A 69959-nucleotide genomic window follows, 5' to 3' on the forward strand; every position below is an offset into this window, starting at 1 on the left:
TTTGATTCCGTTGAGTGGTCCGGAATCCCTTTGGTGACTTGGTTCCTTGGATTTGATTTCAGCTTCAGAGATGTAGGCTTCGGCCGAACTGTGTCGCTCTAGTCCTGCATGTCAGTGTGTTGTATGGGTTATTATTTGGTGTGATTATTGGATGTTGTTGGATGTAATTTTTATGATTATGATATACCGTTGACCAATATGGCTATAGATTATTATTGCGCCTCATCAATTGTTCCTTGAGATGTTGTACGCTCTGAATTGTGCATTATGTTGAAATATGGCAGTTTATGTGATGAATATTCGAGAGCAGTGAAGGGTTGAACTATGAATGGCTTGATTCCTATTGAGGGTACGTAAGCAGTCTAACGAAGAGGTTAGATGCAATCATAAAGTATACGCAAAATTATTATGCATCTGGATCTTGAATTATATTTTGTACATATCCAAAAGGCGGGGTACGTTGAGTTACGGGCATTTAGTGATGTCACGTGTCGATCTTGGACGTATGTCACGATCGGGGCATGACAATTTTAATGGTATCAGAGCAAATGATCATACTCTATGATATGCAACATTTTCGAGTCTTGTTGGCGTGAATTACGATATGCATTATGGTTGCATGATTTCATAATTTTTTTGGGCATAAAGATGCATTCATGTGATATATGGACACATATACATTTGAGATACATATATGAATTGCATTGTGTTGTGGTGAAATTTCCATGGTGATTATGAAAAATCTCATTAATGGGAATTATGATTTGCATTGGTATTGCATTATTCCCTAAGTTCTTTGAGTAATGAGAAAGTTATGTGAGAAGTATATTTATGTTGTGAATCATCATGAAGTGAAGTAAATTGGATTGATAATATTTTTGAAAAAAGTGAATTGAATTGCATATTGGAATGGTTGTTAAATTGAGGGCTAATAGGAGACCATGACTCTGCTTTGTTAATCTGCGTTGGGGAGTCACGTCACTGCCTACTTGGTTATTTTCTATGTATTATGAAAATGTTGAATGTTAAGGTGATTGTGAGGTGGTGATAAGTAGATGGATAATTGGTATTATGCCTGGCACTTGAGAAATTGAATTGGGCAAAAAGGCTTGTGGATATAAGGGTGGATATGGAAGATTGAACAAGAAAGACCCGTAGATGTGAAAAAAAAATGATGGTGGAATCATTATTCTGTCAATGATAAGTGTGGATAGAATTTTAAAATGTTTTGGCCAACGATAAAAGTGGTTGGAAATGTTAATATTTAAGGAAGATATGGTGATTTGTTAAAGGGGAATGAAATTATAAACTATGATTATGGTTTGCCATTATAATGAGAATGGTGAGTGAATATGAATGAAATTATGGAATGAAATTATGGAATGAAATTTTTTGAATTCATTTAATATAAATGCTTTCCCAGCTGAGTTTCTTCTTCTGATGAAAAGAATTGACAGGAAAGGTTGATAATTATAAATTTGATTGGTTGGTTTACCATTAACGCATTATGGTGGGAAATTCCGATATTTTGTTAGCCACGTTAGTCATGGCTTGAGATTTAGCATGTGACTTTGTCAATGTGAGATAAGTTAGTTCTATGACTGAGACTATCTTTAAATTGATACATGAACTGGTTGCATAATCTGTTTTGGTGAGAAATTGAGAACAAATTGGTTGAATTATTACTATCTTATTCATTGTGTTGGAGTATGTGAAAGTTTATAAAAATTGTTGTTGCACAACTCAGCCAATAAATGATCTTAATATCGATGCTTGTCTCACCGTTATAACCTTGATTCAAAACAAATTGGTTGAATGTGGCATGGTGACTAAAGTTTAACCCTTCATTTGTAAGAAAGAGAATAACTGCTGACATGATAACTATTCTTGATTCAAGGATTGTTTTCACAACGTTCACATTGATACCTATGATCTCATTCCATGTGTAGTAAAATATGACGTAGGTATGCTCTAAAAACAACACTAAAGGAATGTCAAAATTTGTTTTTGAGCAAAAGTAAGCATATAATAGATGATATGGAAATAATTTGAGTCAAATTTGATCAATGACTCATAATTCGGTTCATTTGTGATCACTTGGTATTCTTCTTTCCATTACCTAGTGATGTGATTGGAAATTCCAATAATTTTGGTTGGAATTTTGGAACTTGATTTGTCAATTTTAATATTCATTTAGCCAACAAGACTTATGGCTTGAGGTTGATATTATTTTGCAAGGGAATGTGGCTAGAAATTTTGAGAAAGAATCATAGTTACGACTATGTATAGCCACTGATGGTGGATGGTTTACCAATGATTGTAATTATTATGTTAGTATCTGTCTAACCAATAGTAAATGTGATTTGATAATTTAGTAATTATTTTAAGTTATGAAGATTGCGGCTTGATGTCTGATAAATATTTTGTCAATGTGTATGACTAGAATTTCTAATATTTATTTTGACAATAAATGTTGCTGGGAATCTGAGTATATGGGTGAGAATCATGATGATCTATCCATTAATTTATTTGTTTTGAGTTGAATAAACTCGTAGATTGAGGTTATGATCTTATTCACCATAAATGGAATAATGGGAAATACTTGTAATTACAAAATTGGTTGCTAAGGTTGCCAAAATTATGAGTATATTGATGAATTCTTGTTAGTATTGTCATTCTTTGTGATTGTGCAAAGATTGGTGGTGATTGTGCAAAGATTGGTGGTGAAGTCGTGCTGAGACGATGATAATTGTATTCGATGTTGTCGAGCTTGATGTTAATTAAATTCGATTATAATTAAAGAGTAAATGTCATTTCGAAATTGTTATTCGGTTGAATTGTGGCAGTGGTGGATATGGAATTGATACTAAAATTTCGTCTCAAATTTTTTTTTAAGGGAGGAAGAATGTGAAATCCCGTTCCTGGATTTCATTATTATAATCTACGTATTGGTATTATAGAGATTTTATATTATTTTTCGGGAAATTAATTATTTAAAATCCGTAGACCATTCAAGGTCACAATTTATATTGTTGAATAGATATCGAGATCACAAACGCATAGGCGAAAGCCGTTTGCAAGTCCAGATTATAACGGTATAGTTACGGACGTTTGAAGTTGTTGTTAAAAAAATGAAAAAGCCACGGGAGTGGCTGAAAGAGAAAAGAAAAAGAAAGCCACGGGAGTGGCGGGAGAAAGGAAAAAAAGAAAAAAAAAAGGGGGGGTGGATAACAGGTCTTTTGACCCATGAGACACAAACCGGCGAGATTCATGGTCTCCCGCCCAATTTCCGGCGAGATGAAGGTCCCCCACCACCTGAAAGTCATCTCTCATCATTCCTTCTACCTATTCCACCCCAAATTGGAGTGGAATTAGTCTTGGAATTTGGGGAACTCGCACCATGGGTGGCGCGGGAACCATTGCTCGAAATCCATCAATTGTGAAATGTTTTCCTTCAACTACTACTATCAAAGCACTCCCCTAGAACCCAGAAACAAAGCCCAAGCAGTGGTGGAGGCATCGGTGTTGGAAATGTGCCCTAAAATCAATCATATGATGATACTTTACGGACATTTCACATGTTAAACTAATCTAGTTTAATATCAAGGGCAAAGATTATTGTTTTAAGCCGTCTCATATAAATGTTATATGCTTAAACGATAAGTCCAAGGAATATGATTAGGAGAATGTAATTTAAATAAGTTAGATTTATTAGACCATTCTCTTTCGTATACATATCTTAAACGTTCCTGATCATAGGATTGCCAATTGGGCATTGACAATCCGTTAAGATCAGTACGTGCTATGTCTTCTCTCAGGGAGAGTGACTAGTCTCGAGTCATTGGTGTGTGTGACATCAAGACAAGTATGTAGGTGCTCAATAATGAATGAGTCCACTGAACACGATCAACGAGGAGTTCTCATACTCATGTCACATGAGAACTCATGGTTGGGATAATACAAAGTAGTCCTCTGACCTAAGGCATCATAGTTGTCTTGTGGTTAAGTCCTTGATCTTTGATTATGTCAAAGTCACTCCATCAGGAGGGTGTCCACGGCATCGTCGGGGTTAAGCCACTTAGCCATGGAGGCAAGTGAATGCGCAACAAGGGATCTCTAACCTTCAAACCATTTTGAGGAGAATATTCTATGATATGATTAAGAATCTCTTGCCAGAGTATGAATGAGATTTAGGAAGTCGTTCCAAATCACATTCAAGGTAATCATATAAGGACACGAATCACATTGGATAGTAGACATGAATAAACTATCAAACCAAACAATGTGGTCAAGAGTATTGTATTAGAGAAAGACTGTATTGCATTTGTAATCCTAAACTGAATAGGTTCTCCACCTCTTCTAATTAGCTTGGGTAACTATGATATGCTGCTAGGTGTCACTCATGGTTTGTGGAAGCCCTAAACATGTATAATCACTAAAGGGAGAATTGAAAGTAAGTTTCAATTCACAATCGATTTGAAATGGTTTTAATCGCCCACTGCCTCGCTAAAAGGAACCTAATGGATCGTACACCGTGTAAGGTGGAGATTGAAGAAACAATGGAGATGAGTAAGAATAATTAAATGGTTTAATTATTTATGGCAAGGATTAATTAATATGTTAATTAATCAAACGAATAAGTTCGTTAAAGACCTCGGAATAGTTTTGGACCTGAAGGCCCAATGGGCTTCGAACGTCAAGCCCATTGACTTAAGTTGTATGACAACTTAATGAATAATGATTCACAAAGGCCCAATTAGCCCAATAATACCCTAAGGCCGGCCATTTAGAGATGGAGTGAGTTTTGGACTTATTTACAAGTTTGCCACTCCAGTGAATTAAGGTATAAATATGACTTTATAGCCAAAATTCATTTAGGGTTTTCTTTTGGGGAAAGGATGAGAACATAAGCTCTCATTTCTCTCTAAAGTGGCCGGCCTCCTTGGAGGGTTTAGCTAGCAATCCTACTACTCCAAGGTCACTCATTTCTTCTCCAATCTAACCTTGGTGAAGAGACTTAGAGGTTCTCAATTTTGGGAACTTGGAGAACCATTTCATCCATCCAAATCCATAGATCTAAGATGCAAGGAATGAAGGCCCTCTCCTTGGGTGATTAGCCTTTGCTTATGCAAAAAGGAATCTACAAAGGTATAAATTTCTCAACTCACTTTGATTTGAGTTGAGTCAAGGTTCACCAATCTACTAGGCTTTGAATTTCATGGTTAATGTTTTGTTTTTAGTGCATACAAGCATGATTCCGCCTTTTAATTATTAATTGCATGCTATAGATATTGCTCAAATGAACATGTTTTTCACAATATTTCCTTCAGTCGGAGCAAGTTTGGAGATCGAATCGAACACACCCATTCTAAGGTTTTTGTACGGTTTTCGCAAAATTGGGGACTTTCTAGGCCAAATTGGACTTGCTCATAGGTATAAAGTTTACTCTACTCTTTAAGATATTCAATTCTGTAATTTTTGAGAATTTTTTTAAATAGTTGAATTTTCCAGAAAGTCGGGGCAGTCGACCGCCACCCACGGCGGTGTATGGCCTGTGGGCTGATGATTTCTTTTTAAGCACCATTAGATGCCATGGGTTCATGCTTGAAATCCGTATGACGTAATTTGATTGTTTGGACTTAGTTTCATTTTGATACGTGAATAGGTCAAAATAGAAATCGATGATTCGACTGCTGAATCATCACCAAACTTTAATATGTTATAGTACGTAATATTTGGGGATCATAGGAACTTACGGATCAGGAATCCGATGTACGGATCTTCTTGAATTAGATTTCTGAGTTAATAAAATTAATTGTTAACCGCCACCTAATTCTAGCAATGGGTGAAGATCCGACCGTCGGATTGCGTGAGATTTTAGTACGTTGTTCTTTGAGAATAATGTGGACCCTAGGAAGTTACGGATCTAGATTATGATGTGAGGATCTTCTGGATCAAATTTTGTAGCATTGTGGATCCTACTGTCGATCAAGAATTGACTTTTGGTCAACATGTCTCGAAACGTTCTAATTACTAAAATTAGTACTACGGGGATCTAAGTGAAGCTTAGTGGGACCACATTGGTTTGAGAGTGACTTGAATATATGTGATATAACTATTACCTTGATTTCTTGTATTAATATCATCTGTGAATAGGATATGGATTATAAATGAAATTCTATTGAAATGTGAATTAATTCACATTTCAATAGAACCTATTCACAGATGATATTAATAGAACCTATTCACAGATGAATTAATTCACATTTCAATAGAATTTCATTTATAACCTATCAATAGAATTAAGTTCCTATGATCATCAAATATTACTTACTATAACATATTAAAGTTTGGTGACGATTCAACAGTCGGATCGTCGATTTCTATTTTGACCTATTCACGTATCAAAATGAAACTAAATCCAAACAATCAAATTACGTCATACGGATATCAAACATGAACCCAGGGCATCTAATAGTGCTTAAAAAGACATCATCGGCCCATAGGCCACGCGCCGCCGCAGGTGGCGATCGGGCACTCTAACTTGCCGGAAAATTCAACTATTTTATAAATTTCTCAAAAATTACAAAATTGAAGATCTCAAAAAGTAGAGTAAACTTTATACATGTGGTCAGTCCAATTTGGCCTAGAAAGTCCCCAATTTTGCGAAAATCGTACGGAAACCTTAGAATGGGTGTGTTCAATTTGACCTCCAAACTTGCTTCGACGCCTCCACCACTGCTTGGGCTTTGTTCCTGGGTTCTGGGGGCGTGCTTTGGTATTAGTAGTTGAAGGGAAACATTTCACAATTGATGGATTTCGAGCAATGGTTCCCGCTTCACCCATGGTGCAGGTTCCCCAAATTCCAAGACTAATTCTACTCCAATTTGGGGTGGAGTAGGTAGAAGGAATGATGAGAGATGACTTTCAGGTGGTGGGGGACCTTCATCTCACCGGAAATTGGGCGGGAGATCATGAATCCTGCCAGTCTGTGTCTCACCGGTCAAAAGACCCGTTTTCCAACCCCCCCCCCTTTTTTTTTCTTTTTTTCCTTTCTCCCGCCACTCCAGTGGCTTTCTTTTTCTTTTCTCTTTCAGCCACTCCCGTGGCTTTTTCTTCTCTTTTTTTTTAACAACTTCAAACGTCCGTAACTATACCTTTATAATCTGGACTCGCAAATGATTTTCGCTTATGCGTTCGTGATCTCGATATCTATTCAACAATATAAATTGTGACCTCAAATGGTCTACGGATTTTAAATAATTAATTTCCTAAAAAATAATATAAAATCTCTATAATATCAATACGTAAATTATAATAATGAAATCCAGGAATGGGATTTCACAATTTCGGCTAAAAAGCTTTATAAATTATTATACCAAAAGCATAAAATCTTAGAAAGCCATGAAGAATTTCACTTTAAAAAAAAGTCTCATTAGCACTTCTCATAAAAAAAATGTAACAAATTAATATTAAATGACGAAAACAACTTCAATTCCCATGTATCTGAATAACTGTAGTAGTTATGTATTGGATAAGATAAGGATGATAAGGAGGAGGTATTAAAGTACTTCCATTGGACAAAACTTTGAAATACATAGTTTTACTCCACTAGTTAGTACCCAACCCCATGATTAATGACACGTATTTGATTCCTTTCTCATTCTGTAGTGAGCATTTTTGTTCACCGTCTTACATATTTATAATTATCTATCACGTGTCATTTAATTTAATTTTGGTTAATTTTTTTTTAAATTGAATAAGTAATATTTAATGTGAAAGTTAGCTAGAGTTAAGTGAAATGACACATGACAAATAATTAGGTGTATGGTGAGCATACACCATAACTGTGAAAGCGAGCCAAAATGCTCCCATACAAGTTTAAACTGATTTTCCTATTGTTATTATTGGACTATTTTTTTTAAAACCAAATTAGGTAAGATATGGTGTTTAACGAAGGAGACTTAATGCTTTAAAGACACGTCTTAGTGACGTTTTAATTGATTTTTTTAAACACTTGCAACAAAAGGTTTGAATATAAACGGTTATGTTAGGAAAACTAAAATTTTAAACTAAATTTTACAAATCAAATGATGTAATTGTTGTTTATTAGATTATTACTTAAGTATTGATTAAGGCTTATTATATTAGCACCCACAAATTGTTGAATAAACCATACATACTTAATATACCCCACATTTACTTTTTCAATTAAAAATTATCTTAATACACCCCACTTCATTCCCCATAATACCCTCACACCCTACATTCTTAATATACACCTTATATTTTCTACACACACCCCACATTTCTCAAATCTTATAACACTCATTTTTTATTTTGCCGAATGATTTCAAACTATCTGAACGTTAGTTTGCCGAATGATTTCAAATTAAATGATTTCAAAAAATGTTTAGGTTCATTTGATAAGTTATTAATATTAAATTTTAATGTGAAGTGCATTCAACATTTTGTGAGATGCTAATATAAGAAGCCTTGATTAATATACTTATTTGGGTTAAACTCAGTTTACTACCCTCAAGTTTCATGGTTTTCAACATTTAGTACATTAAGTTTTTTTCGTCCCAGAGTCATACCTAAAGTGTTAATTTTGGGACAGTCTCATACATCTGTTAGTCAATCTGTTAACTCTGCCGTTAAATGATGACGTGGCGCCCACGTGGACAATGACTGGGCGCCACGTGTCATTAAAAAAACTATTAAAATAATTAATTAAATAAAGTAAAAAAATTAAAAAAAAATCCACAGATCCCCTTTTGTCTTCCCACCCCGACCCCCCTCCCTTCTCCCTCTGCACATCCGCACATCCATCCTTCCCCCTTCTCCCCAGATCCCCTGAATTCATCGACATTTCCAGCAAACAGTTGCAAACCAACACACAACACAAAGCCAAAATTAATCAAACCATCATTTAATTTTCCACGCATAAAAACAAATCTTTCCACATTTGCTACATTGTAAGCCAATAAAACACAATCGCAAAGGGCAAAAACGAACCTCTTCATCGTCGGGCTTGCAAACAGTCTTATCGATTTCCCTGGTGTTCTTAATCGTCTACGTGATCTTCTTCGCCGGCTGCAACAGAGCGCAATTAACAACACTAATTAGCTAATCAATCCTTTGTCTTCCCCACCCCGACCCCCCTCCCTTCTCCCTCTGCATTTCCACACCCCCTACCACCCTATCCCAACGCGCCGCCTCAAAGACCACGGATCTATGGAAGCAGCTTCTTCCACTCCTTCCCTGTCCTCCCATTTACACCTACTCCAATTTCCCATTTCAATAACCCACAAAAATCATAAAAACACACCCATAAAACTTATAAAAACAGAGAAACAGAGAGTTAGAGAAACAGAGAGACCGCTGGGATTGACGACGAAAATGAGGTCGCGGTGGCGAGTGGAGGAAGACCCATTTTGCAGAATGGAGCGGTCAGTGCACAGATCAAGACCTTTGGGGAGCTCGGCTCTCACAGCCCATGGTGTCGCCATTGAAACTCTCACTCTTCTCACAGCCCATGGTTTCCGTTTTGGTTCTGTCTGTGGAGGGGATGGAGAAGACGAAGGGGGTGGAGGGAATGGAGAAGACGAAGGGGGTGGAGGGAATGGAGAAGACGAAGGGGGTGGAGGGAATGGAGAAGACGAAGGGGGTGGAGGGGTGGAGAGGTGGAACCGTGGAGGGTCTTCTAGAAGGAAAAAAGGGGTTCCAGTGGGGAAGACGAAAGGGGAAGGAAAAAAGGGGGTTTTGGTTTTTTTTATGTTTTTTTTAAGTACTTTATTTAATTAAAATTTTAATTTTTTTAATTTTTAATTTTTTAATGACACGTGGCGCCCAGTCATTGTCCACATAGGCGCCACGTCATCATTTAACGGAAGAGTTAACAGTTTGACTAACGGATGTATGAGACTGTCCCAAAATTAACACTTTAAGTATGACTCTGGGACGAAAAAAACTTGATGTACTAAATGTTGAAAACCACGAAACTTGAGGGTAGTAAACTGAGTTTAACCCTACTTATTTCTTATTAATGATATACCATTTGATTTGCAAATTTGATTTAAAATTTTAATTTCCTTTAACATTATTAGAATATAAAACCCTTGACTGTCATACAAAAGCTATAGTTCTTCCATGCGGAATGAGAAACTGAGAAAAGCAGCAGCCCCACCACGAAGTGTTTTTTCTAATTATGTACCGATCAAACGTCACTAAGGACTAAGCACAACAAAACATTAGTACCATATTTTTCTACCGCCACCGTACAAATAATTGTTCATACGAGTCCACACGACCAAAAGTCCATGTACTTTATAGCCAACTCGGTTAGACTTTTGAAAAATCATTCTGCCACCCTAGATTCATTCATTGGTTTCCACTTTGATGCGTCGGGATTTGATTCGTCAATGTAGGTTTTGTTCAAGCACTCTTCTATTATCAAATTAAGATTTAATTTTACTAACGTTATCATATCAAAAATACGTTACTACATAATGTTGAAAGATGCATTCCGTGTATGAATTTTAACACTACTTATATTATATCGTTGTCGACCTATTCAAGAGCTAGTGCTCAAACACCGTCAAGTGGTTAAAATTCTAAAGGTAAAGAAGGATTCAAAATCTTTTAACACATCAAAATTTTAACAACTTTCAAAAGACCCCATAATTGTGATTTTGATCAAGCAATGTCACAAGAATGTTAGTCAGACAAAGTTGGTATAAACATGCAGGCTGACTGATGAACAGAAAATGCAAAAACAAAAGCTCAAAGCAAATTGGAAGGAAATTTCCTCTGAACTCTGAAGGGAATTGTTGGCTGGATTTCTCTTTCCTCGCTGCCCTTTTTTTCTTCATCAAATTCCAGAACGTTTGAATTTTCTGCACCAAAACCAAAGTCTCCTCTCAACAAATGGGTCTTTAAGGAACAATATTTTCTCTGGTCAGATGCTTCAAATAGGTAGTTAATATCCACCCAAATCACACACAGTTTCTTAATATTTAATTCTTACTAATCTGGCTCATTTTTCATTTGTTTATGTTTTTGGTCTTCAAATTTGCTTTTTGGGTTGTCTTCTCTACCTTGCTTGTTGCTTCTCAACCTTACCTACCTTCCTCACAACAATCTAAAAATTGTTTAATTATTTATATTATATTACCAATAACTACAAGGAGGAATTTTGGCCCCTTCCCTTTGTCTTAATCCCAAGGTCAAATCCTCAACTCTTTCCTCTTTCTTCAAAGTTCAGACCAAACTCTCAGCTTCCTCTTCATTTTTGTGTTCTTCATCCTTCACTTGCAGCAAGCAGAGCAGGTACATCTCTCTTCTTTTCCCTCCTATTTTTTATATTTATTTATTTACTTTTGTTTCTTAAATCTCTCCCCTTATATGTGAACTTAATTGTCATGAATTAAATTTGCATATATAGTATTGTATTTACAGATAGTTAAGTGTTTATGAAATCATTGGTCCAGGCAGGCATGGATCTCTCTCTCTGTCTCTCTCTCTCTGTGATGACGTTTATGCATGTTGTTGTAATCTCAGAAAATTTCTGTCATGATGTTTTGACAACTTTGTTCCTCTGCAATTGCCAGCTGCCATGAAACAAGAATTTTGTTTGTGTTTTGGGTTCCTTTGGAGTTCCCATGTTGTTTAAGGGGTTCTCTTATTTCAGAATCGGTTCAGCTTATTTCAGAATTTGTTCAGCTCGTTCAGGGTTTTCTTAATTGTAGCTTGTAATTGGTTAGGCTTATACAATTTCAACATTTTGATACAAGCGATATTGGGGGAGGGGGAATTGAACTTGGGACCTCAAGCGCAGGGGTGAATGCTCATACAACTCCATTGATTTTGCTTTCTTGCACAACTTTTTTTACCCGGTTTAGTAGACATTACTAATTTGATGTGGTATTAATTGTGTTTACGTTTGCGCGTAATTTCTATCTGTTGGGTCAATTTTGTTAGTTTCCAGGTTTAATGATTGTTTGAAAGTAATTTACCCTCTAATCTTTTACAAATTGTGATACAGAACTCGAATTGTGTGATAGAACTTGTCTTCCTCAACGACCGAAAAAGTAACCAAAACCATGTCTTTAGTTCGGCCATCAGAGCTCTCCACATCGTACAGAAATCCTAATTTCTACTCTCTAAAGGGCAGCAATGATAGTTCCAGCTTGTCAACTCAAATATTTGGCTCTGATAAGCACAAGGTGGTGTATTCAGATGATCCTTACAGCACTGAGAGTTACGAGAAGTACTTCCTTGACTCCCCAATGGAAGAAGTTACACATCCATCCAACTCAGGCGTTTCTGGGAGTTCGACTAACCCACAAGGTGCCTCATCTTACCAGCTAACAGCTGGATCGGTTTCCTCCTTGAATACTCAAAATCCATTTAGCACTTCTTTAATGTCCAATTTTGAATCAGATTACTTAGAGAGTCAAAGCCCCGATGCGGATAGCTTTGATGAAGATAAAATGAGATTGAAGCTTAAAGAATTGGAGAGAGCACTCCTTGATGACAACGCAGATGAAGACGATGGGGAGATAAATTGCAGTAGTCAAAGCATGGAAGTGGATGAATTGTTCCATGACTCACCCAAGGAGTCTTCGTCCTCTGATTCTAACGCGAGCAGCATCAGCAGCAACAAAGAAATATCACAGGTTTCTCCTCGGACACCCAAGCAGCTGCTTTTTGAGTGTGCTGGTGCACTCTCAGAGGGAAATGTCGAAGAAGCATCAACAATGATAAATGAGCTCCGACAGATGGTATCAATTCAAGGAGATCCTACACAGAGGATTGCGGCTTACATGGTGGAAGGCCTAGCAGCTCGCGTGGCTTCCTCAGGAAAATTTCTTTACAAGTCTTTGAAATGCAAGGAACCCCCGTCCTCTTATCTCCTTGCAGCCATGCAAATCCTTTTTGAGGTGTGTCCTTGCTTTAAATTTGGATTTATGGCAGCAAATGGAGCCATCATAGAGGCATGCAAAGATGAAAAGAGAGTTCACATCATAGATTTTGACATAAACCAGGGGAACCAATACATAACCCTCATACAAACACTTTCGAGTCTGCCAGGTAAGCCACCACACTTGAAGTTAACAGGGGTGGATGATCCCGAGACAGTTCAGCGTCATGTTGGAGGCCTAAAGATCATTGGACAAAGGCTTGAGCAGCTAGCAGAAGCACTGAAAGTTCCATTCGAGTTTCATGCAGTAGCCTCGAGGACTTCAATCGTCAATACCTCAATGCTCGGCTGCAGGCCTGGGGAAGCACTTGTGGTTAACTTTGCTTTTCAGCTTCACCACATGCCAGACGAAAGTGTTTCAACAGTTAACCAGAGGGACCAGCTTCTTCGGATGGTGAAGAGCTTGAGGCCAAAACTCGTTACAGTTGTAGAACAAGACATGAACACCAATACGACCCCTTTTCTCCCAAGATTTGTTGAAGCCTACAACTATTACTCTGCTGTTTTTGATTCCCTTGATGCAGCTCTCCCCCGGGAGAGTCAGGATAGGATGAATGTTGAAAGGCAGTGTCTGGCACGGGACATAGTGAACATTGTAGCGTGTGAAGGAGAGGAAAGAATAGAGCGGTATGAGGTAGCTGGGAAGTGGAGGGCAAGGATGACCATGGCAGGATTTACTTCATGTCCTATGAGCACCAGTGTGACTGATTCGATTCGGGATCTTAGCAGACGGTACAGTGAGAGGTACAAGGTGAAGGAGGAGGCGGGGGCACTTCATTTCGGATGGGAAGAAAAAAACTTGATTGTTGCTTCAGCGTGGAGGTGATCTTCGGCTCCAAACTACTGCTATGCTTTCATTCAGTTTTGTACTTTGATTTTGTGTGGGGTTCAAGAGTTATGGCTATATATCGGTAATTTCGGAGTGTTTATAAATAAGGAACGTAGGGAGCTGCTAGTTTTCTAACACTGATAAACGATCTCGATGCTTGTAATAGAATAACTTTATATAATCTCCTATATAATTTTGTGTGGACATGTCGCCAATGTGTTGATACTGTTTGATATTGCAAATTTAAAATTCTCAATATGTTCCGCGATTTTGTATTCATAAATGGAACAAAAGGTTATATTGACGGTGATTCTCAAATATTGCAAAATAGAATGTGAAAAAGATGGGATAGAAACAAAGACTTCGGATATAAATTTGCTTTTAACCAACTTAGCTACAAGTCTACAATCCCTCGCGTCATTTGGTCATTCTTAAGGAGTCATTTGACCAAATGACGACGCAAGGGTTGTAGGCTTGTAGCTAATTTGGTTAAGAACAATTTTACATCCGAGGCCCCAAGTTCAATTCTCGTCCCCCAGGATCGCTTCTATAAAAAAGAATGACTAAAAACTAGAAAAAGTACATATACCATAAGTTTCTGAAAACCCCTGGAATGGGTATGCTAATAGGAGAACACTATTAATCATTCCTTTCTTCATATATCAAACAATTAACTTCAAATATGATGGATCATCAAAATTGTGATTACTGTAAATAAATTACAAGATCAGAAAATACAATTAGGACTTCCCTCTGGCAAGTAAGCGAGTTAAATGCTCCGACATTTCTACTACTTTCTCGTCCCCTCTTTTAAGATATCTCCTTGTTTTCTTCCCATACATTCCTACTTACGTTTAAAGGGTTTTTGTTATCCGTCCAAGCCTCCCAACTAATCATTCCGACAATAGTGCTGTTTGAACATTGCAAGACACCAAACCGCCTTGCTCTTCTGAGTGAAGTGGTAAAAGCAGCTGGAAAGCTCAATTTTGTCCAGCTCTCATCACCTAATCTTTGCTGGAAGTCACCCCTACAAGCCTTTGAATTACTCAACTCTTCACACCAACAAAACACAATGCTACCTCAGCTTGGGCTTGGAGCTCTTCCAAGACCTTTACAATGCTCTCACGGCACATTGTTGTTTCACTACGATCCATAAGCATTTTCTTTAATCTTCGTCCAATGACAAGAAAAGTTAACAGGGTCAGATGTGAATCAACTCTAATTAAGTATCTTGGCATGCAACAATCCAGATAAATCCATATTATTCTATTACATGTCAACCAAATGGCTTCTATTAAATAACTCTCTTATAATAAGATGTCCCAACGACGTTTGAGTTTCAGAAAATTTACACTCACGTTTCATATCAAATTACTACCCATACCAACATTCAAAATCACCACCAATCTGACAGTGGCAATAGGTAAATTCAACAAGCAGAGTCAACTAGTCATCTATTGCCCTATAAATATATTTTCAAGGAACAAAGGAAAACTAACAATGTAAATAAATTAATAACTATCAAGGTGAAATGTAGTACATACCTAGAGACAGTTGCTATATCTCCATGACCAGTGCAGACAATAAGCATGGCATTAGTGGGCAATGAGGCATACAAGGTATGTATTCTAGTATCCAGTCGCATAAGAATTTCGTTTAGTTCAGACGTTAAGCTGCATCTAATACCTTTTTTATTTCCAGAATTCTTATGACATGTAAGCAAGGATATCAACTCCGCAATTTTTCCATTCAATTTCTCAGCATCCTCTGCTTGTTTAGTGAAATAACGATTCAATTCAGAAAACTGGGTCCAGATGAATTGCACTTTCTCATTCCTTGCCTACAATCAAAAGTAAATGTTACGTAGCCAAGCCAAATGATAAAGACGAGAAAATAGGTGAACACAGCCGTTACAAGTCTACCTCCTTTTGAGCTTTTGAAAGAGCTTCGTCATCAGAGAACACAGGCACTGCATGGGATAATTCAGAGGCATGACGCTTCACAATGGAAATATCATCAATGATAGAGGAGGTCTTTCCGCTCTCACTCAAAACAGTTAGGAACCTTTTCCGTACCAGTGATGGTGCTGTACCAAAGTCAGGTCCTAATCCAGCAAAAGAAGCATTCTTATAACAGACATCGACAGATTTAAGGACATACTAATTATCAGATGCAGAACTATACCTATTTACTATTAGTTATTTAATTACTCCTTCCACCTCAGGCTCAGACAAGGTATCAAATTCTGACATCTGGAAGCCACTAAACTTTTGAAACAACAGTGTTCTATTTTCCATATAAATTAAGAATAAATGTATGCTGGCAATGACAAGGTTCAATATAAGTTGTACATTAAGGAGGTGATAGATACCACACTAGTTGAGTTCCACTATTTTCCATAAATTGGCCAATCATACAATGTAAATGCAAAAGATAGTCACGTACCATGTCTAATCTTTAAAAGTGCCAGGTCCATAGCAGCTCTTGCATCTTCAATACTGTCATGGCCAAGCCCTGACTGCTGTATCTCTTTAGAAAGAAATTTCTGGGCAAGATCTCGAAGTTTAGATTTGTAAGACCTACCACGGGGGTACTTGTACAACACTGCAGTATCGATCACTAGATTGTGGGAGATTTTTAATGCTAACAAGTCATTTTCCAAGGAATGCCCCACTAGCACGGTCTCCTTGTAAACCAGCTTTAGAAAGTCCTCCTGAGCATAGAAAGCAACTGTTATAAATTAGAATCAAAGAGTTACTTAACAGGAAATGACGAAATTAACAGTGAAGCAGCATCTCACGAGTCACAACTATGGAAAACACGAAGCGCAAATGTAATACATATATATGTACAAATAGCGAACAAGACCCAAGGATTAACCTGAATTTCTTTAAGAATTGTAGTCACCCCATCTAACATCTCACTTGTGATTCCGCTAAACCTGAACAGGAAATTGATTGTTATTCTTTTAATCTTTTTATAAGAAGCCTCTTGTCGTTCATACCGCAAAAATTCAAATATTAAACCTGCAAACAAATTACAGGGATGAAGCGAATCCAGAGAAAGCAACAACATTAAGAATCACCTTTATCCAGAAATAAATCATGAAAAGTGATGATTTCTAAAGATTTACAACTTTCCCAGAAATGTTTTATTTCTCATAGAGTAGTAAACTACCAAAGCCCAAGTGTGGTTGAGTTATAAACGTTTAAACTCACTCCAATTCAGGATTCCAACCTTGCAAAGAAACTAAAATTTATTTCGAGCCTGCTGCTAGGGTTGGGTCTCGTTGTAGAAGACACCTACTGGATCATCATTTTAGTTTTTTGAGTTGAGACTTGAGATGTACTGGTGGAACTCAGTTGGAGAAAGAGGGAGCTTTTCTGGAAGAAACTTAAGGCTGCAGTATTGGATGGGATTTGAGTAGAGATGGAAGAAAAGATGTGGACACAAACCCAGCATGTCATAGAGGGTTTTTTTATAGAAAAAATAAACACCAAAATTGAGTTGCTTTAAAATATCCTTGGCCAGCTAAGGAAAATTGATGTCGGTTGCATAACAATATATTAAAAGAAGAAAAAAAAAAAAAAACAGAGCTGCCACTGCAGCGCCCCAGACCGCATGACAATAAATATGAATTCCAAGAAGCAATTCTAACTGCTTCAACACATAGAGCAACATATCAAAGGAAGGACTAATGAAAGCTAAAATGATAACATACCTGGTATTATAATCAGTGATAGGATTTGTTGGTTTAACCAATTTATCTAGCACAACCTGAGATTCATTAAAAGAAAGTTCAAGCAATGAGAAGAAAAGTTCTTTAGGTGGTAACCAAGTCATTTGTACAAAACTACGTAGAACAAATTTAAGACTCTAGGGGTTGCACAAAAGTTTTAAAGCATTCGGAATCACACTAGTCAAAATTTCAGACAAAATCTTGTTAAGCAAGAATTTGATATCATAGATATGAGGATTCAAAAAAACCTATATGATTCAGACGTGGATAAAATGTTGACCCTAGTGAACCAGAGATTTCTAGCTTCAAGATTGTGCCGTTAGCAGGATGGGATAAGATGCGAATTAGAAAATATGCTGAAGCCCTGATATTTGGAAATGATAATCTAGCAACACTAGGAAATGAGCATCTCCGGCAGTTTCTTTTAAAAAAAATTAGTTTAGCTTGTGTAACCAAAAACTATTTTAGCTTTAGCCCATTTAATTTAGTATCTCCAACACTACAAACAAACTCTAAATATTTTACTCTAAACAACCCATCTTTCTCATCATTCTCATCCCTTGACATCTCTCTCCACAATTAATACATTTTAATGTTTAGCTAACTCTCTAAATTCTCTCTCCTTCTCTTTAAAGTTAAGAGCAACTATTCACAAAAACTAAAATAAAGAGTGGGATAGAGTGTCTTGGAGCTTGATTTCACTGGTTTGGCTCTGTAAAATAGCTATCCAAAGAAGTCTAAAAGTGTTAGGTACTCAAGCCCAAGGGAAGAGCCCAACCCAAAAGACTAGTCCAATAGGTGGGAGGACCCCAAGGACTTAAGAACCCCTACACCCCCATAAGTGTAGTCGATGTGGGATCATAACATTACACCACCCTTCGGAAGCCGACGCCCACGGTGGCCCTTACTCTGGTGGCTTTCACTCTTAACGGCGGTGCACCCTTTGGTCATCCCGTTAAGGTAGCCCTTTCCAGGTCGCCCCCTCCGCAGCGTCGGGAACCTAGGCTCTGATACCAATGTTAGGTACTCAAGCCCAAGGGAAGAGCCCAACCCAAAAGACTAGTCCAATAGGTGGGAGGACCCCAAGGACTTAAGAACCCCTACACCCCCATAAGTGTAGTCGATGTGGGATCATAACAAAAAGAGTCTCCCGGATATGCTCTACAAGTGGACCAGAGAAAATTAGTTCAGGGACATTGACAATGGTTTAGGGACTAAAATGAGACAAAACCTAAGTTCAGAGACATTAGCAAGATTTACTCAAACAAGAAAGTTAATGCATAAATCACTCAGATATTACGTTTTATTCAACTGAACTTACAAGTTTTGAAACATTCAAGTATAAATAAGACCACTAAACCATTGCCAAGTCAGAAAACAAATGCAACTTGTCCTTTAAATAAATTCATAAAGAACAAATTGCATGAAACTCACACATCCCTTCAGATTAACATCCGGTTCCTTTTGCACAATTAGGAAACAAAATAGTTAAAACTTACATCTCCTTTCATAGTCACCAGCGTTGCTCTTGTTAGCTCAAAACCCTCACTTGTGATACACTAACAAAAAAAAATGGATCAACCAAGATGACATCAGTACACGGCTACTTTGTGAGAACAGAAAAAGAAAAATGAACTTAATTTACCACTATCCGAACAATTCAGCTGACATGTATAAAACAGGTTGAAAGGACGAATACACCTCAACAATGAACTTCCCACAAGATAACAGTTATTTAGTACTATATGTTAAGTTGTTAACAAACTTCTTTCTTATCTTCAGAAATTGATATTTAAGGATTTACCATCTCGCAATCAAGTGCCAGCATTTGATAGTGGGATGATCCTGAAGGGGCCGGAAGAGTAGAAAGAAAACCTGCATTGATAGAAAATAATAATCAATAATAATAATAAGTTTAAGGAACTAGTTAGAAATTAAATCAAAGAGAAATTATAATTAATAATCTAAGCAGCATCTGTCTTGTTACCTGGCAAATTGAAGCAATATCCATTGTCTTCAAGTTGTTTTGTTGTAAGTGTGTAAAATGTAATAGGGAAAGGTAGATCTTTCATGAGGTCCACTGAGGATAGATCATCTAAACCAGAAAAACATGTAGAGAAAACCCAGAAAAAAAAAATTAAAAGGATCCTCATGTAGTGTTAAATAATTTTACAGGACAGATGGGATGCATACTTGTTATAAAATTAGTTTACAGCTTAAGAAACACAAAAACTGTATGGCTAATCAATCAATACAAAACCGATATCCAAGATATGAGAAATCTGGCAGAAATCTTGATTCTATTCATACTGACAGAACTGATGTTGTATCATGAGTGCATGAATTACAAAAGGAAAACCTTTTCTAGACTTCCCTATGCAAAAACTTTTATGGTGCACTCCAATGTTGCACACTGAAATAACTTTGACGTTACACTCCAAACTTTTATGTTGTATGCATGCAAAGACTTGGTAATACTAATATGAGAGTGAAAGTTGACAGCAGGAAGACAACAACACCAGCTCTGGTAGCAACAAAAGTTGTTCTTCAAAATCTAGCCCATCTAGACGGGCATGAAGCATTTGTTTTCTTAATTGTTAATCACACCATTGTAGATAGTTTCCTAATAGTTCCAATCCAAGAGAGACTCTCTAAACATAGGACATTTTTCTGCTCTTACCTATTGGTAATGAATTGAACACGGATACCCATATTGATTCACAAAAGTACAAGAAACTAGAACAACCAATGTACCCAAATGAGGACTGCTAGCCATAATGGAATGGAGAAGTTTATAAATACACAGAACTTCAGGTTACTTGTGACTCTCCTAGTAAAGTATCCTTGATTTCCGTACAATTACTAACTTGCAAATTAGCAAAGTTACAATAAAGCAAGAAATTCAGTATGATCGATGTTCTGCGAACATGTCACATACCTTGTTTGGATGCCAGGTTAGATTTCTCCACAGTTAAACTACTTTCTTCCCTCTTTCTTTTCACTTTGCTCGTCAGGAGTGCATCAATCGTCTGCATCCCATCTGACATACAGCTAGCATGGGCAAAAACATAAAGCCATATAAAGTGGAAGTACAGGGAAATTAAAGGCAGATGAAGCAAAATCACATTTGTGACAAACCTGAGAGCTAAAACTGGCCTTGGCTTGCTACACAATGCTTTGAGACTCTTAAGAAGTCGACGATGTGCTAAGTACAATGCTGCATCCAGTCCTGGGACATAAAGCATAACCACTTTGGGAATGAGGGGCTTGTTCTGCAAAATGTAAGGTTTCAGTATTAATAACTATAAGAATTCATGTTTCTTTCAACTTCATGTCTATAAATTAAGCACAGAAGCCAACAAGATTGAGAAATGTATATAGCTGGGTAACAGTTTCACAAATCTGCCTGTTTGTGAGAAGTTTTGGAAGTATTAGAAATCTCACAGTTTCACAAATCCACCTATTTTTAGGAATACTGTTCGTCATGGTTTCATTGGACCATAACCATACATGCATTGGAAGTATTAGAAAAGAAGATACTCCTTTTACCTTAATAAAAACCCATGATGGCATGAAACCTTCAGCAAGCACCCATGTCACCAGTTCTTGAACCTCCTGCATCACAACACAAACTCCATCACTCGCTCACTCTTATTTCTCTGACAATAAATGTTCAACTCGAACGAAACTTCCTATCACCTCTCAGAAAAAGAACAAAGAGTTCATAAATTAGGGGTGAACAAGAGTACCCACTTGCAAATTCAGAGTTGTGTCGGTTTCCAGCGTCTTAAAAATCACCTCTGCTTTACTCTACAAGGGCAAATAAGATTAAATGTAATGCACTAGAGTTCAATTGTTTCAATAAAAATCCCGTCAGACCGCACAAACTATTTCGATGAACAAGTATTACTGGTATAAACCAAAATCCAAGCGATACATACATATGTACGTAATACAGCTAACTTAACCATCTATGAATCGAATCGAAAGCTATAAGTAAGCAGACTTGTTCTTCATACAAGAATACATGGTATGGCCAACATCACCGAAATTCGAAACAAAACTAAAAGATTGCAACTTTCAATGTTAATGCTAATACAATTAGAGCATCAAACACTTTTAGCCACAAAACGAATTCATGGCAAAATATAGAAGGCGACGAAATTTAAAAGAAAACAAAATTAGAGAGAGAGAGAGAGAGAGAGAGAGAGTACTTGAGGGCCGTAGACATCGAAGAAAGTGGAGCGGTTGCTAACATTTGCTTTGCTGCTTGAGCTCACTTCTTCCTCCGAAGCTAAAGTTTCGACTGTAATGGGGGAAGAAGGCATGCCTCTGCGACAGTCTCTGTGAAGCTTTACGAACCCAGTGAGAGGGACGGGGACAGGTTATAAACCCTTTTATATCTTTTGGGCCGACCCATGTACCCAAATATGCTTTAAATTTGAGAAGCCTTTTTTTAATACTAGTATACTGCAGAACTTTTATTTAGTTTTTGATTTTTACCCATGAATTTTTTAATTGAAAAATTAAGAATTTAAACTAATGTTTTTGACCAATTTCCCCTGTTAGTTTTTTATTCATTCTATCTAAATTTATGTTAAATGAAAACATATGCACAACATATGAGGGTAGTTTAATCGCTTCGTTCTTTAAAATAATTAAAAACCCTCGATTTCTAAAATATTGACTTGTGCAAATCTATATGAGTCTATAACTTTTGTGTCTAAATGTCTAGTGATGTGACGTCTTTGTTCTCTAAGAAAGTCAAGTAGTGTGCACGTAATAAAAGTTAACATTAATTTAGATTGAATTTATATATATAATATAAATAAATAAATAAACTATGAGTAGAGGAGAAATCGGCAAAAAAAAAAAGTTTTAAGTCCTTGATTTTTTCAATTTCAAAGTTTAGGGACTAAATCAAGAATTAGGTGAAGGTTGAAGAAAAAAAATCGGCAATTTTCCTTTTTGATATTTGGGTAAACCAACTAGGAGTGGAAAAAATTCCTCAAAATCTCAATTTGAACAAAAAAATATCGATTACAAACCAAAAATGTCCCAAACCAAAATTCTCAAGATTTTTGCAATGCTATCCCAAACCAATCCCGAAATTTCGGTACGGGATTCGGGATTGTCTTCTCAATATTTCGGAAATATCATACCGAACAAAAAATATAATATATTATTAATTATTATTATATATATATATGTATACTGTTACCGACATAATTTACTGAATAATTATGGAGGCCAGAAAGAGGGAAAGTGCAACATAGAGAGAGAAGAAAGAGATGTGTAATTATGATGTGTGTACTATTCCACCTCATTGTATCTTTATTTATAGTAATAGGCAAGGAAGAAAATATCGGTGATATCGGAAATATCGGTAGTCCGAAAACACGGAAATATCGATGGAAATATCGGTAAAATATCGATATCGATAAAAATTACATGGAAACCACGGAAATTGTAAGAAAAACTTGGAAATTTTAATTGAAACTTTGCAAGATGTTTATTTAGTCAATTATCTATCAGTTTATCACAAAAAATTAGAATGAAATGCATTGCATGATAGATTTAATTGATTTAAATTGATTATATAGCGAGCTGGCAAACATTGTGAGTGTAAAAAATATGTAGTAATTAATGAAAAAAAGTTTAAAGACACCACAATCATTATATATAATGAATTAGTACAATATTTTACACTTTATATATTCATTTTTTTTTCTCTCAAATAACACACACAGACTAACACATAGCCTGGATATTTTGAAAGCAGGTTTGGATTTTTTTTTCTTCTCTCGGATAACACACACACACACCCCACTTCTACACACACACACACGCACAGACACATTGTAACAACCCAATCCCAAATTTTTATATATTTTCGTGGTTCCCCAAATAATTATGAAATTATCGTTTTAGTCCCCTATCTTAACCAAATTTGGACCATTCATCTTGATTTCCAAATTCTCTCAAGCTACCACGTGGTAGCACCCTAGCACCCTCACGTATCTCTCTCTCTCCCCACCCCGTGACCTCTTTCTCCTTCTTTCTTCTCTGCACTCACTCTCCCTCTCTCGAAGACCCTCACTCTTTCACCCTTTGACCCACACCCGAGAGCACCCACGCACACCCTTCGTGGTACTCCGTCGACGGCATCGTCACCACCTTCTACACGCCGTCGTCTCTCTCTCTCTCTTTCTCTCTCTCCCGTCGCTGCGCAACTCGACGAAACCCCAAGAATCTCCGGCGAGTTCTTCATGGGTTATGGTTAGGTAAGCCTCGAACCTCTCTTTCCGTGTTGGTTTGTTGCTTGGATGTGATTATTGAGGTTATTCTGTCCTTTTTACCAAGGATTTAGCACGGAATCAGCCCGGGAATAGGCGCACCCATCTCCGGCGAGACCGTGGGTGTCGAGAGGTTTTCCGACCACCACGGGTTGTTTCACGACAAATGGAAGGTATAAACGCACTCCTCTCGTCTCGTGCTTTTGTTTGATACCTAGATCGGGGTCTAGAACCCTTGTTTGTGGTCGGCCGAAGCTGTAGCAGCTCCGGCGTTCTTCTCCGAGTAGCACGGTTAACAAAATATCTCGATATTTCCAAAATATCGCGATATTATCGAAAATATCGCGATATTTTCGATATTATCGATAATATCGCGATATTTTCGATATTATCGATAATATCGCGATATTTTGACGAAAACCACACGGACACCTATTTAAATATCCATTACCCGAAAAATCGATATTATCGGCGATATTTCGCCGATAATATCGATATTTAAATCCATGGTAATAGGGAAAGTTAATTCCTTACAATTCTAATATAATATTAACTACAAAAGAGAATATAAAAGATATTTCTAATTATGTTAAAATTTACACAATCATATGTTTATTCCAATAAGACTGCAACATATACATATATATTATTTATATATTTTTTTTTAATTATAGTTGAAAATTGGATTGTTTCAAATTAATCTGTGTTGTCCATTCATTGTTAGGAACTTAGGGGCGTTTGTTTGCCCTCATTAAGTGGGACTGGACTGGACTAAAACTTAGAGCAATACTGTGTTTGTTACGCAGCAGGACAATGTTTAGTGGGACTTGCCGAGACTCGCCTCGACAAAGGACGTCGCTAGACGGTCTTAGCGAGTCCCATGGAAAGACACCGGATTGCTAACACCTTCGCTGCTTCACTCCATCTGCTTCTCTTCGTCTGCTTCTCTCCCTTGCTCTGCTTCATCTGCTTCTCTCTCCCATTGCCCATCAATCTACTTCTCTCTTTCCCAGATCTGAAACCCAGCCCACCCACTACCTAAATCTCAACACCAAAATTTGAAAAATAAATTCAAACAAAAACAACAACAATCCCCATATAAAAATTCATCCTTATTCCCAATAATTCCCAAAAAAAAAATAATTATTTTCCCAGAAAATTCCCGAGAAATGGATAGAGAAAGGGAGAGAGTAGCTTTGGTACAAAGAAAAATGGAGAGACGAAGGAGAGAGTAGCTTTATGGACGATTTTGCCGGAAAAATCACTTTGAAGGATATTGTTATGCAGGAAAAAATGAGTGTTGGGGGACGGCACTAACGGGGAAGAAAAGAATGAACGCCTAGAGAGAAAGTCCAGATAGAGGAGAGTGTTCCAAACACAAACACAAAGAAAAAGCTTGAATAAAAAATAAAATATTGTTGAGTTAATAATAAAATATTATTAAAACACAAAGAAAAAGCTTGAATAAAAAATAAAATATTGTTGAGTTAATAATAAAATATTATTAAATGTGTATTTAATGATATAAAATTAGGAAAATTTTATTTAAACCCATGCAACCTCTTTTTACACCCAATTTACTCTTTACACCCATTTGATTTTTAACTAAACTATTAATATCTCTTTAAACCCAAATTTAATACCTAATATACCCCCATAAACCCAATTCAATATGTAGATTTATTTTTACACTCAATCCAAAAGATCCTAAAGTTCTCCTACACCAGTCGGCGCCAATTTTGTTAGTCCTGAGAAAGCCATGAGTGACATGAAGGAAGTAGTTATCAATGGTATTACTGTGAAGTTCAAATTTTGCGACACCTGCATGCTTTACAGACCTCCTCGTTGTTCTCACTGTTCCATATGCAATAACTGCGTGCAGCGATTCGACCATCACTGCCCTTGGGTTGGCCAATGCATTGGATTGGTAAGGGACTAGGGATGGGCAAATACCCATTGGTTATGGGTAATCGCGATTACCCGTCCATTTAAATTACACGGTTACGGTTATGGATAACCGTTTAGACAATTAAACGGTTATGGGTATAACCGTTTACCTGCGAAATTTAAATGGACGGTTATGGGTATTAAACACGGTTATAAATGGGTAACTGTTTACCCATTTATTTTATATATGTAAAATTAACACAAACCATGTTCTCAATCCAATAATATTTAGCATCCAATAAATTAGCAAGGAATTCATCGGTCATTCTCTCAATAACACTACTACAGGAATGATGATTCTCATCATCAAGGAATTTGCCAAATTAATTTAAATTTTTTGTGGGTAACCGTGAAATTGATAGAAATGTTTTGACAGAAATATCTTCTAAACAATTTTTGTAACCCAATAATACTTAGCAAATATTATATTTACCTTCATTGGTAACAGTTAAAAATATTGTCTGTAAACTATTATTTCAATTATTGGAATGGTATAAGGACTTAAAAAATTAAAATATGGAAATGTATGATGAATGTACCTGTAACGGTGTTTAATTGTCAACAAAAAAAAATTATGACAATTTTTTTTTTTAATTTTCAAGTTGTTAAAAAACATGTAGACAGGTGAAAAAAGGGTAATGGTAAAAAAAAATATATAAACGAGTTAAAAATGATAAATGGGTAAACGAGTATTAAACGGTTACGGTTAAATGGGTATGCGGTTATGTGTATGGTTAACCGTTTATAAACGGTTATAGGTATGGGTATAACTGTTTAGGCAATTACCCAACGGGTAAACAGTTATGCGGATATGAGCATAAACGGTTATGGATAAATTAACCACGGTTACCCGCCCGCATAACCATTGCCCATCCTTATAAGGGACATACTTTCAAGACCTAAACCCTGGTGCTTTTCTATTTATATTTCCTTAATTCTGTGGAGGTGCTTAGTTTGAATGAATGATTAATTTATATTTGATTATAAGAATCACAAAAACTCAAACCAATTGCTCAAATTTATGTAAACTGCCTTAGATTTCTGTGTACAGCGGAACTACAGGTTCTTCTTCATGTTCGTCTTCTCTGCAACTCTTCTTTGCTTATATGTACAAGGGTTTTGCTGGGTCTACGTTGTGAGGATCATGCACGGCGAGGATATATCAATTTGGAAGGCGCTAATTAGGACTCCCGCCTCCATTGGGCTCATTACTTACAGTTTTTCACTGCCTTTTGGTTTGTTGGCGATCTTACTATGTTCCACTCATATCTCATCAGTACAAACCAGGTTAGAAGCTCATTAATTCAAGAAATCCTGCTGTGCTGTGTGGTGATATTTATTCGTGTAAATCTATCTGTACTTTTAAATTCAGGTTTATTCGTCTTGTAATGTTAGAGTTCTCTTTTGTTGTGCTTTGGCAGTCTACCTATGAAAACTTTAGATACCGGTACGATGGACGAGAGAACCCATTCAACAAAGGGACAATCAAGAACTTCATGGAGGTATTCTGCACAAGAATTTCTCCATCCAAGAACAATTTCAGGGCAAAAGTTTCAAAAGATCCTGAAGTTCTTCGTACACCAGTCGACGCCAATTTTGTTAGTCCTGTCATAGGGAAAGCTATGAGTGACATAGAGATGGGGAGGAAGCCATTATGGAATGACGCTTCAGGAGAGATGCGTGATTATGAAGGACAATTCATCAACCATGATGGAGTAAACAAGGACCCCCAAGTGAGCGAGGCTGATAGGTCCCAAGATTTAAGCGGGAGAGTCTCCGAACAGAGAGCACAGAGAGACACGTTAGCCAGATATAGAATAAACATTGTAGGGTTTAATTATAGCGTTTGTGTTTATTGATAAATTTGAGTTTTATTATTAATTTATTTTGTACTTAATAGTAATTATGCAATAGGGTAAAATAGACAATTAACATTCAAAATTTTAAGTTTGGTGTAAAAAGAGGTTGCATATGTTTAAATAAAATTTCCCATAAAATTATAGTTGTTATCTATTCTCTTTTTTAGTCCGGCACTCTATCAAAAGTTTTACTAAATCAGTTTAGCTTAGTCTCGTTTAAACCGATTCAGCTTAATCTAATCTATAAACCAATCTAGCTTATTCCTAAAACTAATGCAGTCCAGTTAGTCGGTGAAACAAACGCACCTTAGGTTCTCCAGGCTCCAGCCTTCGTTCATTTAATTTCAATTGAAGCCACTCTCAGCCGTCTGCCCACCGAGCCCTCTCCTCCTCTCTGTCTCGAATTTGAAGCTCTGCTCAACTCCGGCCAGTCACCGGCCCACCACCACACGGAGCCACCGCTTTCTCTCTCCGACGGTGGAGCCTTCCTTCACCACACAGAGCACCGCTCTATCTCTCTAACGCGATTCTCTCTCTCGATTCTCTCTATCAGAGATTCAGATTTCAGACACTCAAATTCTGATAGTCTTCGACTCTTCATCCAGTGCACTCACTGTGTACCGATTCTCCCCCAAGTCAGGTAAATTTTGGAATTAATTTAGGGTTTGTGAAATTTAATTTTCGAATTCTAGATTAGGGTTTGTGAATTTTAATATTCGAATTCTTGAAATTTAATTTTTGAATTCTAGATTAGGGTTTGTGAAATTTGTTCATGTTTTGGATTCGATGTTCATGATTGATACGGACCCTAATTTAATTTCTAAATTTATGTTTGCAGTTTACCCTTAGGAATATAAGGAAAATTGATGTTCGAATATTTACAAAATTAAAGTTTTGGATTGAATATCAACTGTAACAAGCTGAATTTATAGTCAATCTCAATCTTAAACGTTCGATCCAACCCCTTTGAAATAAAAATAAAAAGTTGGGTCAAGAGTTCGGACCGGCCTTCATTGGCCGCATGCCAAATGATGACGACTCATTGTCAAAAGCACCGGTGATCAAAACAACCCCAGCACCAACCTATATTCTATTGTCATATATATGACATAATGACCGTAAAAAGAGATAGATTAAAGTTGAGCTTTCCTAAATCCTAGGATATGGGGATGAGTTTGGCAGGTTAAAGACTTTTAATTGAGGCTCATTTAGGATTTTGGCAGGTTAAAGACTTTTTATGATTTTTTTTTTCGTTTTAGGAGTTTGGCTAGATTTGGCAGGTTAAAGACTTTTAATTGAGGCTCATTTATATGTTAATCATTTCTGCATTTTATATGTTTAATCATCTTGGTTTCGTAGTGTATTGATTGTGCATGTTTTGATAGTTAGTACAGATACAGTAGATTTTTGCTCTAGAATTCAATAATTCACTTCATCAAGAATCGCCACAAGTCCTTTTAATTATAATGATACAGTAGCTATTTGGTCTACAATACGGTAGCTGTTCAGATGAGATTAGTGGCATTTTTTTCTTCCCTTTCTATAAGAAATGCTCATGATTTCATTTGAGGAGTTGAGTAAATAAAAATGTATGTTGATTCACTTTTTCTGTCATACAAGTTGTTGCCTCTGCAGATTGTGCTGGAGCCTTGGACTTCACCTTAGGGATCGCATAGCATCTTCAATTGAATCCATAAACAGGTATGTTTTCCTGTTGCAGTCGAGTGACACCATTTTTATCTCACTAAAAGTATAGTCTCTTTACGAATGAATATGAATTCTCTATTTCTTGATAAGAATGGTGGCTAAACTTTTAAATTGCCAAATATTAAAAAGAGAAATTGCCGATTTCTCAAATATTAGGGACTAAATCAAGAATTAGGTGAAGGTTCAAGAAAAAAATCTGCAATTTCTCTTTTTAATATTTAGTGCAGGTTAATATGAATCCCAATTCCTGAACTGCAATTTATGTTAGTTCTGCAGAAATGTCGAGATCACTGGTGCAGCCGGTAGGGCAGAAGAGGCTGACGAACGTGGCAGTGGTGCGTCTGAAAAAGCACGGCACCCGCTTTGAAATCGCCTGTTACAAGAACAAGGTCCTCTCATGGCGCTCTGGCGTGTAAGCTCCCCCTCTTTCCAACCCTAATCTCTTCTGTAAGAAATTTGTATTTATATGCGAAACAATGTATTAAAAGCGTGAGGCGTGGGCGAGGCGTCCGAGGGATAGCCCAGCCTAGGCATGAGGCGTGAGGCGAAGCCTTACAGGACTTTAAATAATAGGGAATTGCTGAGAAAAACAGAGGAAAGAGGTGAGAAAAACAGAGGAAACAGCAGGGTTTTAGATACAAGAGTAATAGACTTGGCCAAAACGACGTCGTTTTGGGCCAAGTCATTTAAAAAAAATTAAAGACTTGGCCAAAACGACGTCGTTTTGGACCAAGTCTTTAAAAAACAAAAAAAAAACCCTCCTTCTTCTCCGCGGTCGTCTTCCTCGTGAAGACGCCGCACACCTGCAACCCTAAACCCAGATGGCAGAGCTTGAAAACAGAGCATTCGACTTCGATTTTGGGTCGGGGATGGATCTGGGAACGCCCTCCAACCGCCTTTAGGCGCGCCTCAGCCGCCTAGTCTCGCCTCGGCGAGTTTTCGCGCACTCCCACTGGGCAGAGGCGTTATCACTCCCGCCCCGCCTCCAAAGCCGTCTAGGCGCGCCTCGGGGCGCGTCTTTTAAAACATTGATGCGAAATTAATATCAAACCAAGATTTTCTGCAAGTGCTTTTGAATACTGTGAAGAATAGTGTTGAGAAATATGTGTAATAAATTTGCATAATAGTGCTTTGTTTATGCGAATTTGTTCATGTATATGTGAAAGTATAACTGAGAAAACAAAGAATGAAAATGTCCGCGAAACTTTTGTAGTTTGAATTTGAAACATCTTGCAGGAATTAATATGTATATATGAAAGTTGTGATGTTTTATGTTGTGGGACAGTGAGAAAGATTTGGATGAAGTACTGCAATCGCATACCGTTTACACAAATGTTTCGAAAGGTGTTCTTGCCAAGACAAAAGACTTGAAGGCCGCATTTGATTCCGATGACCAGACCAAGATTTGTTTGGAGGTCAGGGAAACAAATTTGTTTTGGTTGTTTATCTGGTTGGTTAGTTTCGTAAATGTGTTGTTGAGTCGTAAGCTTTTTCTTGTTGTAGATTTTGGACAAAGGAGAGCTTCAAGTGGCTGGGAAGGAGAGGGAATCTCAGTTGTCCAGTCAGTTTCGGGACATAGCCACCATTGTTATGCAGAAAACCTATAATCCTGAAACCCGGCGCCCTTACACTATTAGCTTGATTGAGAGTCTAATGCATGAAATTCACTTTGCTGTAGACCCACATAAAAGCTCGAAGAAGCAGGTGATTGAATCTCTCTTTCCCTTCATGTTACATAAGAATATACTTGTATGGAGTTCACTAGATGCATGCATCCCTGATAGATGTGGTTTTTGGCACTTTCACTTGATATTTAAGTAGATTATCTTAACAGTTCATATGTCATTATGATAGATATGACAGATTGGTGGATTCTAAAATGAATCTCCCAGGTTGCAAATTTTGTTTCACGGTGTCATGTTGGTGGAAAATAAGTATGCACATAGTTTGTGTGTGTGCACGTGCATAATGTTACTGTTCGGCGACTTATATGTATAATAAGTCGACTTATGTATGCATGTGCACATTTCCGCAGGGTGTTAACCTCTGTAGGTTATCCAAATATATGTGGAGGTATATCTGTGTGTGTGTGGAATGCAACATATGGGATTTAGGTTATACTGTGCATTGCCTTATTGTGTTGAATATATACACCATACCATTTCTTGTGCAGGCTCTGGAAGTTATTCATGAGCTTCAGAAGCACTTCCCAATCAAACGGTCTCCAATGAGATTGCGACTCATAGTTCCTGACCATGAATTTTCATCTCTTTCGGAGAAGCTGACTGCCTGGAATGCTAGCATAATTTCTAAAGATCAATCTGGAAGTCAGATATCTACTGTAAGTCGAAATACTTTGTCCTCCTTATTTTGCTTAGTTATCCTAAAGTACAATAATAGAGGTTGAAGTACTTTTTAAGCGTTCTACTTACAAACTACCGTTGTTGGCGTAATCGTGATCTACCTGTTTAATCTTGTGTTTTATGTTGTGCAGATTTGTGAATTGGACCCTGGTTTTTATCGTGAATGTGAGGGATTGATGATGAAGTTGCATGGTAGATATGAAGTTCTTGCACTCTCTGTGCATGCGGAGGGTGACACTGTTATCGATCAATATGATGATCATGAGGATGAACCGTCACACTCACTCAAAGATTCCTCGAACATCAGTTCATTAAAGAAAAAGGAATGTACTGATCCTGACTTGTCGAAAAAGGAGTCAGCTGATCCTGTGCTAAAATTGAGCGATGATTTGCAGAAACAGAGCAACTCTACTGGGAGTGGAAATACTGCAGCTGAGGGAAAGCAGAACAAATGCAGCACATGCAATGCATTCGTGGGCGATTCCAAGCAGTATAGGGATCACTTCAAGAGTGAGTGGCACAAGCATAACTTGAAACGCAAAACCAGACAACTTCCTCCCCTTACTGAAGAAGAGTGTGCAGCTGACATGGAAATGGACGACCATAAAGCCGATTTGAGGGATTATTCCTTCTAACAGACTTAAATGTTTAAGTCGAAAGACTCGAGTTGATTGAGAAAGATCCGACTACTTTTGGATAAATTTTGATTAGTGCTAATGAATGATTTTGTAAACTGTTCTACAACTGTTTGTGAAGATTTTTTTTACCCAATATCGTGTATTTTGGATGTACTCAAACTCAAATCCAATGTATAAAGGCTGTGTTATCTACGAACTGAAATTCCCTGGACATAGTATGGCAATATTCCCTCATATATGCAAACGATTCTCGATTGCTTAGCCTTTAAGTCTCTCCAAAGTAATGGAACTTACACGTTCGTAGTTATATATGCTCGCGAATTAGAACAACCCAACCAACGCCGATAACAATCAGAATTAACAGCCACCAGCTTTAAGTCACAATCTTAACAACGTAATATAACAATGTTCTTGCTCCATAATATCCAGGATTTTAAACTCGAGGGGTCCCAATAATAAATGTCAAAAAATTTATAGATAAAAATAACATTGAAAAGTTAAATATAATACACTTCATTCAAAAATTAGATGGTGCTATTGGCTTTGACTTGAAAAATCTTTCCATATTTCTTATTTCTAAACTACACATTTAACCAAAAACACAAAACATATACCAATCAACCAATAAACAAAAATTTCATCTAAATTGCAATGATAAAATGAGTATACAAACAAAAAAACATATCAACAACCATATCAATAATAGACTAAAAATCTCCACCAATATCTAATATAATTTGATTGAGATTAGATTAGAAAACCAAAAAACTTACTTGAACTTTGAACCAAATAGTGGTGACTTGGAGAATTGAAACAAGTGGAGATATGATATTGGAGTAACGTAATTTTAATATGGAATTGGGTGCGATTAGAAATGGGATTTTGGGTGAATATAAGAATGATGGGGATCAGGGGGGAAAAGCAGAGGAGTTTTGGACCAATTGTTAAAAGGCACTGTTTTCTTTCTTCTTCCCCTCCCCGCTGTCTTCTTCTCCATTAGAACCTGCAACTCCAACCCGCAGCACAGACCTCGTGTCGAGTACGAGGGGTCCCTGGAAAATTTCCGGCAGCAATTTAGGATCGCCGAGGGGTCCTGGGACCTCCCAGGTCCCTCTGTAGATCCGCCATACATCCGGCTTATTTTGCAGCATATTCATAATTAAGCCATTGGAGCTTAATGTCGGGATCTTTCATGTATGCGAACATCTCTCTCTTGCCTTCAGACAGGAATAACTGAGTTGTAAAGAACCACAATTCGCTCCCGGTCTCTACCCCGGGTAAAGCTCCAACTGCTTGCATCACTTCGGCAATGCTACTGCCATGTGGACCACCCTGTGATATCAGTCCAGTGTTACAGAACTACTACTGTCAACTGACTCCGCAGGTTGGTCCTTCTGTTGTGACAATTTTGCAGCACCTCTCACCTTCCCCCTACCTATGGCGACTCCTTTACCTTTCTTTTCCTTCCTACCTTGAGTGTCGGGTTCTTCAACTTTTCTTCGTCTTCCCCTCCCTGATGACCTTTCTATAGCTTGGGTCATCACAATTGGGATTGCCTCATCTGCATCGCCACTACCTTTGAGTGTAACGACATTATCCCTTGGATGCATCGATGGTATTCTTGGCGGAATTCCACCCCAGACCAGATTCCTTTCCATTCAGCTCCTTCCACATTTTCCATTCAACTTTAGGTGAATCCTACTTCTTTTTCAGTTGTACGTTGTCACACTCTTCTCCCGTCTCTTTACTGAAGTTCTCAACCAAACTTTGCCATCCAAGTTTGATAAAGGTAGTGCGGGTATTTCATGACATTACGTGTCGATCCTGGACGTATGTAATGTCGGGATCGGGATGTGACATATAAGGCTAAATCGAGGGCAAATATGGAAAATCAAATGAAATAAATTGTATTAATGATCCCTCAACTTTAACCCAATTAGAGTAATGGTCCATCAACTTTAACCCAATTGTAGCAATGGTCATTCTGACATAATTCGTTTTGACGAAATTCTGACGAAGTTAACGAAAAGAACCATAGATGCACGTTTTGATAAGTTAAGAGACCAATTGTGATATCCCGTACCCAAAATTAGTATTTTATTTAATTTTTGACGTATTTCAGAGATTTAATTGAAGTTAATTCGTTAATTCTCTGATTTTGAGAAAAGCGAAGAGAGGGGGTAATTTGGTCATTTCCAATTTTCTCGACCTTTTTGGTCAACTCTAGAGTTGTTTAGGTAGAGCTTAATTCCACGAGCATGTAGGTACAAACGGATATTAATTCCAAGTTAGAATGGAAAAATTACGAGCCTCAGAAGTAGTGAGACCTTTTAGACATGTGGACTTACTATTAGAAGTGAGTCTATAATTAGTCAGCCCAAAATTAGGAAGTTTCCACTTCGGGGAACCTGGTTTAGAAGCCCAAAAACCCAAAAAATCAACCCAAACGAACCCCCGCGACCCACGAAATTCCGACGACAATTCCGGCCACCTCCGGTGGAATTTGTTAGGATCCTAGTTATTGGGTTTATATCATTTATTTTGTCTTATCTCTGTAGTAGTTGGTTTCATCCAACGGTAGTGAGGGTGGAGATGTGTTCCAATCTTAGAACTCCTCCTCTAGGGTTGTATTTAAGCCTCATTTCATCATTTGGGAAAGGCATGAATGAAAAGAATTGTTATTTTATTTTTTACTTTCCTTGCATTTTCCTTTTCTTCTCCATTCCTACAGAATTGGTCCTATCATATTTTTCGATGCCACCACCACCATCTTGAAGCTCTCACTCCTCTCTACAAAACTCACCCAAGAGCCATCTTGATTAACCACCGTACGTGGCAGTGCGAGGCCACAAAACCGACGAAAATCAACAGTTCTCCGGCCACCCTTTTCATTTTTCCGGTGAATCGACAAAGCGATGACTGACGCCACCACTTGGGTTTTGTAGCCCATCATCTAGGATTCCAAATGCCAGACTTTGCCCATGTTTCTTTACTTCTTGCCCCTGATCGGAGTAAGCTGTCAAAGAGGCATGGTGCGACTTCTGTAGGCCAGGTGGTTATCTATAAATATGCTTATTGTTACTTGATAAATATGTTGGATTACAGGATGTATCATCCATGGTCCTAGGGCTTGAACCTTTCTCTATTCTGATTTTCTTTACTTAAGAGTTTCTTTGTCAATATTGACAATATTCTGGACATCTAATAACTAGAACATAACAGTACAGGGAGATGGGCTATCTACCTCAGGCAATGGTGAACTACTTGGCACTGTTAGGTTGGGGTGATGGCACTGAAAATGAATTCTTCACCCTTGAGAAGCTTGGTTAGTGTACCCTTTTCTTTAATTGTCACTTTGTCACTCTCTTGCTGTCTATTGTCCTCTCCTCCGAAATCTCCTGCTCACCTTCTGCATGGTGTTTAAATATCCTTGTGTTTTGTTTTGACTAATTTCTTGCTTGAATATTTTCATGCAATTCATAGGTGAGAAATTTACAGTTGGTCGCGTCAACAAAAGTGGTGCCATTTTCGACTCGACCAAATTTAGGTAATTTTGGCTTTTAATCTGCTATATACCGAGAATGGTTGCTAATTATTGCTGCTATATAACTAGGAGCAATACATTTTCCCAGGAAGCGGAAAAATGTAAACTTTCAAAAGCCTCAACATCAATAAATAGATGAACTTACAAAATACCTAATTAAGAGTAAACAAATACCACGAAATAAGAAGTGAAAGCAAGGTGATCAACGCATAGGGCGTACTGTGAGATACAGAGGTGATCTGTATTATAATTAAACAGCGGAACAGAGTAAGAGCTTCACAAAAGTCCCGAATACAAGAACGATCAACACGAGTTTTCAAGGTAGGATTGCAGTTCAAGACTCTTTCTTGAGTGTGAACTTGGAGGGCCTTTTCTATATCTTTAAGAAGTTTGTTTCTCTGGGGCCTTTTTTTGGTTTGTGTCTTGCCAGAGACAAGAGATTCATAATCCTAATGACAAGTGAGACAATTTACAAAGAGCAACAAATGGAATGGAAAAAACTAAATATATCAGTAAACAATTGAATGCAACTTGAAACGAGTTCTAATCAGAATTCTACTAAGAAAGACAAAAAAACTTATATGCAATCAACTCGATGGTAGATAGTGCATTCATTTTTCACATTGAAATGCATAGCACAAACAACACAAATAACCACCCATCTACAAATTCATTACAAACTATAACAAATTTACAATTCCTGTGAAACCAATTATAAATAACTACACATACCGTCACATATTCTCCCTAACCAATTTCATTTTCCCCTTTCCAGCCGCTACTCTCATTTTCTCAGCTCTCTCTCCCATGGCGGCAAATGGGTGCTCTCTGCCTAAGAGTTGGCCTCAACTTCAAACCTCCCAACTTGAACCCTCCAAAACTTGACACCCTCGGCCAACTCCGGGCCGTCGAGGAGGCCAGGAAATCGGTTGATGAATGCACAGCCAAATACAACAAAAATGGCTCATGTTCATGCATTTCTTCAATGTTTGTTCGTATATAAAATTTTTAGTTTAATTGTCTGTGTGATTAATTTCGTTCGATCGAACGAAGATTGACCATCTCGGATCCAATTCTTCAATATCCGATTTATGAAAATTTTAGTTTCATTTTCTGTTTGTGATTAATTTTGTTCAATCAAATGAAGATCGACAATCGAATGAAATTAATATCCGAGATCGTCAATCTTCGTTCGATCGAACGAAATTAATCACAAACAGAAAATGAAACTAAAAATTTCATAAATCGGATATTAAAGAATTGGTTCCGAGATCGTCGATCTTTGTTCGATCGAACAAAATTAATCACATAGACAATTAAACTAAAAATTTCCATATATGAACAAACATTGAAGAAATGCATGAACATGAGTGAAGATCAGTGACGCATTGTATTGATCGAGCAAATCCGGCCAACGCCTGATTACAACCGACGAAGAAAAAGAAAAGAGAGAAAAAAAAAGAAACAAAATGCTAACGTTTTATTAGCAACTATCGTCATATGACTCGTCATTTTTCTATTGCTCGTCCTTCTAGCTCACCTCGCGAATTTGATTAAATTTGTGATATTCGATCTCCATTTTCTTACTGGCTTTTCGAGCCAAGCGCTTCTGATTTCTGACGTCGGCCGCCAACATACCCTCCCATCCGAGCCGGCTACGTGCTGAAATTGCGGCGGTTATGTCATTGTCGTAATGCACATATGCCTTCTTCCAGATGAGAAGTTTTGCGCCATTTTTGTTGTATTTGGCTTTGCAATCATCAACCGATTTCTTGGCCTCCTCGGCCCAGAGTTTGCCTAGGGCGTCAAGTTTTGGAGGGTTCGAGTTTGGAGGTTTGGAGTTGAGGCCAACTCAGAGAGCACCCATTGCCGCCATGGGATAGAGAGAGCTGAGAAAATGGGAGTAGTAGCGGGAAAGGGGAAAATGAAATTGGTTAGGGAGAAAATGTGTAGTTATTTATAAATGGTTTCACGGGAATTGTAAATTTGTTATGAATTTGTAGCTGGGTGGTTATGTGTAGTTACTACCTACTTTCGACTGGATGTTCTTCAATTCACTTTTTATCTGTATGCCATGTTTGCTTTATAAATAAAGTCTTCAATTATTTTTAATAAAGCTTGTAATCAACGCAAGTTTATGGAACTTGGAAGAGCTCAACATTCTAATCCGTAGCAAGTTTTGAGGACAGCGTATACTTTCGAAGTTGGTATGAATACGTTTGAAGAAAGCGTGGTTAGTCCCCTTGTTTTTGTTGGTATCTGTCTACTGCTCTTTTTATTAGTATTTACGAATTTGTAGATTAGTTAGGCGTTGTGGGTAATATTGCGTCTGGCGATAGTTTTTATCACCGTTGGATTCGAATGCTGCCTTCAACTGCAAAGCAAATGTGGATTCTTTTGAAGGAATAATAAGTTTGACACTAGAGAGTCGTACCAAAAGCATGCTATCGACATACTTACTAGTAGAGATATGGAGCTCAAATGAATGCGCGTTCCTCCGAAATGCTACAATTCCAAATGGATCCCTATATGGAAGAGGTTACGTCTGTTTGTGTGTGCAAAAAGGAAAAATTGTAGCATGTCAGATGTGTTGGTTAGCTGATAAGTATAGGGATTGAATTGCAATGTATTAGTTAAGAGAGTTTAGCAATACAAGCTTGTTGAAACGATATCAGATAGGCGGAGAATTCAGATATATTCATTTATTTTTGGGAACTTTAACAAAAAGCTCATGGTACTGTTCACTTTAACGAAAAACCACATTTTACACTAAAAAGTCAATCTTGTTATTATTCACTTTACCCTTTATTTTGTCCTTATCGTTAAAACTTAAAGTTTTCAAGTCCTTTTCATTAGTTTTCCTTTTCTTTTTTAAGATTAGTTAGTACGACATCCTGTAGAGAAGCAGTTTTTTATTTTTCTTATTTGTTAAAACTGGAAATAATACAGGTTTGAGACTACAACTACAAGATGAACTTTTAATCTCTTTTGTTAGTAATTTGTATTTATATGCCAACTTAATATCAAAACAAGATTTTCTGCAAGTGCTTTTGAATACTGTGAAGAATAGTGTTGACAAAATATGTGTAATAAATTTGCATAATAGTGTTTTGTTTATGCGAATTTGTTCATGTGTATGTGAAAGTATAACTGAGAAAACAAAGAACGAAAATGTCAGCGAAACTTTTGTAGTTTGAATTTCAAACATCTTGCAGGAATTAATATGTATATATGAAAGTTGTGAGGTTTTATGTTGTGGGACAGTGAGAAAGATTTGGATGAAGTACTGCAATCGCATACCGTTTACACAAATGTTTCGAAAGGTGTTCTTGCCAAGACAAAAGACTTGAAGGCCGCATTTGATTCCGATGACCACACTAAGATTTGTTTGGAGGTCAGGGAAACAAATTTGTTTTGGTTGTTTATCTGGTTGGTTGGTTTCGTAATTGTGTTGTTGAGTCGTAAGCTTTTTCTTGTAGATTTTGGACTAAGGAGAGCTTCAAGTGGCTGGGAAGGAGGTGGAATCTCAGTTGTCCAGTCAGTTTCAGGACATAGCCACCATTGTTATGCAGAAAACCTATAATCCTGAGACCCGGCGCCCTTACACTATTAGCTTGATTGAGAGTCTAATGCATGAAATTCACTTTGCTGTAGACCCACATAAAAGCTAGAAGAAGCAGGTGATTGGATCTCTCTTTCCCTTCATGTTACATAAGAATATACTTGTACGCAATTACGATAATTATGACAGATTGGTGGATTCTAAAATGAGTCTCCCAGCTTGCAAATTTTGTTTCACGGTGTCATGTTGGTGGAAAATAAGTATGCACATAGTTTATGTGTGTGCACGTGCATGATGTTACTCTTCGGCGACTTATATGTATAATAAGTCGACTTATGAATGCATGTGCACATTTCCGCAGGGTGTTAACCTCTGTAGGTTATCCAAATATATGTGGAGGTATATCTGTGTGTATGTGGAGTGCAACATATGGGATTTAGGTTGTGCATTGTCTTATTGTGTTGAATATATACACTATACCATTTCTTGTGCAGGCTCTGGAAGTTGTTCATGAGCTTCAGAAGCACTTCCCAATCAAACGGTCTCCAATGAGATTGCGCCTCATAGTTCCTGACCATGAATTTTCATCTCTTTCGGAGAAGCTGACTGCCTGGAATGCTAGCATAATTTCTAAAGATCAATCTGGAAGTTAGATATCTACTGTAAGTCGAAGTACTTTGTCCGCCTTATCTTGCTTAGTAATCCTAGGGCCCGTTTGTTTGATAGGATTAAGGAGGACTGGACTGGACTAGACTGTAGTCCCTTGTTTGATATGCACCAATATTAGGTTTAATGATCTTAGGTCGGACTCGCTCGGATTATACACTTCCTTACGAGTTCCTAACGAGGATCCCCATTTTTGGGTGGACTCGTAAGCCTTGAGAGAAAGCCGTGAGAGTCACTCGTCCAAGAACCTACGTCGCTCGTCCTGCTCATCCTCATCTCTGCGTCTTCCCTCATCGTCATCCTTGCCCTGCTCCCTCATCGTCGTCCTCCTCACCCTGATCTCTGTGCCTTCCCTCATCCGCATCTGCATCTGCATCGTCGTCCTCCTCGCCCTGATCTCTACGACTTGTCAAGTAAACTTTGAATCTTCAATTTATTTCGTCGATTTGGTTTGCAGATCGTGATTTTGTTGTTTTGAGTTTGAGAAATTTTCAATGATAGACCTCTGTACTTGAACAAATTATGGTTTTGATTTTTAGGTCAAATTGAGATTAGAATTTGGGGTTTTCATATTTCAACTTTTCTTTCAAATCCTCAGGTAGTAAAAACCGTCATCCCAAAATTTGCTCAGTGATGAAATCTAAGCCCTGAAATTTTGTTTCTTTTCGTGTTTTCTGAATTGGGTTTTTTTGAATTTTTGGGTTTTGATACTTTGCTTGTTTCAACTCCGCCTGTGTAAGTTTATCTTACATTGTCGGTCCCAAGCCCGGATAAAGGAGGAGGGGGAGGGCGTCAGGTAGTCAACAGCCGGCACTCCATGATTACGTCGAATCCTTATGAAAATGAATCTAGAACGAAATCGCGCTAAAGCTAGGGCGTCACCCGTAAGTGGCGCGCTGTGTGGCCCGAGCACAGTGATAAGTGAGCAAGGGTCGTTGTATCTCCATCGGCACCCAGATGCAGTGTTAAATGAGCAAGGGGACCATAGAAACTTCTTTTCGAATGACTCCACTCAAAGTTGTTTGGGAGCATATGCTCCTATCAACTTTACACGGGACACACAAAAGAAGTACTTTGATCCTATTAGACGAGGGAGGGTGAAGAAGCTAGGACAGAAGGGTAGAGATCAAGAGAGCAAAATGCGTTTAGGAACGTGGAATATAGGAACCTTAACGGGAAAATCTATGGAAGTAGTGGAAGTTATGGTGAGAAGAAGGATAAATATTATGTGCCTACAAGAAACTAAGTGGGTTGGTCGTAAGGCAAAGGATCTAGAAAACTCAGGGTTTAAACTTTGGTATTTGGGCACAAATAGAACGAGAAACGGTGTTAGCATCATCGTGGACAAGACCTTGACACAAGATGTTGTAGATGTCAAGAGGGTAGGAGATAGAATCATGGCAATCAAGATTGTAATAGGACAAGAACTTATCAATGTGATTAGTGCGTACGCACCTCAAGTAGGGTTGGATACGAGTTCGAAGGAGAAATTTTGGGAAGACCTTGGAAACTTGGTGCAAGGAATTGCTCAGACGGAGAAGTTATTTATAGGAGGAGATTTAAATAGACATGTGGGCAGGGAGATAGGCAACTATGGAGGTTTTCATGGTGGCCATGGTTTTGGGGAGAGAAACGAGGATGGGGAAGCTATCTTGGATTTTGCAATGGCATATGATCTTTTCTTAGCCAACACCTTCTTTAAGAAGAGAGAAGAACATGTGATCACCTACAAGAGTGGGTCGTAAAAAACACAAATAGATTTTCTTCTAATGAGGAAAGGGGATCGTATAACTTGTAAGGATTGCAAAGTTATACCAGGAGAGAGCGTGACTAATCAACATCGCTTGTTGGTGATGGATGTACATATCAAAAGAGTGAGAATAAAGAACAAGACTTGGAAGTGCCCAAGGACTAGATGGTGGAATCTAAAAGAAGAAAAACAAGTCATTTCAAAGAGAAAGTAATCACCCAGTGGAGGATTTTAGAGAAGAAAAGAGTACGAGTAGCATATATCCAAGCTATAAAGGATATGTATGAAGGAGCAAAGACTGCCGTAAGAACTCATGAAGGACAAACCAAAAGCTTTCCCATAACTGTAGGATTACATCAAGGCTCATCCTTAAGTCCTTACCTTTTTGCGTTGGTAATGGATGAGTTAACAGGACATATTCAAGATGATATTCCTTGGTGTATGCTTTTCGCAGACGATATAGTGTTGATAGATGAAACTCAGGAAGGGGTAAATGCAAAGCTTAACCTTTGGAGAGAAGTGTTGGAATCTAAAGGTCTTCGCCTAAGCCGATCAAAGACAGAATATATGGAGTGCAAGTTCAGTGCAAATGGAGGCCAAAACGAGTTAGGGGTGAGGATCGGAGATCAAGAAATACCAAAGAGCGACTGTTTTCGTTACCTAGGATCTATCTTGCAAAAGAACGGAGAATTAGATGGAGATCTCAACCATAGAATACAAGCTGGAGGGATGAAGTGGAAGAATGCATCCGGCGTGTTGTGTGACCACCGTATGCCACTGAAGCTCGAGGGAAAATTTTATAGGACGGCAATAAGGCCGGCGATGCTGTATGGCACAAAATGTTGGGCGGTGAAGCATCAACACGTACACAAAATGGGTGTAGCAGAGATGAGGATGCTTCGTTGGATGTGTGGGCACACGAGAAAGGATAAGATTAGGAATGAGGATATTCGGGGTAAAGTAGGAGTAGCCGAAATTGAAGGAAAGATGAGAGAAAATCGGTTACGGTGGTTTGGACATGTGCAAAGAAGGCCTACTGACGCTCCGATTAGAAGATGCGACTATGGGACAGAGGTTCAGGGCCGAAGGGGTAGAGGAAGACCTAGGAAAACTTTGGAATAGACTCTAAGAAAAGACTTAGAGTACTTGGATCTAACGGAGGACATGACACAGGACCGAGCACAATGGCGTTCTAAGATTCATATAGCCGATCCCACTCAATGACTTGGATTTTCCAAGTCTCCAACCGAGAAGTTTTCCTCACTCGAGAAATTAAGGGAACACTACCTCAACCTACATGCTCCACTCACAAAGCTTCAACATACAAGCTTCAACAAAAGAAAATTCAAAGAACTTAGCGAAGAAGGCTTTGGTGTATTTAACACAATACGTTGAAATGAAGGAAAGCTTATCTATTGATATCCCCGATAAGTTACAAATATGTACATATACATGAGTCAAAATAAACAAACAAGAGGGAGCCTTCACAAAGGTTGCTTAAGAGAAGTCTCAGCAGTCGGTAGAGCCCCAGAAAGAGAAGGCACCGGAGGGGGATCATTCGGAGCCTTAGTACTAGACAGAACCCTACAAGGAGGAGGCATCAGAGATTGATCATTTGGAGCTTCATTACGCGGTACAGCCCCAGAAGACGAAGGCAATAAATGCCTTTGGAACAAACCCACAAATCTTTGATGATCAAGTAAAACCTGACCATCAGATTCCTTTATCTAGTCAAGCTTCCTCTTCATGTTTGTAGCATAGTCATGTGCGAGCCGGTGCAACTGTTTATTCTCATGCTTGAGCCCTCTAATCTCCTGTTTGAGACTCATCACTTCAGCCGCCAATGATTCAACTTGGCGGGTTCGAGCAAATAGGCGTTGGGTCATATTAGACACAGAACCTGCACACTGAACACTGAGAGCCAGAGAATCCTTAACAGCCAACTCATCAGACCGTTTGGAAAGTAGTCTGTTATCTTTGGGAGTAAGAAAGTTCCTGGCCACCACCGCAGCGGTCATATCATTCTTCATCACGGAATCCCCAACGGTAAGAGGACCAGTAGGGGAGATGAAGGATGGGCGCCATATGTTGTCTGGAGAAGGCGGGGTTGCCTCTTCAACAAGGTTCAAGTCAAAACGACGGTCGGAGGGGCCAGACATTTTCAAAGGTGTTGAAGAGAGAAGAGGTCGAACAAATCAAGATCTTAGAAGTGCAAGAATGGAGGTTCTACTGGTGGAGATTCAAGTGTGCTTTGGAATTTAATGTCAGCCCCTATAAAAATCTGCACTTGACGGAGCTTTAGAAATCGAAGAGGCGCCTGCTCAGAAATCGAAGAGGCGTTTGCTTTCTCAAAAGCTGGGCTGCTCAGAGACCACGAGGGTCGATCTCAGAAATCGCAGAGGCGTTTGCTTTCTCAAAAGATGGGCTGCTCAAAGACCACAAAGGCCGATCTCAAAAATCGAAGAGGCGCTTGCTTTCTCAAAAGCTGGGCTGCTCAGAGACCACGAGGGCCGATCTCAGAAATCGAAGAGGCACCTACTTTTCCAGCCTTGTCAGCACCTGTCACACGCACACTCAGCTTTGCGGAAATTATGGGCATTCTGTCGAAGATTTCTGGTGAAGTAGAAAGCACATGAATCTTATTGTTCAATCACCCACTTCCCACACTCAACATTAGCTCATGGGTACCACAGATAACTTTGCCAAAGTTCTCTGACAAAGTTGAGACACGTGAAGCTTGCAGCTCCCACTACATCGATCTGACCAAGAAGGGTAAAAGAATAGCAAAGAAACAGCACTAACAAAGTTTAGATACATAAATTTTGAAGGTCTAGCTACCATATTATTACCCACAAGGGTAAAGGAACAATACCACTGCTGGATAATTGGAAAGTCCCTGTGTGTCAACCTCTGTGCTTCGTGGCAAGGTAGACTAGCAAACATGCCCAACCTTTACTCATATTCGAGAAAACACTCCCAACAAGATTGCTTGCTCCAAAATCGAAGAGGCACCGCCCTCCGAATCTCGAGAGCCAGACTTCCAACATGATTACTTTCTAAAAAATCGAAGACACACCGCTCTCCGAATCTCGAGAGCCAGACCCTCAGCAGGATTGCTTTCTCAAAAATCGAAGAGGCATCGTTCTCCGAATCTCGATAGCCAGATCCTCGACAGGATTGCTTGTTCGAAAACCGAAAAGGCACCACTTTCCCAACTTCAAGAGCCGGATCTCCTTGGATAAAGCTTGTCTGTAATCTTCACACGCAACATCAGCTTTCCAAATACCACAGACCACTTTTTCAAAGTGCTCTGACAGAGTTAAAACATGTGAAGCTGGCAGCTCCCACTACCGTGCTATGACCAAGCAGGGTAAAGGAATAGCATTACTACTTGTTGTTAGGGAGATTCCTATATATGTCGACCTCCATCCCCAACGGACATGTGGACTTGCAAAAATGCTCAACCCTTCCTCATATCTGAGAGGGCACTCCCAACGAAGCCTTTCGAAATATTCAGCTTTCTTTCCCCCCGATAATACCTCTGCAAACAAGCTATACTAGAGCAAGAATATCTCATATCATCAGGGTTAAAAGCAAGAGTATCCCATATCATGCTTTTTCCCTGTCTTTTCCTTTGGCCTTGTTCTTACCTGCAAGACAAGGAGAAAGAGAGCAATCAGTCAGCACTTGGAATCAAGCTTCCAGCCAGGAACTGACTGCCTGGAACCCGTTACCTGATTACTTACCTGGCATTGCTCTCGAGTACTCATCTTCAACATCTTATGCTTCCACGGAAGATACCACATCTGCCTGAGGAACAGATAGGGCAAGTGAGAAGGATACAAGGAAGCATGTGGAGACAAGCGTAACAGCACACGTGCCGATACATCCACTACTCTGTCAAAAGAAAAAGTATCCCATATCAGCAGGGTCGAACGTACTCTAGATTTGATGGACTTGTTTTGATCCTCAAATTCTTCAGTCGGCCTTATACTCTGGAGGAAACCAGAAAACCCTCCAGCCCAGTTCAAGAATAAGCATGTGGAAAGTTACTTCTTCAAAAGCAAAAGTATCCCATATCATCTCTTCTCATTTTTCTTCTCTTTATCCTTCATGCTGCCTGCAAGATAGGAAGAATGTGAACAATCAGCCGGAACTCGAAATCAAAGTTCTGATCTGGGACTGATTGCTTGGAGCTCTGATTGCTTACCTTGTCTGTCACCTCTTTCAGCAGATCCCCTAGCTCGGCGACTTGGGGGACTCCTACTACATGGTTTGTATCGCGCTTGACCAAGCCTGAAACTACAAGTAAGCTTCAAGTGAAATTGATACATTACCTTGTGCATCTCCACCAGTTAAAGATAACACCCCTGGATGGAGGAAGAGTACTTCCAGAGAAGATGCCACATCTACCTATGAGACAGATAAGGCAAGTCAAGACGATACCACACTCCGGTACTTAGTTTCGTGATTACGAGATCGTTCTCCTACAATATTTCCTAATGTCATTTGTACTAAATCATTCACTTGTACTCACTAAATGAGAACTTGAACCTATGTACTTGTGTAAACCCTTCACAATTAATGAGAACTCCTTTATTCCGTGGACGTAGCCAATCTGGGTGAACCACGTACATCTTGTGTTTGTTTTCCTATCTCTATCCATTTATATACTTATCCACACTAATGACCGGAGCAATCTAGCGAAGATCACAAAAAGCGACCGTTTTCGCTACCTAGGATCTATCTTGCAAGAGAACGGAGAATTAGATGGAGATCTCAACCATAGAATACAAGCTGGATGGATGAAATGTAAGAGTGCATCCGGCGTGTTGTGTGACCGTCGTAGGCCACTGAAGCTCAAGGGAAAATTTTATAGGACTGCAATAAGGCCAACGATGTTGTATGGCACAGAATGTTGGGCGGTGAAGCATCAACACGTACACAAAATGGGTGTAGCGGAGATGAGGATGCTTTGTGGGATGTGTGGGCACACAAGAAAGGATAAGATTGGGAATGAGGATATCCGAGGTAAAGTAGGAGTAGCCGAAATTGAAGGAAAGATGAGAGAAAATCGGTTACGGTGGTTTGGACATGTGCAAAGAAGGCCTACTGACGCTCCGGTTCGAAGATGTGACTACGGGACAGAGGGTCAGGGCCGAAGGGGTAGAGGAAGACCTAGGAAAACTTTGGAAGAGACCCTAAGAAAAGACTTAGAGTACTTGGATCTAACGGAGGACATGACACAAAACCGAGCGCAATGGCGTTCTAGGATTCATATAGCTGACCCCACTTAGTGGGAAAAGGCTTTGTTGTTGTTGTTGTTGTTGTTATTGATACTTTGCTTGTTTCGATTTTGTGAAGCGATTTCATGTCTGGGTTTCACAAGAGGAAGAAAAAGAGGAGAAGGGAAGCTGAGCAGAAGCATGAGGAGGCACTGCGGCGGAAGTGTCTGGAGCTGCGCAAAAAGTTGGAATTTGTGGCTGTTTTTTGGCCGTTTGATTGCCTCTTTTGCATAATGTATAGCTTGTTTACCGCTCATTGGATTTTGATAGTTGGTTCATTTGGTTTGTAATCTCATTGTTGCGAAAAGTTGGTGTCTTTGCAAGAGGAATTACATTGAATTCTGTTTACTGCTCATTGGATTTTGTTAACATCTGCTGGTGCTAATGCAGACGATGAGGAAGATGGGCTGTCTGATTTTTATATATACCCCGATTTTGTATATATAAATTGGTACAAGTTATTAGGTTCTTCAAATATTGGCTGCCTTTCAATGTTTAGAACTGACCCAATTTAGTTGATTCCATTCCCATATAATTGAAATAGCTACGGTGCTGTGTATTAAGACCAACTTTTATGGACAAATGCTAGATAGCAGTGATTAGAAATGCACTACAGTCGACGTGAGCATTACAAAGTTATGTAAGAGAGAATTGGAAATGACTACTCCAATTCGACATAGATTTGGAACTTTGTAGTAATTTCCAAATCCCTCTTACATAACTTTTGAAGTGATTATGTTGTGCATTCCTTTCTCGAGATTTGGAAGTCCCTCGCCTAAACATTGGTACAAGATAAATTCTTTGTCGGTGTGCAACACTAACACTGCCACTTGTTGAATAATAAATCAATTTCACGTTTTTTTTTTCTCAAGTTCTTTCTTTTAATGGTATAAGCCTTCTTTGTTTAGTAATTTGGAATCGGATAACAAAAATGAAAAAAGGAAGGAATCGGAAAACTTAGGAATAGAGGGAGTAAGGAAGGGAATGGGATCAACTACCCCTAATTGATATGGTTCCTGATTTTGAGGTATTTGATTAAGAATTTCAAAAGGAAACCTATAGTTTTCAGAATTCATACGTGTAAGTAAACACAGGGGAAAGTTAGGGAGTGAAATGCTTCACATACCTACACTTTAGTAAACGCAGGAACTTAAAAAATAAAACGATTACAATTATGATTCCTTGTTAAGTAAACATTGATGTCATTTGATCAAAATCAAATTCAATTACCTACTGATGTTAGTTAGTGATATCTGAACATTCTTCCTTTATTATAACTTAATTCATTGTTTATAAACTTCATCTTTGTTGGAAATGCATGCTTACTTTTCAACTTGCATATATGCAAGCTCACATTTCATATATTTTGGATAAATGTAAAGTTTGTGTCTTGAAAAATGCCCCTTTCATAAAAAGACTTGCTTACGCAAATATTGGACATTAGATTTGTGTTTTTTGGTTGTAAGATTATTGCATTAATGATATTAAATAATGAATAATTTCTCTTTAGTTCTTGAGTGCCCCGCCTTTCTTTCATGTTTCTCAGTCACTCTCATGTTTAAATCTTGTTTTTTTTTAACCATGTTTAAATCTTGTTGAGTAGCATATATTTTGTTAATTACAAATGAGTATGACATTGTTAAACCAAACTACATTTGCAGATTAAAAGAGCTTAGAGAAGGGATGTGGATTAAAAGAGCTCAGGGTTTATGTACACGGATCCCATAAGCCAGTGAGGGCTTAGCTGCAAAAGGCTTTATGTAGAATAGTGTTGAGAAATTCCATAGTTCAAGTTCCCAAACACTCACTTTGCTGCCTGAATGTGCCTTAAGGGGTGGGGAGTCTCATCCACTTGAAATGTAATGTTGGTCATTATATGATAAACTGAAGAATTCTGAAAATTTATAAAAATCTGATCACCAATTTGCTATCTTAAACTCAACTATAATATGTCCCAATTCTATTAGCAGGTACTAAAAACAAAACAATTGTGCTGTTTTTTTAAGATTCATAAAATACATGGCAAAAATATGCTCCAATTAACCCAGATCATGAGATTTGATTATTACACAATGGCAAAAATTTGGGCATTGGGCACAGTTAATTGGAGCTATTAAAATAGAACAATAATGTAATCCTAGTCTACCAAACACAAATCTGGTGAACAGTATTGTTTTCATTATCCTGCTTCTTAGTCTGACAGTGCACCAAACCCTTCACTAAGTTAGTCCAGCTTAGTCTAGTCGAAGCCAGTCCAGCTTAGTCCCTGCAGCTAGTCCAGTCCGAGACAGTCCGGTGCAACAAACGACCCCCTAAAGTACAATAGTGGTTGAAGTACTTTTTAAGCATGCTACTTACAAACTACCAGTGTTGGAGTAATCGTGATCTTCCTGTTTAATCTTGTGCAGATTTGTGAATTGGAACCTGGTTTTTATCGTGAATGCGAGGGATTGATGATGAAGTTGCATGGTAGATATGGAGTTCTTGCACTCTCTGTGCATGCTGAGGGTGACACTGTTATCGATCAATATGATGATCATGAGGATGAACCGTCACACTCACTCAAAGATTCCTCGAACATCAGTTCGTTAAAGAAAAAAGAATCTACTGATCCTGACTTGTTGAAAAAGGAGTGGAAATGCTGCAGGGAAAGCAGAACAAATGCAGCACATGCAATGCATTCGTGGGCGATTCCAAGCAGTATAGGGATCACTTCAAGAGAGAGTGGCACAAGCATAACTTGAAACGCAAAACCAGACAACTTCCGTCCCTTACTGAAGAAGAGTGTGCAGCTGACATGGAAATGGACGACTACAAAGCCGATTTGAGGGATTAGTCCTTCTAACAGACTTAAAGTTGAAAGGCTCGCGTTGATTGAGAAAGATCCGACTACTTTTGGATAAATCTTGATTAGAGCTAATGAATGATTGTGTAAACTGTTTTACAACTGTTTGTGAAGAATTTTTTTACCCAATATCGTGTATTTTGGCATGTACTCAAACTCAAATCCAATGTATTAAGGCTGTGTTATATACGAACTGAAAGTCCCTGGACACTGTAAGGCAATGTTCTCTCATATATATATATGTATATATATATATGATTCTCGATTGCTTAGCCTTTTAAGTCTCTCCAAAGTAATGGAACTTACACATTCGTAGTTATATGCTCGCGAATTAGAACAAACCAACCAACGCCGATAGCAATCAGAATTAACAGCGGTAGCAACCAAACGTATGGTAGTTCTCCAGATAACAGCCACCAGCTTTAAGTCATAATCTTAACAACGTAATATAACAATGTTCATACTTCATAATATAAATACATCCGGCTTATTTTCCAGCATATTCATAATTAAGCCATTGGAGCTTAATGTCGGGATCTTTCTTGTATGCAAACACCTCTCTCTTGCCTTCAGACAGGAATAACTGAGTTGTAAAGAACCACAATTCGCTCCCGATCCCCGGGTAGAGCTCCAACTGCTTGCATCAGTTCGGCAATGCTACTGCCATGTGGACCACCCTGTGATATCGGTGTTACAGAACTACTACTGTCAACTGACTCCGCAGGTTGATCATTCTGTTGTGACAATTTGAAGCACCTCCCACCTTCCCCCCACCTACGGCGACTCCTTTACCTTTCTTTTCCTTCCTAACTTGAGTGTCGGGTTCTTCAACTTTTCTTCGTTTCCCCCTCCCTGACGACCTTTTTATAGCTTGGGTCATCACAATTGGGATTGCCTGATCTGCATCGCCACTACCTTTGAGTGTAACGACATTATCCCTGTTGATTGTGGTGTTCACGAACATCCTATCTAGCTTCTCCTCCAACTCTGGATTAATGCCCTTGCTTCGAAATTTCGCATAATCACAATCCAGCTGCCATTTTAGAGAGATATGACCTATTAGAAGGGACTCATGATGATATAATAAAATACAACATTAAAAACTAGAGGGAAATTTACAAACCTAAATTTTCCATTCAGCTTCTTCCACATTTTCCATTCAACTTTAAGTGAATCCCACTTCTTTTTCAGTTGTACGTTGTCACACTCTTTTCCCGTCTTTTTACTGAAGTTCTCAACCAAACTTTGCCATCCAAGTTTGTTAAAGTGAGTGCGGGAACGATGTCCTGCCCACACCTCCTTACTACACAAGTCACAGAATATAGCTACACTTTGATCATTCCATTTGGTTGCAGCTCGTGACCTAGTTCCAACATTTTCAGCACCCTTGAGCTTATTGTTCTTCTTTCCCATCTGTGTGAATGTGTATATATACATGTATACAATTGTAATCAAATGTATAATTAAAAATATCATGTATATACGTATAACTGTATACATGTGTACATAGTCATAAAGTGATATGAGACAGACATTACAACTTGAAAGTAATGACTTTATTTAATAACATCAATCTAACGTATCCCAACTTTAACCTCCTTGAAAGTAAAGATATTTGACTACTCCCAAGTCTATCGGCGACAAATGGTAGAATGCATGTTGATATGCAAATTAAAATGGCTGAAAATAATGAGTCAATTGCTTCCCTTATTGATCTTCAAAAGCTATCAGAAATACAGCACAAAAAGTCTCAATCAGTTATATCAAAACAAAGTTTAGCCTCATCCCAAGGACCATTGATCTCAAACTTGTATTCTTGCATCCGTATAAGCCAATACGGACAAACCACAGTTACAAAAATCAACAACCCTAACAACATCACAAAAAGTAACAGATGCAAGGTATAAACAAGAGTCAAGGTCGCAATCATCAGACCAAAAGAAAACCAAAGGTGCAGACAGAAGGAATACTTCTTGATACAGTAAGTAACCAAGGGAGCGAAAAGGAAAACTTGCAAAGAGAAAAGCATGATAGCGAAAACAAGCAGCCTTGACCGAAGGCACGAAGCAATGAATACTGAGGCCACAACTGAAGCATTCAAAGAGATGCAACTCGTCAAGGTTGGATTGTGTAGAGCCCCGGGAGCTCTAACGGTGGACCCCGAATAGTCATGGAGGAAGAGATGGAGCACAATGAGTGACACTGTTACAGCCCAAATGGAGTTTGAGCTGATGGATGTGGTGAGCGTTTGATAGATGGGAGCTAAAACATATAAGCCACTGATGAAAAAGGAGATATTGAGCAAGTAACGAAAGAAGAGACTAAAGGAAAGCATTTCTTTAGTTAAAAGGAGAACAAGAAACCCCAATCCAAGAAGCGTGACATCGAGAAGCAAGAGCGAATTCTCATTAAGAATCGATCTGAGAGTGTAGGTCCAAACCAAACCAACAAGAGCAACAATGCAGAGGTACTGAGATATCGAAACGGAATCCAGCATGACTTTAAGAATGTCCCTCTTGACAACATTGGCATTCATAACCATATCTTCAAGAAAAGAGTCATCCGTGTGATTGTCATCAAACCCAGGTTGCATCCCTCCATACGCCACTTTTCGCCATCTGGGTCGCGTCGGAGACAGGATTTCACTCATGAATGCATCCATCAAACTCGTATTTTCTGAGCAAAAACCAAATCTTTTCGCTCAAAATCCCGCCTTCAAACTCAAAAGTGTCAAAGTGGGGTTTTCCTCAACGATCAATATTGTAACAAAACAAGTATGCGCAATCTGGACAATGATGAACAAAATATGCGAAGCCAGACACAAACAAGAGAAGAAGAAAACTCAAATTCCAGAGTTGAATGAAGACCGAGGAAGGCATTGTATTTCATATGGGGGAAAAATGAAGGTGGTGGAGAGAAAAAGGAAAGAAAATACCTTTAGAGAGGAAAAGTCGGAGTGTTGGTTGTGGATGAATGCATCTCCACCGGAAAAATCTCGTCAGAAATGAACAAGTCTGTCTAGGTTAGCGCTGAGTTGGGATTCTGAGTTTCGCAATGTTCACTTCGTTTCTTTCCGCCAACAAGAACAATGAGCATTGATTGATTTACCAAAAGAAAAAAAAAACAATTTTATTTAGTAAAAAATTAATGAAATCTTTACTAATTATATGTAGCTATAAAAATTATTTTTTTGTTATTTGTAGTTTGTTTAGAAATGATTTTCAAATGATAAAAGCATTTTTAGTGAAATGGTTTTTATAAATAATTTTTTTAATTATTTTAAAAACATTTCCAAATGGACTACTAAAAAAACTTACTTTAGCATTTTTATTTAGAACAAAATTTGATATGAATCCAATTTGATTAATGGATTAATGGGTTTTGTTCATTTCCTTTTGATTAATGGATTTTGTTCATTTTCTTTTGATTAATAGATTTAGTCCAGTAATTAGGCTTTCACGTTAGATTTTAGCATGATGATTCATTTAATTCTTTTTTCAATATCTAATATACTCTTCAATTTTTTTTAACCTCAACAGTCCAAACTATATGGTCCAGTACCACTCTCCTTCACTTGTACGTGGAACATCTTTAATTCGATTCTTGTAAAAAATTTCAAATATTTTGATAGAAATACTTATGAGTCAATAAATTGGTATCGCCCAAGATTTCAAATGTTAATAAGGAGTGGTTTGGGAGTGAGGTGCTTAAAAAAAAACACCTATGAAAAAAAACTGTGACGGTTTTAGATGTTTAGTAAACTGAAAAAAAAAGGGCTTATTTTGGAAGTTGCTGTGAGAATAAACTGGAATTAAAAGAAAAAGCTGAAGTTACTATTTGCAGCTTTGGAAAACTGATTTTTTTTCAAAGCACACTTAGCTACAGTGCTCCTTTAATGAAAATACCCACTATCAGACTGCTTTTTTTTCCAAAAGCATTTTTACAAAAAAGTTTACCAAACACTCTGCTGATTTATTTCACAACCGCTTATTCTCACAGCAGTTTTTTTTCAAAACACAGCAATACCAAACCAGCCCTCAATCCTCTAGTCGGAGTTTAAACTCTGGGGTAAAATTTACATACGTGGCACCATCAAAACGGTTGTGCTTATTTTAAGGGCTGGGATTTAAAATCCGGTAAAAACTGCTTTCCATTCCCCCACATCGACTCTGTTGTCAAGAATCAAGAATCAAGATAGCTTGCTGAGCAAAAGCATCTTCATCTTCATCCTCAAAATTGCCGATTAAAAATGGCAACTTTGGTTGCCATGCCCAAGATCCGGATGAAGATTAGAGCTTTCCCAACAGATGTTTTCCCGCCATTCTTCCCTCAATCCCACAACAAATTCTCAGTCTTCCATGGGAGGAGGAGGAGTTTTTCGGTCTCTGCTAAGTCGACCCAACACCCAGTACGCGTACGCTTCGCTCCTTCTCCCACCGGGAACCTCCACGTCGGTGGAGCTCGAACTGCGCTCTTCAATTATCTGTTTGCCAGGTTCCTTCCTCTTTTTGTTTTCCGTTTGTTTTCAGGTTTCGAGCCTGAAAGGTTTCGGGTTTTTGCTTATTTGGTTGAGCATTGATGGGTTATGAGTGTCTGTGTTGTGTTGTGTTGGGTCAGGTCCAATGGAGGGAAGTTTGTTTTGAGAATTGAAGACACTGATTTGGAGAGGTCTACTAAGGAATCTGAGGAGGCTGTCTTACATGATCTCTCTTGGCTTGGCCTCAATTGGGATGAAGGTATTGTTAACTTTTTCTTGTTTGATTCCTCTCCAGTTCTTAAATTCCTAATTTTGGTCGAACCCGGTTTTGTGCTCCTCTGTATATGTGAATGCATTTGGATATTACTTGAATTATAATGCCTTATAGTTTGAGCTTTAGGATTGTAGGATTAGTACTTTTCTCAACTGGGTTTATCTTGTAAAGTGTCCAACTGGGTCATTTCATTTTTCGTTTAACTTTGCAGGACCTGGTGTGGATGGAGAGTATGGTCCATACCGACAATCAGAAAGAAATTTGTTGTACAAACAGTATGCTGAGAAGCTTGTAGAATCTGGTCATGTCTATCGCTGCTTTTGCTCTAGTGAGGTGATTCCCTTCTATAGTTGAGTCTTGAAACATGTCTTCACTTGCCAATTTATATGATCAGAAACTGCCTAGAACCAAAACTATGCTTGTAAGAGATTTTCAAATGGAACTTCAGAGTATTAATCATGATTGGATTTATTACTTTTCCTTGCCTCTTTTTCTCTTTTCCTTTAATTTATTCTGTATGTCTTGTTTTTGGCTAAACGAGTGCGAGATTATTGTTCAACAAAAGAACTTGCTTCATATATTTTGTGGGGCTTTTTTAGCATTATGAATCCTTTTCTTTTCTGATTCTGAATCCCTACTAAACCACAATGCTATTTTAAGTAAGCATTCTTAATATTGTTCTATTCAGGAACTAGAGAAAATGAAGGAGATTGCAAAACTAAAACAACTGCCACCGGTATACACAGGGAAGTGGGCCAATGCAACAGATCAAGAAGTACAAGAAGAGCTGGAAAGAGGAACTCCATACACATATCGTTTTCGTGTGCCAAAGGAAGGGAGTTTAAAAATCAATGACCTTATTCGAGGCGAGGTTAGTTCATCTTTTTGTTGTTGTTGTTGGGTTGGGGGCGCTTAGGAACTCCTAGTATGGTAAAGTGTGCTGTTCACTATCAAAGGAGGGAACTTCTAAGAAATTTTAATTAGCTTCAGCCACTATCATACTTTTATTCAAGTACGTGTATAGGGTGTTAACTTTATATGTTGTCATGAAGGTTAGTTGGAACCTGAACACTCTTGGAGATTTTGTAATTATGAGAAGCAATGGTCAACCAGTGTACAATTTTTGCGTCACAGTTGATGATGCTACTATGGCCATCTCACATGTTATTAGGTAATATGAACAGCCTATTTAACATGGTTAGGATGAGCTTTTTGCCAACCTGCGTAGTTTCTTCGTTCACTACTATTGCTTTTTGGATTTTTGTTTGATGATTTTTCGTACGTCTGTTTATTAATTTCGTGTGATCTCTTAAAACTTGCATTCAGAGCAGAGGAGCATTTACCAAATACTCTACGGCAAGCATTAATATATAAGGTAATTTTTTTAAACTCATGCCCTAATTTTTATTACCGGCAGGGTTTCAAATATCTTTCAACATTTACAGTGAAGCTGATATTGTTTTATGAATACCATTGTAACACAGGCTCTAGGATTCCAAATGCCAGACTTTGCACATGTTTCCTTAATTCTTGCCCCTGATCGGAGTAAGTTGTCAAAGAGGCATGGTGCGACTTCTGTAGGCCAGGTGGTTATCTATAAATATGCTTATTATTACTTGATAAATATGTTGGACTACAGGATGTTTCATCCATGGTTTCCTAGAGGTCGAGCCCCACCTTTCTCTGTTCTGATTTCATTTATTTAAGAGTTTCTTTGTCAAAGAGGTCGCACTTGGTGCGATGGCAAGTGCGTTCGCCCATGAGCGGTAGGTCTCAGGTTCGAGACTTGGGAGCAGCCTCTCCATAAATGGGGGTAAGGCTAGCCGACATTCACCTCTCCCAGACCCTGCGTAAAGCGGGAGCCTTGTGCACTGGGTACGACCTTTAAGAGTTTCTTTGTCAATATTGATTGATAAATAGTCTTGACATCTAATAACTAGAACACAACAGTACAGGGAGATGGGCTATCTACCCCAGGCAATGGTGAACTACTTGGCACTGTTAGGTTGGGGTGATGGCACTGAGAATGAATTCTTCACCCTTGAGAAGCTAGGTTAGTGTACCCTTTTCTTTAATTGTCACTTTGTCACTCTCTTGCTCGCTATCATCCTCTCCTCAGAAATCTCCTACTCACCTTCTGCATGATTTTTAAATATCCTTGTGTTTTGTTTGACTAATTTCTTACTTGAATATTATCATGCAATTCATAGTTGAGAAATTTACAATTGGTCGCGTCAACAAAAGTGGTGCCATTTTTGACTCGACCAAATTAAGGTAATTTTGGCTTTTAATCTACTATATACCAAGAATGGTTGCTAATTATTGCTTCTATGTAGCATTCCCCTCCCTGGAGAAGTAGATTGAATGAACATTTTGCAGTTGCAAGCTTGTTTTGCATTATATCCCACATCTAGATTTTTATTTTTATGATTTTATGATTTTAATGTGGATTGTGTCTGAGAGAATTTAGGCTGCTTATTGAATTCTTGAATTAATTGCGTTGTTGAAGAACTGACATTTTTTATTGATATTTTCCTCTAACATATGCTTACAAATGCTTACAAACTAAAGGTGGATGAATGGTCAACACTTAAGAGCACTTCCATCTGAGGAGTTGACAAAGCTTATTGGCGAGCAGTGGAAAAATACTGGCCTCCTTACTGATTCAGAGGGCTCATTTGTTGAAGTAAGACTCATTTATTCCACATTTTCATTTTGCAGATTATTTTTTGTTTTCAAGATTGATTCTTCTGCATTGCTGTAGATGATACTTCTCTTACAAACAGAATTGTTTGTGGTTTACGATCTTTTAGAATAGATCTGCTGTACTGAGATAGTTCTGTTACAAAGAGTGGATGCATATGCCTCCAGAGGAGGCTCTTTACTTTCTGATGATTTCTATATTAGTTGAAACTCTCCTTAAATGAAAAGGCGTTGACAGCTTTTCTTATACTTTCAATTTGATTTCTCTAGAGATATTCTATATTCATGAAAAGTGAAGCATGTGTGCACTTTGCAATTTTGCAGGAGGCAGTAGAGCTGCTCAAAGATGGGATCGATTTAACACCAGATTCAGATAAAGCTCTCTCCAACTTGTTATCTTATCCTTTACATGACACTTTATCCAGGTGATTTTTAATTGCACTTAAACTCTTGCTTTATGTTTTTATCATTCTGCAGCTCGCTGGAAAAATCAACTTTTGAAGGGTACTCTGAGAATTTCCCAAGCATTTAAGATATAATTTTCTCTAATCGAATATAAAAAAAATGTTTGCCCACTTGTCAACTTTGATATGCGTTTCCTCACTTTTTGGATAACCATTGATTTCCCCATTGATTGGTATTTTTGGAAATTATGTTTTGAATTGGGTGAAGCGAAAATGACTTAGAGTGCTCTGTATGAAACATTGGCATCAAACAACAGCTGAGTATTGTAAAAGTATACAGTTGGATTTATGATCAATAGCTGACATCGCTCTTTGGAACCTTGTTGGGCTAGGCCATTCTTGTACAAGTTTGTGCTCTCACTCAGATAGGAAAATATATGGATTTATTTCAATGGAAGGGTGGAATATTCATAAATCGAAGGTTTCATTTAGGTTAAGCCACTTCTAGTTGTACAAATTATGGCCTGCTGTTCATAATATTTGGTTTTCTTGTAACTTGTAAGTTATGTTTGATGGTAAGCTGGGGATGGTTGTTGGCTACTGATGTTAACAGAGTGCTGTATGATAACTAGATTTTGTCTGTCCTGGCTGCAGTGCTGAAGCCAAACCAGTCTTAGAAGACAAACTTTCTGAGTTTGCTGCCAGTTTAATTGCTGCTTATGACAGCGGTGAGCTCGTTGGTGCACTTGAAGAAGGCCATGCTGGTTGGCAAAAGTGGGTTAAGAGCTTTGGCAAATCACTGAAGCGCAAGGTGACCTCATTTTCATTCATTTTTTTTCACCTTTGGTAAACATTTTTCCATTTCTGGGAAATGGACTGAAAGTTTTGTTCATTTGAAATTCTAATTGCAGGGAAAATCACTGTTTATGCCTCTCCGAGTGCTGTTAACCGGAAAGTTCCATGGCCCAGATATGGGGACTAGCGTGCTTTTACTGCACAAAGCAGGAAAGTCTGGTATTATTGCACCTCAAGCCGGGTTTGTGACAATAGATGAAAGGTTCAAAATATTGAGGGAAGTTGACTGGGAAGCATTTATCAAGGATCAGCCTCTCCTGGAGACTGCCACCATTGTATCAAACTGAGAGTACGCAGTTTTCACCGGCTTTTTTTTTTTCTTTGGCTTCAAAAGAGGGTAACTATCGCATTCCTATTGTTAAGAAAACACGAAATCTTTACTCAGTTACATGAATTCCACCGACATCTGGGTGTTTCAGTGATTGCTACGAGTCTTATGACAAGTACTTTGGTTGTAACATAGACAACGAAGAAAAGCCAGACTTAAATAGAGTTACGAGGTCGTCTCCTTGGTCGTGTGTTTGCTCCACGTTGAATTATGTCTTTATTTTCGTAAGAAATTTGGTGGGATGATGGTACAAAATCGGGTTCCAATTTTGCTTGGTTTTCACTATTGATCAGTTTCGGTGGCTGTGTTAGGAAAAGATGTCTCCTCGTGTATGTGCTTGATTTCCGTCGTGTTATATATTTGTGAAACAGGTACTGTACCAATAGCTGCATAAAAGGATCTGAACACAGATAGAAATTATAGAGAAAAAGCTTAATCTACTGCAGGATTACTTCAATTTTTTGAATTTGAAAACATGTTCACTTGCCAAGTTACAAGATTGAAAGTTGCCCAGAACTTAGAAAAGACTTGAAACAATAACACAGCCTTATTTCTCTTATTTCATTAAGTGGGATCGACTGTATGAATGATAGAACATCATAACACTAGATTTTGCGCTAAGTCTTCTGTTAGCTCTATGCCTCTTGATTTTCCATACTTTTAACTATTTTTATGCCTTGTTTTCATAGGATACAAGATATATAAGTTGTCATTTTAATGTCCAATTTTTGTAGCTCAATTTGAAGCAACCTCTCCCAATATCGCTTGTATCAAACAAACAAAAAAAATTAGGGATCTTGGTACGTAAACTCTTCACACTCCAAGCCTCTCTCTCCTATCCCATTAGTAACTAGTACATGAACAGTAACAATTTTGGCTACTATGAGTCCCCAACATGGTGCCCGAGCCTGCACCAAAAACCTTGGATTTGTTCGGTGTCGAGGCTCCATAGTTTAAAAAAATTCTATGAAAAAATATTTGTATTATCTTATCACCCATAAATATAAGAGCATTTAAACACAAAAACAAATTATATGAAATAAAGAATTTAGTTGTACATGTTGTGAAACATGCGTATCAAATTAGATCTATGAAAATTTCTTATTAACATTAATGTTGATAAATAAAAATCTCTACAATAACTTAAAACGAATATCGCACACTTTTTTTTGAGAAAGATAACGAATACATGATAATAAGTATGTTTGGGAGTGCTATTTCGACTATATTATTGACTGCTTTTTTAGTATGTAGGAGTTTATATACATATTATGTTTCACTTATATTAAAGAGGTGATCAATAAATGTGGTACAAACATCGTTAAAAAAATTAACATTGTAAGAGTGATAATTCATGTACGATTGTCAAAAATCTAAGTGGATATTTCGTTTTGATTTTTGGGTTTTCACTTGGAATGGTACCTACATGGTTCTAAGTAAAATTAAAAAATCTAACCATTCTCTTGACCATCCAAGATCTTGAAATGAAATTTGGGCCAACAGACATGGAATAATCCCCTACACGGAAAAAGAAAAAAAATTAGTGTATGGACAGTTACATTTGTCACATGCACCACGCGAAATTTTATGCCGTGATTTTTGAAGTGCACAAATTTAGTATTTTTGTCAATCTTACCGTTTAATTAGACATTAAATGCTAATGTGGTATAAACTTGACCCACAACTTAAGCACTCGTTTACCATAAGTTCCAATGTTTAGTATCTTTACTCTTGAACTTTGTTAATCCTTTTACGAAATTGATAGTAACTGTGAATTTATAATGTGGGTTCAATCTATACCATATTAACACTTAACATCTAATTAAATGGTAAAATTGTCGATGACGTTAAATTGGTGCAACCAGAAATCACGTGGTGTAAGTAATGGACAAAAGTTCATTTTACAAATTACCCCGAAATCTTGTGGTGCAAAATGCAATTTGCCCAATTTACAGGAGATATTTTTGGATGAAACCAAAGCTTTGTTCATCATGAAACGGCAGTTAGTTTTTGTTTATTGGGTTAAAATAAAAATAAAAACTAATGAAAAGAGCTTGAAAACGGACAAAATAAATGGTAAAATGAATAGTATCATGATTAATTTTTTAGTGTAAAAATATGATTTTTCGTTAAAATGAACTGTATCAGAAATTTTTCGTTAAAATTCTTTAGAATTAAATGGGCCAATCCTGCCAAAGCTGTCTGACGGATAATGACCATAGGTTTTAGGGTGGAAGATGAAGAAAAGGAGCCGCCTAATTGATGAGATATCTATGGTCCACCCACCAGTAAGGATCAGATGAATTCTAATAATTTTACTTTTGGTCCTTTATTTGGATCTTTTTTCAAGGCGATTTTTCCAATATTTGTAAAATGACCACTTGACATTTTTATTTCACTTAAAGTACAATTTTATCGTCTACTTTTATTATAATATATGAAATAATACATCACTTGACATGTTATTAATGCCAATAAAATTTCTCGCAGATTTCTTGCATTGAAATTTTCGAGTTTTGGAGATTTTTTGTAGAGGGCATAAAGTGGGGCATTTGGACGGTTCAGTACATGAAAATATTATCCACATACATCTCAGCACACTTAGCACCTTACAATCTTTGTATAATATCCACACCTCCAAAAATATTCAAAATTATATATACAAACCTTTAGCAAATAAAAAATTCTCAAAGAAACAAATTCGTAGAAATTTACAGAAAAACAAAAGCCACATTTCAGCAAGTTCCATTGTTTCACTTGTGAAATTATAGCTAGCTAGATAGCTGCCACACCAGATAAAGAAAGAAAGAGAGAAGGTAATGGCTTTGGAGAACTGCTTGCAGCTAAGCACAGTGTGCACTACAAGAGTTGGTGCTGCTGCACAATGCTACCATCCATTTTCTTCCATGGGCAAGTTTGTTGTGCCAATTTGTAATGGTTTGAAGAAATCTTCTTTGAAATTCTCCTCATCGTCTTCATCGTTTCCTCGTTCCAGCAAATCACAGAAATCCCGCTTCATTTGCAAAGCTCGTGAAGCTCTCAATGAAGGTAACTCTAACTTTATAAATATAACTTTATTACTCTTGTAATTTCTGCGTAGCTGCATATATATGGAATAAATTTAGTATTTTATATATGTATGTGTGTGTGTGTGTGTGTGTGAATATGGCGATTAGAATAACAAATAGCAACACATTTAGGATAATGGACAATTAGAGGGGTATTGAAGGCAACAACAATCATTAATCACTTAGAGCTACCCCAAGCCAACAAGGCTCTCTCCGTTTTGTGAGGGTCGGAGGGGTGGGGAACGTTTATCGTACGCAGTCTTACTCTTACTTTGCAAAGAGACTGTTTCCATGACTCGAACCCGTGACCTTTCGGTCACAAAAGAGCAACATTTCCATTACGTCAAGGTTCGCCCGCAATCATCAATCATTACAAAAAGCAATTTGTTGTACTTTATTTCTTGTAGTTGATTTGCAATGTTCGACTACACGAAATTCTTTAGTGTATAGTTCATGTGTCGACTCATCTTGGTCATTGACCAATTATTTTAATAAAGATGTATACACTCATTGCACAAGAATTTTTCATTCGCTACACATCTAGATGTTCTTAACTTAAGTTCAACTATTTGTATACAAGTCCAAACCAATCCCCAAACTAGTATTGGGAGAAAAGAAAATGCAGATTTGCCATATATAAATGGAATTAGTGAGTTGACTGAAATGTGCAAGCTTTGCATGCAGTTCAAGTGGTGAATGATTCAAGTTGGAGTAGTCTTGTGATTGCAAGTGAGAACCCAGTTCTGGTGGAGTTTTGGGCACCGTGGTGTGGACCGTGCCGGATGATTGCGCCGGTGATCGATGAACTGGCAAAAGAGTACGCCGGAAAGATATCTTGTTTCAAGCTCAACACAGATGAAAGCCCCAACACTGCCACTCAGTACGGTATAAGGAGCATACCAACTGTGCTCTTCTTCAAGAATGGGGAGAAGAAAGAGAGCGTTATTGGTGCAGTGCCAAAGTCCACATTGTCTGCAACCATTGAAAAATATGTAGATCTTTAATCAAATCATGTATATAATGATAGACTTCCATTCTTGTGCTCATGAAGCTATTCTTCTTAATCTTAACTTCTCCCTTCGAATTATTCATATAATTTCCATTTTTATTGTATGCAAGTTTTTCCCACAAATTTTCGTTGAAACTATCCCCTAGAATATTCTCTTATGTGAAAATTCTAACTTTAGATAAAATATTGCGGGTGTTGTTATTGACAATCTAAAATAGTCGACCCACTCTTTGATGAAGAAACTTAGGAGAGAAAAAAACACTTGGGAAATTATTTGCAGAATGATTTTTGAGCGTCTCAATAACAACTTCCAAGATTAAAGGTGGTTAGTAGTCTTAGTCATACTAACTACTTCCGAGTGAGAGGAATTTAGAACTTTATACATCAGGAAAAGTATGCATTACTAGATAAAGAGATAGCTAGTAGACACGTAGTTAATCAAAGTTAAAGAAGCAAAAACTGCGTAAACACTTCGAAAAACGTTAGTATTATGTTTATGTTTATTGTTATAGTACTTTTTAGATTTGGAGCTCGCTTGTTTACCATTTTGTTCTAGTTCTTATTGTCTTGGAGATAAAGAGAAAATATGTGGGTGAAATTGGTCTATACAGAATAGTTGAAGAATGATGCACAACTAATGTAGAAAATATACACAAACTGAAAACTAAACACCAAAAACGAAACTATTACTTGCATTCTGCTTTGTTTTCACTTTCACAATTTTATTTTCATTCATTCTTGCCTCTTCCTGAATTGAGATCCTCCCGGATCTTTGTGTCCGAAGCCGATAGATCCAAAGATCTAGAACACTCATTTTAAACCCTGCAGTCCTCATTAGGCTATTACACTGGCCCATCTTGCACAAACCAAGGGTCCAGATCTCTCTTCTCTTCAACAACTCGAACCTCTAAGTCCTTGAGCTCCGTACAAAGATCCGGAGAGGATGTCCTGATATTCACTGCCACCAGTACTCGTGATATTCATTGCCCTGTCGCTCAAAGCAGGTCAACGAACGAACTTACATGTAACCAAATCCAGGAAAAGCCTAAAAATACACTTTCATAGCGAAACCCCAGCTCCCATCTGAAATTTGGAGATAACCAAAAAACATGCCCAACGAATAGGTCAGAAATACAATTCTAGGATTGGATGAAAAGATCAACAGCCAAGCAGAAATCATTTGCACTCCTTGACCTCCTCTACTCATAGGATTAAAAAAAAAAAAAGGTTTTTACTACGAAAAAACCATGTGTCGTATGCTTACTATGACGATATTTCGAAACGGAAAAAAAAATGAAGTACATTCAAAACCACAAGAACATGAGCCTCATCAACCACAACCACAACCACAACCAGCCACCAAATTTCCCTCTTTTATATATAATTAACAGATTAGTACAGAGTGGGAGCGAAAGCCCCTCTCAACTATTTCATTCAATCGATGCACTGCCATCTTAGACAGACGAGGCCAGAGGCAACTCCTGCCATTTCTCACGCTGCGCAAGCACAAGCGGCTAAATCAAGAACCGGTGACATGATCGATGGAGCCTTTCATGGAGAATGTTTCCAATCAAATTGAAGATTATTAAAGCCGTTCACCGCTCCAAGCCCACTAAGTAACTGGCTCCCCATATCCTGTTGTTGATGGTGCATACTTTGTTCTCGAGCCATTCCGACCCTTCCATTCATAACAGAATTATTTCCCATTGCTGCTCTTATTCCATTCGCCATCGAAGGCTGCTGACCTAGTCCGCCACCCATACTCCCAAATCCAGCACCCCCAATTCCTGAGTTATTGTTAGTCATGCCATTCAATCCTGTGTTGTTGCTTGTTGACAAAATCCCATTCATGTTTTTCAGATCGTTGCCCAAAGAACCAGCACCAACCATACCACCTGGGCCGCTAAGCTGGTTGGACATCATCATTTCATGTAAAATTTTCTGGACAGAGCTCTGGGAATCACTTGGATCAGCCTCGCCCGAAAGGGTTGGCTGTTGCATGGATATATTTGCTGGTGAATTTGCTGCACCCATGTGATTGGCAGCTGTCATGACACCTTGAGATGTTTGAGAGGGATTATTTGATGAGGGTGTTGGTGACTGGAATGGAGAAGGGTTTGGTTGTGTTTGTGGGATTGTACTAGAAGAACCAGGAGATGGAATCTGAACAGAACTTCCTCCATATGGACTGTTTGCGTTATTCATAGAACTTTGCTGTCTGGAGTTCATAGAATTCTGATGGAGGAGCCCAACAATGGTGCTTGCAGAAGTAGATGTGGATGCTGTGTTCAGAGCATTATTTACACTAGCAACACCATTACTGGCAGCAATTTGCGTAGCGGCGGCCTGAACAGAGCTTGGATCTCCATTTGAATTCTGGGCGATCGTTTGTTGTTGCTGTTGCTGCTGCTGCATTTGCTCCTCGGACTGTTGTGCTTGACAGTGAAACCCAGTTGAAGCACTCGTCCTTCGAGGAAACTTGGCCAAGCTCTCTGAAAGAAAACAATAGCAATGAACTACTGCGACCCAATCCTATACTAGGGTGGAGCTGCTAACGTTTAATGAATTGTAAGTATTGAGCCTAGCGTAATAACTTGCAACACTATAATGAATTGTAACTACCATGTGGCCCACAATATAATTCTTTAAACTGCCATGATATCGTGCAAAGAAACAGTTTTAGGGATCAGAACACAAGTGCAATAATTTAGAGTATATAAATGTATGTCTGTAAACAAATTTATAAGGTAATTGTAAAAATCACAAATCAGATAGCAGGGGCCCTATGACAGTAGTAAGAAAAAATGAATCACCCCAATCACTATCACATCCACTATCTAGAATCTAGAGCCCAATTAAAGAACCAAGTTTACATCTCGGTCTAAATTGTTAAATGGCAAGGGACCCCCTGGATCCTGATTGAACCAATTCGGATTTTCTGCATTGACTGGAACAAGTTCAGGCTAATGTCATCTAGATTTTACAGTTGCAAGGGCACAAATATTTAGATTCAATATTCTTTAGCTTTTTCTTCATTTCCTATGTTACAATTCCAAACATTGATATGGGGTATGAAGCATTTGGGAATCTCTTCAAACAAAACTGAGAAGAAGAGTACAGGAAAAATCACTTCTATGCACGCAAAAAATGTTTCTTGTAGAAGCTTGGTGATCCAGCAGCAGCCTCATTCACTCGCACAAAGATAAACTGTCAGTCTTCTTTGTGCTCTCTAATCATTGTTGTTCACCAGGACACTCTTTCCTGAACACCCTTCCCCTATCTCGTACAGTTGCCAGCTTTTTCTAGCATAATTTCAGCAAAAAACTTTATATATTTCTTGGGTGCTTTTCTTTCCCCTTATCCGTTCTGAACCTTCTGTTATTCTTAGAAATTGTATTTCGTTTTAAGCCTCATGTCCTAAGCAGAATACAAATTTTGTGAATACCTATTACTGGAGCAAACAAGAAAGAAAAGATCACACTGCTAGTTCACTTATAACTTTTTACGTTCAGAAACTCAAGATTTTGACTTGTGGGCAGCCTGCATTGTAAATTGAAGGAAAGATAAATTCCTCTATGGTTTGAAGTCCAAGTTACGAGTAGTTTAAGACAATATCACCTCTTTAATTGGGTCAATACTTTAATTTCCAGCAAGCATCCTTCTCGCTTTCCACAAATTTCTCTCATCAAGATTCGACAATCTTATCACATTAAAATCAGTTTATGTATACTAAATCCTTGTTTCTTAAAACCCAACCCAAGTCCAAACATAAGCAGATTTCTTCCAATCTGTCTTTTACTTCTAGGCATCAGGTCATTAGTTCTCATACTCTTCTTCCATTTAGTTATGTTTACACTTCCTTTGATATCCCAAGAAATAAAAATAAACTAAGGTCTCCTTTGGTGTCTAGGATTGGGTTCGATAACCCACTATATTCAGGGTACTTTGATGGAAGAAATGAAAAACTTGTGTCCAACTTGAAGTTAGAAGACGGATTACTTTTTCATGAAACTTGGCCATTCCTGTCCCACCCAAAATGGCAGGATCAGAAGGGATGAGTTTCTCTCATGTTTAATCCCCTTAAAATGAAAAATCATTCACCTCAACCTTCAATATACCTTGAATATAATGTGTTATCCAGTCCAACCCAATCCTAGAGACCAAATGAAAGTATTAAACCTTAAGCTTTACTGCAAAGCTAAGTACCCAATCTACTCCACTGTAGGCTCATTTGTTATTCTTAAGAAATCTATACATCTTAGTTGTAAAAGTCTTAAGTTAACTCATTAAGTCTTATTAGTGACAAGTAAATTTTTCTAATTATTTATGTAGCGTTATATCTCCATAAAGTAAAGACTATAAAGAAGAATGGAGAACAGAAATTTGTATAATCATGGTAATTTAGTTAACATAGCAAAATCAACTTACCCATAGGTCCAGTCCCTGTCTCTCGGCTGTAATCAATCAAGTCTTTCATACTATTAACTACTTCTGATATCTGCATTACACCGCAAAAAATTAAATATTTAAAATAAAATAAGAAAACATCAAAATGGTCGATCAGGCTACAAGAAACCTCAATTACATGGTTCACTGAAACAGGACCCCAACTTAGGAACATAATTTGTTTGAAATCTATGATATTACACTTCATGAAGAAGAGACAAGATGTTGGTAATAAATTTTTTCTTGAAACAAAGGAATTTCTGGCACAAGCAGTCCAATTACAATTACATGGCATATCTATAGAAAAGATAGAGTGAATGAGAAAAATCATTCCAAACCTCGCCCCTCCCCCCTTTTTCCCCCCTTTTCCTCATGTGTCCATACAAACAAATGAAACTTCATTTTAGATGGACAATACATCTAACATAGGAGCAAATAATTATTTTTACAGGTTCAACTATGATCATACAATTTATATCAGGAATATGATCCCTGGGCAAATACGATGAACACCGAGTAGGTTGGTGCTAAACATTGGCTATAAAGCACAAACAAATGCTCCAGCACTATATGCAAAATACAAGGTGTATCTCAAAGCCAATGATGATACTTAAACTTTGCAGAGATAAAAATAAGAAATTACCTGAAGACACCTTACGTATCGCTTTGTATAACCTAAATCATTTACTAAAGGCACTTCCAAGGTTTTTGCCAACTGCCGCGCTGATGATACAAACCTAAACCAAAATTACACAGGAGGAATTAAACAAATATCATAAATTCTAAACCAACCATATATTTGCTTAGACATTTGAACTGAAAAAGACAAATCCACCACTGCATAGAACAAAGGTTGAAATGTAGGCGGGTGATTTCTGCACATAGGCTCACTGTATCATTAAGATCTATATGACGAAAACACAATAATTGCACAATTCCTCTGTTGTGTCTCTCCTGATACAAGTTTATTTTTTCCGGAGAAGTCCTATATGAGTAATCAAGAACATACAATTTTGTGACATTAACAAAATAAATAGATGGGGCAATGTGCAGCATTCATCTTCAAGAAAAGCATTGACTGCTGATGTCTCCACTTGAAATGTGAGACTATTCGTATGAGTAAGTGCGTGCACAGAACATGAACTGATAAATAGAGAGATACAGAGCAAAAGAAGGCATAAGGACAATCCAACATTCACTTATCACAAACAAGCCATGAACATCGATTATAGCCAAACTTCTATAAAAGAAAAACCATTTGAAAGCCCAAACCTTGTCAGGCAAAAACACCACTCAAATGTTTACAAAAATGAGACGGAGAGATTAAGAACCTACATATTACAGTTACTTTGTATCTCTGGAAGAGATATATTGGATGATGCATTTTGAGTAGCAGCCTGGTATTTTTGAGCTGCAGCACCAAGCTGACTAACCTGCATAAGGCAAGAAAACATTAGATATGCAAAGTACTATATGATTGGTAAATATACTCAAATTTGCCTCACATGCAACAGATAGGGAATGTCAAGAATTTTGCTAGTTTGGTAAAATCGAGATTAATGTCCAAAAGACATACACAATCCAGACCACTTCGACCTGAATCTCAGACGTTTATAAGTCATTTATATAACATTACTAAATATATACTTATATAGTCAACTTTTTAATCAAATTAGACTCAGACTTGAATTTGAGCCAATGTATTTTGGTATGGTCTAGAAAATTTTCAGCTCCAAAAGTCAGCAGAAGTACCATCAGTCAAGCATTCGGCAAAAGCACTATCTGTAAAGAATTTGGCATAAGCACCTACCCTTTCAGTTGCATTACACAAAATAACAAATTGACAATGGATCAACACTTAAGAGGTGCCATGGACGCTTGAACATCCAATAAATATGCAATAAAAGAACGGGATTAATAAGAAATGCATACAACTGAGAGTTACCCATATGATACTTCAAGATATAATCATTCGCCAATTCCAAATCATACAAATCCAAGAAAAGACATTAAGCCAATTCACTGTGGAACACTTGGCTGACGGTGCATCCTAAGAAATGCTCTTTACTTACAAATGCAGTTGCTCCTTGAGCAAATGGTGGAACAGTAATAAGTTTAGAATTCAATATTAGTTCTCAATATTTTCACATACAACTAAGTCCTATTTCATCCAAACAATGTACATATTCTTGCACAAAAAGAGGTTGAACAGATGAATTTGGAAGTTTTTCGATTTTCCACATGAAGAGAACAGAAACTCCCTAGTTATGAAATCATAAGGGTAATACAATCCATAAAAAATCAATGTGATTACTTAACCTTGTTCCTAGAATATAATGTCAAGCACAGGATAACCCATCACCTAATCGTGTTCAATCAT

The 69959-nt window shown here is 37.9% G+C and overlaps 7 protein-coding genes and 2 pseudogenes across 16 annotated transcripts in view; 6 read left to right on the plus strand and 3 right to left on the minus strand.

Moving 5' to 3' along the window:
* The first annotated feature begins 10682 nt into the window (after positions 1–10682).
* Positions 10683–14020, plus strand: LOC126622407 (scarecrow-like protein 1). Of its 2 annotated transcripts, XM_050291125.1 has the most exons (3): positions 10685–11331; positions 12047–12351; positions 12445–14020. In XM_050291125.1, exons 2-3 carry the CDS (start codon positions 12105–12107, stop codon positions 13809–13811), a joined length of 1614 nt encoding a protein of 537 aa, XP_050147082.1. In that variant the 5' UTR covers positions 10685–11331; positions 12047–12104; the 3' UTR covers positions 13812–14020. The 2 variants fall into 2 exon arrangements, with proteins under 2 accessions (XP_050147081.1, XP_050147082.1); XM_050291124.1 differs by having other exon boundaries at positions 10683–11331; positions 12047–14020.
* Positions 14021–14409: 389 nt separating this feature from the next.
* On the minus strand, positions 14410–21931 carry LOC126622406 (small RNA degrading nuclease 5-like). The gene is made up of 14 exons (XM_050291123.1): positions 21768–21931; positions 21307–21363; positions 21103–21168; positions 20692–20825; positions 20492–20604; positions 19541–19648; positions 19358–19428; positions 19053–19112; positions 17536–17591; positions 16695–16755; positions 16260–16527; positions 15737–15918; positions 15359–15654; positions 14410–14984 (listed from the first exon to the last, which is right to left on the minus strand). The coding sequence occupies exons 1-14, from the start codon at positions 21879–21881 to the stop codon at positions 14861–14863; spliced, it is 1710 nt and encodes a 569-aa protein (XP_050147080.1). The 5' UTR covers positions 21882–21931; the 3' UTR covers positions 14410–14860.
* A 3677-nt stretch (positions 21932–25608) lies between these two features.
* On the plus strand, positions 25609–27612 carry LOC126621666 (probable protein S-acyltransferase 5; annotated as a pseudogene).
* Positions 27613–27830: 218 nt separating this feature from the next.
* LOC126621911 (uncharacterized) lies at positions 27831–32559 on the plus strand. 4 transcript variants are annotated; one of them, XM_050290532.1, is made up of 7 exons: positions 27831–28295; positions 29276–29356; positions 29639–29774; positions 30648–30777; positions 30866–31066; positions 31536–31703; positions 31857–32559. In XM_050290532.1, the coding sequence occupies exons 3-7, from the start codon at positions 29641–29643 to the stop codon at positions 32358–32360; spliced, it is 1137 nt and encodes a 378-aa protein (XP_050146489.1). In that variant the 5' UTR covers positions 27831–28295; positions 29276–29356; positions 29639–29640; the 3' UTR covers positions 32361–32559. The 4 variants fall into 4 exon arrangements, with proteins under 4 accessions (XP_050146489.1, XP_050146490.1, XP_050146488.1 ...); XM_050290533.1 differs by having other exon boundaries at positions 29291–29356; XM_050290531.1 differs by having other exon boundaries at positions 27832–28295; positions 29631–29774.
* Positions 32560–32988: 429 nt separating this feature from the next.
* LOC126621913 (phosphatidylinositol N-acetylglucosaminyltransferase subunit C-like) lies at positions 32989–53097 on the minus strand. Of its 5 annotated transcripts, none has more exons than XR_007623222.1 (4): positions 52951–53097; positions 51139–51428; positions 50876–51048; positions 32989–33884 (listed from the first exon to the last, which is right to left on the minus strand). XR_007623222.1 is itself a non-coding variant. In XM_050290535.1 (2 exons), exon 2 carries the CDS (start codon positions 52675–52677, stop codon positions 51766–51768), a length of 912 nt encoding a protein of 303 aa, XP_050146492.1. In that variant the 5' UTR covers positions 52678–52728; positions 52951–53097; the 3' UTR covers positions 51591–51765. The 5 variants fall into 5 exon arrangements, 2 of the variants coding, with proteins under 2 accessions (XP_050146492.1, XP_050146494.1); XR_007623221.1 differs by having other exon boundaries at positions 32989–33816; positions 50808–51048; XR_007623220.1 differs by lacking the exon at positions 32989–33884 and having other exon boundaries at positions 50414–51048.
* LOC126621914 (uncharacterized) lies at positions 34907–35914 on the plus strand (annotated as a pseudogene).
* A 1063-nt stretch (positions 53098–54160) lies between the features above and the next one.
* Positions 54161–59311, plus strand: LOC126621910 (glutamate--tRNA ligase, chloroplastic/mitochondrial-like). Its single transcript, XM_050290530.1, has 13 exons — positions 54161–54509; positions 54633–54751; positions 54978–55099; positions 55455–55637; positions 55819–55937; positions 56093–56141; positions 56251–56352; positions 56717–56819; positions 56977–57040; positions 57338–57452; positions 57794–57894; positions 58528–58684; positions 58785–59311. The coding sequence occupies exons 1-13, from the start codon at positions 54265–54267 to the stop codon at positions 59013–59015; spliced, it is 1710 nt and encodes a 569-aa protein (XP_050146487.1). The 5' UTR covers positions 54161–54264; the 3' UTR covers positions 59016–59311.
* A 2390-nt stretch (positions 59312–61701) lies between these two features.
* Positions 61702–63211, plus strand: LOC126622008 (thioredoxin M-type, chloroplastic-like). The gene is made up of 2 exons (XM_050290646.1): positions 61702–62104; positions 62809–63211. The coding sequence occupies exons 1-2, from the start codon at positions 61876–61878 to the stop codon at positions 63126–63128; spliced, it is 549 nt and encodes a 182-aa protein (XP_050146603.1). The 5' UTR covers positions 61702–61875; the 3' UTR covers positions 63129–63211.
* A 1133-nt stretch (positions 63212–64344) lies between these two features.
* The window catches only part of LOC126622007 (transcriptional corepressor SEUSS), a 9115-nt gene continuing 3500 nt past the window's right edge, over positions 64345–69959 (minus strand). For both annotated transcript variants that reach the window (XM_050290645.1, XM_050290644.1), the window contains exons 7-10: positions 68915–69012; positions 68223–68316; positions 67562–67631; positions 64345–65625 (exon numbers count right to left, since the gene is read on the minus strand). In XM_050290645.1, coding sequence (XP_050146602.1) covers positions 64685–65625; positions 67562–67631; positions 68223–68316; positions 68915–69012 — 1203 coding nt within the window. In that variant the 3' untranslated portion in view covers positions 64345–64684. The remainder of the gene's footprint in view (positions 65626–67561; positions 67632–68222; positions 68317–68914; positions 69013–69959) is intronic.

This window comes from Malus sylvestris, chromosome 5 (assembly GCF_916048215.2).
Source record: "Malus sylvestris chromosome 5, drMalSylv7.2, whole genome shotgun sequence".
NCBI lineage: Eukaryota > Viridiplantae > Streptophyta > Magnoliopsida > Rosales > Rosaceae > Malus > Malus sylvestris.

Bases quoted from the DNA above. Each gene is read 5' to 3' on its own strand.
- LOC126622407 (XM_050291124.1), top strand. From the start codon at position 12,105: ATGTCTTTAGTTCGGCCATCAGAGCTCTCCACATCGTACAGAAATCCT.
- LOC126622406 (XM_050291123.1), bottom strand. From the start codon at position 21,881: ATGCCTTCTTCCCCCATTACAGTCGAAACTTTAGCTTCGGAGGAAGAA. The intron at 19,113-19,357 runs GTAAATCCTTAA...TTTTTTTGTTAG, and splicing joins TGGCACTTGATTGCGAGATG to TGTATCACAAGTGAGGGTTT. The intron at 17,592-19,052 runs GTAAGTTTTAAC...AATGAATCTCAG, and splicing joins TGGTGACTATGAAAGGAGAT to GTTGTGCTAGATAAATTGGT.
- LOC126621911 (XM_050290532.1), top strand. From the start codon at position 29,641: ATGTCGAGATCACTGGTGCAGCCGGTAGGGCAGAAGAGGCTGACGAAC. The intron at 29,775-30,647 runs GTAAGCTCCCCC...GTTGTGGGACAG, and splicing joins CTCTCATGGCGCTCTGGCGT to TGAGAAAGATTTGGATGAAG. The intron at 31,704-31,856 runs GTAAGTCGAAAT...TATGTTGTGCAG, and splicing joins CTGGAAGTCAGATATCTACT to ATTTGTGAATTGGACCCTGG.
- LOC126621913 (XM_050290535.1), bottom strand. From the start codon at position 52,677: ATGGATGCATTCATGAGTGAAATCCTGTCTCCGACGCGACCCAGATGG.
- LOC126621910 (XM_050290530.1), top strand. From the start codon at position 54,265: ATGGCAACTTTGGTTGCCATGCCCAAGATCCGGATGAAGATTAGAGCT. The intron at 54,752-54,977 runs GTATTGTTAACT...TTAACTTTGCAG, and splicing joins TGGCCTCAATTGGGATGAAG to GACCTGGTGTGGATGGAGAG. The intron at 56,820-56,976 runs GTTAGTGTACCC...TGCAATTCATAG, and splicing joins CTTCACCCTTGAGAAGCTAG to TTGAGAAATTTACAATTGGT.
- LOC126622008 (XM_050290646.1), top strand. From the start codon at position 61,876: ATGGCTTTGGAGAACTGCTTGCAGCTAAGCACAGTGTGCACTACAAGA. The intron at 62,105-62,808 runs GTAACTCTAACT...CTTTGCATGCAG, and splicing joins TCGTGAAGCTCTCAATGAAG to TTCAAGTGGTGAATGATTCA.